At 35.2% G+C, this 72,089-nt stretch overlaps 3 protein-coding genes across 3 annotated transcripts; 2 read left to right on the top strand and 1 right to left on the bottom strand.

Annotated features, from left to right (window-relative positions):
* Positions 1-1,519: 1,519 nt before the first annotated feature.
* LOC110695758 (purple acid phosphatase 22-like) lies at positions 1,520-6,448 on the bottom strand. Its single transcript, XM_021872989.1, has 5 exons — positions 6,224-6,448; positions 3,497-3,788; positions 2,628-3,202; positions 2,403-2,485; positions 1,520-2,028 (listed from the first exon to the last, which is right to left on the bottom strand). The coding sequence occupies exons 1-5, from the start codon at positions 6,353-6,355 to the stop codon at positions 1,797-1,799; spliced, it is 1,314 nt and encodes a 437-aa protein (XP_021728681.1). The 5' UTR covers positions 6,356-6,448; the 3' UTR covers positions 1,520-1,796.
* A 32,129-nt stretch (positions 6,449-38,577) lies between these two features.
* LOC110695862 lies at positions 38,578-40,826 on the top strand. The gene is made up of 3 exons (XM_021873088.1): positions 38,578-39,597; positions 39,690-40,295; positions 40,395-40,826. The coding sequence occupies exons 1-3, from the start codon at positions 38,578-38,580 to the stop codon at positions 40,824-40,826; spliced, it is 2,058 nt and encodes a 685-aa protein (XP_021728780.1).
* A 19,359-nt stretch (positions 40,827-60,185) lies between these two features.
* Positions 60,186-63,156, top strand: LOC110695861 (protein FAR1-RELATED SEQUENCE 5-like). Its single transcript, XM_021873087.1, has 4 exons — positions 60,186-60,309; positions 61,043-62,090; positions 62,217-62,432; positions 62,526-63,156. Exons 1-4 carry the CDS (start codon positions 60,186-60,188, stop codon positions 63,154-63,156), a joined length of 2,019 nt encoding a protein of 672 aa, XP_021728779.1.
* Positions 63,157-72,089: the final 8,933 nt, after the last annotated feature.

The following is a 72,089-nucleotide window of genomic DNA, read 5'->3' as shown; positions in this document are numbered from 1 at the left end:
CACTCAATTTAATGACTTTAATTTTAAATTTTGAAAAATTGTACTCTGTATTATTTTGAAAAAGAAGAATTTTTATTAAATAGTTAACAGTTAAATATCTTTGATCATATGGAGTAATAACATACAAAATATTGTATATGGTTCCCCTTATACAAATTTCAAGATGATTCCATATACTAGTATTAAAAAAAAAAAAAAACAATCAAACATTATTATCAAATTAAACAAAAACAAACTAGGAAAGGGACATCACGCGAGCCACACTAATAAATAATAAAATATAATCAGAACTTATTTTTTTTCTTATATGATCTAGTGAACATTTTTTTTTTAATATAATTTAAAAAATAAATAAAGTGAATTCAACATAGCATTATTCCAACAAATACAACTATACAAGTATGGAGTAACACGAGAATATGAGGCAAGTTGAGACACTGTGGCCAAGTTGGGCGTGAAGAATAAATCTCCGCTGAAAATGAAAATGAGACCGTGTTAAAGCTAAATTATATTGATTCTTTATAGATTAATAAACAAACCTAGCTAATTGAATAACAAAAATAATATAGGGAAATTTTCAATGGTAGCCCTCTACTTTTGCTTTTTCCCAATGGTAGCCTTCAACTTTTTAAAAAGTTGCAACCGTAACCTTATTAAGTCTAAACCGTTAAATATCTGTTAACTTTAACTATTGTCAACCATTTTCTCTCTCCTTCCCTTCACTCATCTTCCTTGGCAGCACCTCCAACCCCAAAACCCTCCACCCGCAAACCACTACATCTCTGTCCCTCCTTTCCACCGCAACAACCACCCCCTCTCCATTCCTCCTCCACTCAACCGCAACAACCTCCCATAGTCCCACGAAATTGGCCACCAACAACCCCAAAACCCACCATGAAATTAGCCATCCACCCTACCCACGAAAACACTCCCATGGAACCGCCGCCCAACAAAACCCCACCCAAGAAACCCGCAACTCACAATATTACCACCCAACCCATGAAAATCACCACCCATGTATGCACGAAAACCCCTTCCACGAAAAATACTCCCACGAAAATGAAGAACCCTAGAATTTGATTGAAAATAAAAAGGGGGAGAATGGAGAAATGAAGAGCACTTCATATTTCAGAGAATTAAACAATTGAGAGTTTGGAGGTTGATGGACATTTACACATTTATCAAATAATAATGATGATGAAGGTGGAGAGATAAATCTATGGAGTTTGGAGGTTGAAGGAAGAGGAGAAATAAGGAGGATGGAGGTATTTGTGTGTGGGGGTATTTTTAGAATTTTGTTTTTTTTTTTTTTTTATTTTTTTTTAAATTATTGGAATAGTTAACTTGTTTAGTATTCCGTAGACCGTAGTTAGTTTTAACGGAAATTTAACAGAAAATCATTATTAAGGTTACAGTTGTAAAAATGTGAAAGTTTAGGGCTACTAAAGAGAATTGAAAAAAAAATTGGCTATCATTGAAAAAAAGCAAAAGTAGAAGACTACCATCGAGAATTTCCCAATAATATATAAGTAGTGTAAAAGATTATATTATTTTCGTGGAACACGATGAGCTCATTTATAAAACAAGCACAACCATATTTGTTAACAAAAACCCAATCTTATTACATTGCTTTCTTCATGTCTTTGTTAACAGATTGAGGGACACAAAGTCCAAAACTCTCCAAATCCATTACAAAAGATGCCATTGGCAAAGCTAAAACAAAAGGGTGATGAAATCAATCAAAAAACTATTACACAAAACATTCCAAAGACAACAATTTCATCTTCAAAACTCAATCAAAGTTCGGTTTTGACGCATGAGAACTTTTTGCATGCACAATTCTCCACGCAATTTTCTGAGGACATTAGGCTTTTAAGCCAAACTTCATCACTAGGGTTGCCATAATCAGAGTCATCTTCGGTTCGGTACCATGCGAAGTGAGCCTTCTTGCTGTCGTATATTCTCAATCGCCCGTGTCCGAATGTTAGCTCTCTATGCAATGAGGTTGATGGAGCGGATTGCTCAAACCTACAACAATGTGTGTAGTGTTGGATTTAGAAACTTAGCAATAAATTAAACATTTAAGGGTGTATTCTATTCACATGGTTATAACTTATCTGAATTTATATAATCTTATCTTATTTAAAGTTATCTTAACTTATTAGAACTTTTATTATCTGTAACTAGAATGATATATACATGTAATATGCCCCTAGATCATCATAATATATAAGTTAATACTAAATGAAGAATTACGAAAGTTGAGAAAGTGATTTTAGCACACTACTAATTGATTTTGACACACCCCTATGTGAGAAGAGCATAGATAATTGTGCTCTCATATAGAGGTGTGCCAAATTTAATTTTGATGTGCCAAAACCATTTCCCAAAGTTGTACATACTCGAAGTTTGGTTTGAAGCCAGCATCTCCAAGGGTGATGTAGACGGGCGCACAAGCATCGGGCTTGTTGTCATAAACTCTAGCCTGTTGTCCAAACATGCAACAATATTATTATCATAGCATATGCATATGATTAATTGAATATAAATGTTTAAGAAATTATTATAGTTAGTTTTTTTTTTTAAAAAAATGTAGATAAATAATAATGTAGATTAGGGTTACTTACAAATCGTTCATAAGCATTGACACGAGAGGCAAAAACCACATCAACCCTAAAAGTGTAGAGAAGACTTTCCATGGCTTTCCTCATGGACTCGCCTTCACCCTTGTAGGCGACGTTAGAAGTGTACCATGGTGTGTTAACCACGACGATGACCCAAGGAGTCTTAGCCCTATCTATGTTAATCAAGTCGGCCTTAAGCCACTCGTATTGAGCCGAGCTAGCATCAAAGTCAGCATACGAACCAAGCATGATGAAGTGAGCTCCGGCAACATCAAAGGAGTAGTAAAGGTTAGAGGATGAGCCACTCTCATGGTAAGGCATGAGCCACCTTGCATTAAAGGCCTTAAAGGGTTGAGGTCCTTTAGAGATTGTGCAAACACCCTCAATTTCGTATTTGCTAGATGCGACCATCCATGGCTTTTGGCTAGCGTATGGCTCGATTAAACGACCGAAGGAGTCCCAAAGTGATTGGTGACCATCGGCGTATGAGAGGCCTCCGGCTACAACCAATGCATCATAGCATCTTTGGCTAATGCGGTCTAGTGTGGCCTTGGTCCATTGTGTTTGTCCAACTCCACCTATTTCAAGAAAATAAAAGACGAGTACATAAGTTGTTTAGCTATGTTAGTTCTACTAAAATTTTATTTGTACTTGAACAATGTTTATTCATATAGTAGTAACATTGTTAACATCTTATTACTTGTAAATTATTTGTGCAGCGTTACTGTACGTACTTATAATAAAATAAGGAGTCACTCTTTATAACTAAAGTCATTTTGACCTTATAATTCAAAACGTTATTATAAATCCGCCTAATCTATGCTTGTGTCATTACTAAATAAGTAATCAATTAATTTATTATCGAAACATACCGACAAGGACAAATTCAGCGGGGAAGGCAGCGGGGGCAGTACGGAAGGAGTATTCGGGTCCGGTACCACCAACACGGTAGTAATAGGTGGTGCTAGGCGTCAAAGGTCCAATAGTAACGTAGTGAATTTTGCCGGAGACATAAGAATAATAATGGTAGCTAAAGTTGTCACCAAGTATATATTCATTGTAGCTTCCAGACTTGGTACCAAATTCCACAACAGATGTTGCCATTTTGTAAGTTGTAATCCATGATATTCTCATGTACCCATTTCCTGCCAATGAGATATGTACCTACATATTCATACATATGCACCAACTTTTAGTTAAAATTCATCATCAAAATTATTGCATTCTAGTGCTTTAATTATTTAATATTTTCTTGTACAAAAATAAATTATTTAATTTAATTATGTATGTGCTTCCTTATACACATCAATATTCAAGACTGTAAGGGTCTGTTTACCTCAACTTAATTTCACTTTAGTTCAATTCAGTTCAGCTCTTAATTTCCTTCTCTCATAAAATAGTCATTTCACCTCTATTCACTTCAGTTCAGTAAATGTAAATATGCCCTAAGACGATCATGTTTATAGGATGTGAATAAGACATAAGAGAATTACAAATAATAAAGAGGGGGAGATTCGAATCTGCAACCTAACGTACACATGCCCTTAGTTTTTGCAAATCAATCATGAAAACTAATAATCCAAAGTTTTCAAGACATTTAAACTTTTTTTTTTTATTCTAGATCTTAATTATTTAAAGTTTCAAACCATTTCAAGATGAATTTTTGAAAATTTCCAATTGAAATATATTAAAATAGATTTTTAACATAAAAAAAAATCAATTATTATTATTCAAATCAAAACCTAATTTATCCCAATTAAGTAGATTCAACCTATCAATTATTCATTAGGTGTATGTGCATGTGAAACCTATCTATACATGTAATAGGTTGTGACAATGAGATTGTGAGAGATTGAGACATTTATAGTTGGCTCTTCATACAGCAATGCATGACCAACTGGCAGTTCTATGACCTTTATTACGACAGATTCCTTTGGCTTATTAGTGTCATTCATAATGCTTCGTATATATTGCCCACTTTCATTTATTAAACAATTAGTTTTTGATGATATAATCTTTTTAATCTAACTCCACTAATTACGGTCAAATTGGCTTTTCAATTGCTCACAATTTGTCTATCATACTTGTAATTTGCTTTTTTCAATTTGTCCACTTTCAAGGTAAGGTAGGCAAAAAAATTCATCACTTCTTTGAGACTTTGACCTATTGTCATTGCTAGCTATAATTACTCTAATGAACAATAATCATTACATCAATTACATCGATAATGGCCTAGTGACTAAAAACTAAGGACATATGTGATAGGCCTTTTCAAAAAAAAAAAAAAAAAAAAAAAAAAAACATATGTGATACGTTACAGATTTAAATCTCTCTTTCTAATTTGTGATTTATAGTTTAATAAAAGAAAAGGATAATATTTTAAGCATTATTTATTATTGTTATAGTATGGGTAGGAAATAGGAATGTAAGATTGCTAACTTTTAGCTTAACATTTTTACTTTAATATATTGTGTAATAATATCTTAATTATTTTGATATATATATATATATATATATATATATATATATATATATATATATTGTTTATTTATTTATTTATTTTTTTTTATTTTTTTTTGACAAGGAGTATAATATTTAAATTTGAACATTATGCTACTTTGTTTCGAAATAAGATCTTATCACACAATATAATATGTCAATTTAAAAATGTTATGGTAAAAATTTGCAACCTTAGCAAAGTATGTTCTTACTTCCAACATTGATTAGACATTTTCTTAATCGCTTGTTCGATCAAATAGTACTAGAAGGTTTTTTATTTTTTTATTTTTATTTTATTTTTGTAAAAAATAATAAAGGTAAGTTGGCTAATTGCCATTCTATATTATTGTTGAACAAATCAAATTAACATGATTATTCAACAAACTTTTTAGCTTTTTATTATTAATTTGTTATTATAATGATATTACATGTGGTTGTTATCTTTGGATCAAGGATTCAAGAGTCAATCGAAAACAATCTTTCAATTATCATAGAGGCAGAACTCTATAAATAATTTTAACCATTTATTATACGAATTATAAACTAAAGAAAGCCCATCTATGACATTAGTATAGATAATAATGTTTATAAAATAGTTCCATATTAATAATAAAAAAGAAAGCCACTACTCATTCTACTAATCTTAGTGTGCAACCATCTTAATTAGTAAGCATGATCATGATTTACCCTAATAAACACATTACTAACGGTTCTCAGAATTGTAAGTAGTAACCAAACAAGTGAAGATCGTGATTAATTTATCTAACAGTGGTGAATATTAATCTATATATATATATATATATAAGAATAATAAGATCATAAAATAATAATACAAGCAATAGACATGTATATACTTCGTATTAATCTAGTGTGTAATTAAGTTCATTTAGAAAAATAAAGGCATATACATTAATCTAGTGTGTATTTCCGTAAGCTAGCTAGATAAATAAATGTATACATTACTGTCTCCGTTTCTGAAAGTTCAACTTAATTTGTTTTTTTTTTTTTTGGTAAGATAATATATCATGTCCAAACATGAAGAACCTTAAATTAGAGACAGAGGGAGTATGTAAAATCAGAAAGAGGAGAGAGAACGAAACCTGTTGAGGTTGAGAGTTGCAGGGGCTTGAAGTTGAGGTTGTTGCAACACATCCATTATCTGAGGCAAGAGCTTGCAGTTGGAATAGCAACTGAGGGAGGAAGATCATAAGAAGAAATGTAACTTTCCTCATTTTTATTTTCTTATTTTTGTTCGTGTTTTTCCTAAAATGGTTAGCTAAGTGTTGAAATTGATGTTTATATAGCTGAAAAATATAATGTCACTAGTACCAGGTCTTTCAGATGCATTATCAATTATTTTTATTATTTGAATAAAAAATGGATAATTATATCCACCGGCTATGCATCTCTAGGGGTTACATATGAGCATTTACAACACTTTTGTAATCAGTATAAACATTGTCATCAATGGTTAAATTAACTTAATAATCTACTTTAAAATCTTATGCAACATTTACAAAAAAAACTACATTTGTAACAATTGTTACAAAAATTAATTAATCAGTCTCTTTGATGGAATACAATACTTATTAAAGCTGTTCACATATTCTTACATCCTCCATCCCTGGTGTGTATAAAATATTTCACCCATCCATAATGTTCTTATTATATTTTCTTTTCATTGCTTGTCTCCATTGCATATTGATTATTAACTATGCTCGCTTCAATTTTAATTAGAGACATTACTTAAAATGAACATTTTTGTCAATGCCTCACTGTTTAATTAATAATTGAATATAAATTACCACAAAATAAATTATATTTTGAATTATTGTTATAAACTCAACAACACATTGAAACGATGAAATTTATTTTATATTTTATTGAATGACACGGTCAATGTTAATACCGAGTAAAATAAATATTTAAAACTTCAAAATAATACATTAAAATCTACCTAATATATACATATACAATAAGTGGTAAGTAGCTTGATGTTGATTAACGGAGGTTTCAAGTTCAAACCTCACCGAATCCAGATTACTCTTGTTGGAAGACTCACCTATCATAAGCCAGATGTGCAACCCGAGTCGGAACCGGATGTAGTCGGGGCTAAGCTTCGGTGTACCGAATGAGGCAAACTAATAATAATAAAAAAAAGATATATAACACCAATTTATATATGTGGCTTGCCACAAGGTGTGGCTAGCCATCATGAGGATTATTTTGTTTGTATCAGAGGTGTTACTAAGGGTCAGTTCTCATATGATTATTTTCAGTTCAGTTCAGCTCTAATAAGTTCAATTCAACGCTCGTAAGTTCAGTTCAGTTTAGTTCAGCTCCTAATTTTCTTCTATTATAAAATATTTAGTTCAGTTCAGAATTCAGTTCACTTCAGTTCACTTCAGCTCTAATAAGTTCCATTTCAGTTCATTTCAGTTCAACTCAGTTCAATCAATGAAAATATGCCCCTAAATCAGTGTTATAGTGTTATTTGATCAGTATTATAGGAACTACTTTATTTTTTTAGATATATATCCACATGGTGTGACAGTCGCACCCAAAACGAGATGGTTATACAATAAGTATGGTACATTATCACATAGATGCCTACCGTATAAAACTTGGACATCCTTAATGCTTACCAACTCCAAATTGTCATTTCCTGCTCATATTTATACGCTTTTATTTATATATTAATTAGTTTATTTATTAATTTAGACTGAGCACCTGTAATATAACTCTGATTTGCACGTTTCACCCACATTTTCCTTTGAAATATATTCTTGTCTCCCTCAATCATGGCTGTACTCCTAATATTCTAGGTACCATTTAATTAAAATCTATCCAAATTTGCTATTTTTTTAAAAGATAAAACTAAGCTGCTTAGTCGCTTAGAGAATTGGACAATTTGGCCGGTGTATTCAGGACAAGAGTTGTCTCTTGGCCAATATATATATGTCTCTATATGCTAGCTTATAAGGATAATGTAATTTCCAAATCAAATAAAATCAAAATTAAATGTCTCTTTGAAATTTCTCTCTGTAGAATGAAATGTATTTAAATCTTATTTATTCCGTTCTTTAATAATTGTAATGAAATAAAACATTACGTTATAGTGGTTGAAGTGCTTAATTACTTTAAATTAGATGCATGTTTGAGGGTCAAATCTTGACCCCTTCAATTCATTGTATTAGTCCAAGATCCACTACTGATGAGCGTGGTTAAAAGTTGTGTAAGATTAAGGATTTTTTGACAATTACCACCTACAATTGTTGCCATTTTAACAATTACTATCTACAATTTTTTTTTAAATTTTTTTTACCACCAATTACTTTTTAAAATATCAAAATTTCTCACCTACTTGGCTCTCAAGTCAAATGTGATGTTATGTGGGGCCTACTAACTACTTCCCACCCTTTTCCCTCACTTTCTTCATTTTCACCCGGTTTCTAATTCCCGCATATTATACTCCTCTCAAAATCGAGGAAAATCTTCAAATTAAATTATATATTCATGTTAATTATTTCACGAATTGAAGTGTTTCCTCAATATTGACAGGAATACAATACACGTGAATGGGAAATCGAGTGAGAAAGAAAGGAAGGGAGGAAGGAAAAAGGTAATTAGTGGGCCCCACATGACGTCACATTTGAGTTGAGAGCCAAGTTAGTGGGACGTTTTGATATTTTGAAAAAATATTTAGTAGTAAAATTCAAAGAAAAAAAACTTTAGGTGGTAATTGCTAAAACAACAACAATTGTAGATGGTAATTACCAAATTTTTCTAAGATTGATCTAATTTTACTCTAATTTTGTTAAACGAGGTAAGATATGAAAATCTATCTTCCTAATTATTACTCCCTCCATTTCGCATTAGTTGCAACAGTAGACATGGCTTATATAGGAGTTTATAGGTACTACGCAGCGGAAAAACATGAATCATATTCAATCAAGTACCAATCCCAAGATCACATGCATAACACACAATACACATAATCATACCTTTGACGTGTGAATTCCACAAAGCTATTCGACAGGAAAATCAGGGAGAGAATAGAGCCCCAAGCGTTTCTCCTCTACTTAGTCCACGAGATTCGAACGAGCCGTCCACCAATACTAGATTGGTCGAGTGACTGAGGAAAATCGCGATCACCACCTTTACAGATAACCGACCACCGCACGAATCACCACCACCACCACAAACCACCACCGGCGTGAGGAGGAGGAGAGAGCCGTGAGAGAGAGAGGAATATGAGAGGGGTTGAGTTTCCTGTTTGCTAATTAGGGTTTGATCACACTGATCAGTTAATTGCTTACTTCTACTTGCAAACCTAGACACCTAGTCTATTTATAATCCTATTATAATTAGACTAGGGCACGAAGCCCAAAACCACTTCTAATCCCTATATGGCCGGCCACCTAGAGTGATGAGGCCCATGATGGGCCTCGTCCTCTAATGCTCGATCTAGCCCCTTTGTGTGACCTTATAGGATCCGTCCAATTGGGCTTTAGGCTATTTTACTAGTCCAAATATCGTTAGTACCTCTAGCTATGGCAAAGCGATGACCCAAATGTACGAACTTAATTATCTCCATAATTTGATCTAATTATATATCTAGTAATTGCACACGACGAAGACATAACTCCTTCAATCTCCCACTTGTCTGAGACAAGGGTGCAATATTCAAATTCCTTAAGTCAATATATGTGTCGATTTGATAATATGATTGCATCACATGTCGAGATCATATTAATCTACAAATAGTTTCTTGAAATTTGAGTTAGAATTACAAAACCAAATGATTACTGTGTAATGCATTTGAACGCGGCCACGTATTTTTTGAATTCTCCCTCTTCAAGCGGCCATGACACATTTCCTAATTTAATAGGTAGACTCTATCCAATCTTGTGGTAACAAGACTACTCCCACTCAACTTCTGAAATATTTGGGAAACACCCTTTATAATCTCCAGTTACGGCTAGATGTTTGATTGTACCACAGTCACAACATCCATTGAATGAAATCAATGTTCCACTCATGTCAAAGGAATCCACTAATATATACGAAAGCTCTATACTTGAACTTCAAAGTAGGTCAATAGTTCGATCATGCATCATTCATGCATATCCAAGTGATTGACCGAGCATCACTATGCCCCTATAGCCCATGAAACTCTGCTATCCAATCAATCTTACATGCTAGTTCATTTTTTGAAATCATTTATATCCACTTTAATGATCTCGAACTAGGAACTTAAATAATTTATGAATTTTGTTCACCTGTGGGGTTTCAATTCACCAGGTCATTAACCTGATGAGCCCATCAATTCATAATTATTTTGGACATTTTATTTAATTTCCAAAACCATTATTAAATAAGAGAAATAATAATTTCTATTTTAAACATAATTCTGCAAATTGATGCATTTCTCATGTAATATGTTTTCTCAAAACATATACAACTTAAATTACATAACTTGCTTCAATCTTAAGACTTTAATATGACTCTCATACCTTAGTCCATGGAAGGGGTTTAGTGATTTCTCACTCATAATAAAACTTTGCAGAACTTGACCTTTCGCTGGTCAATGATCTCATAATTGAGGTGATATCTCATATCCTTAAGTTTGGATTTGTGATGTGACTCTGGCTCCTTTATTCTTGGGCAAAGGTGACCTGTTAGTCACATGACATTTTAATCCGAACTTCCTCTCTAACTATCTGACTATAGTTAAATACACATATTCTGACATTGAGTATGCAACAGTGCTCTGCTTTAAAATCTTCAAGCTCACTGTCCTTTTCCATCCAGACACAAATATGCATTTAGATCACCATCTAGAATCATCTTGCCTGTTTGGAAAACTTGCATTTGTGTAACCTTTTGACAACTTGCTTTTATTACCTATTAGAAGAATCCCTTTTAGTGCTTCTCAAGCACTCAAGGGTCTGTTCTTGGTAATTCTCCGTTTGCTTATTCTGAATTTGCTTGAAACATGTTGCACATGCATAAGTCATATGCAACATCTTGATTTGTACATTTCATGGCACAAGTAATGGACCCTTTTACAAAAGCATGAGGTACACTATCCATACAACTTAACTCTTTTTAGCTTTTGAAGGCACTAAGTTTTACTGAGTGTAATACCATGAAACATGGGAAGACATCCTCTCTTAGAGTCTTGCTTCATAAACTTGTAAAGATCCTTATCAACATAAGTCTCTCGATTCATTCCAATCATTCTTCAAGATTCACTTCATGGATCTTAATTCCCAATATGTACTCAACTTCTCCCAAGTCTATCATATTGAAACAATCTTTCTAACCATTGCTTGGCTTACTCAAGCATTGATATATCATTTCATATGAACTGTATGTCATCTACATACATGACCAAGAAGACCAATTGCTCCCACTAAACTTCTTGTCTCTATAAGATTCCCTTTTTGTTTTATTAAGGAAATCAAACCGTTTGATTGCCTAGTCAAAACGTATGTTCCAACTCCCTGATGCTTACTTCAATCCATAAATGAATTTCTGAAGTATGCAAAACTTTCTAGGATTTTTTTTTGGATGTCAAAACTCTTAGGTTGTATCATATACATGCTCACCGCCAAGAACGTTTCATGAAGGTGATTTTGATATCATAACTAGAATAATTCGAATAGGCTTACCCAACTAATAGGTTTGACCCTATTTGTAAGACTATTATGGACTAACTCATCTTTACAAACATGGAGTCCATACTTGATTTCATGTCTTTAAGCCATTTTTTGAGTTGACACTTATCCAAAGCTTGCTTGTAAGGCATGGATTCTAACCGTTCTAATAAGAAAATTTTAGAATCCACCTTTTTCTCAGAATTTCAACAAACTGTTTGTTTTGATCCCAAGTAACCTACGATAGGTATGAGCAACAATAGAATTATTTTCTTCAACTTTTTGAAGCCTTTCATTCAAGTAGGACGATAGAAGCCTCGCTAGTTGAATTAGCTTGCTTCGACACATGTTTTATCAAATTAGCTGATTTCATGCGCAATCGTCTCTGATGTAGTGTTATCTACATCCATTTGTTGCTCATCTCGAATCTCATTGAGATCTAACTTTACTCCCACTTGGCTTTGTAGGAAGACATTCTTTCTATAAAGGCACTATCGCGAGCAACAAACACTTTGTTTCTACGCGATTGTAGGAATAATACCTCTTAGTTTCCATGAGAAAACCTAGGCAAAACTATTTTTCTGATTTAGGGTGCATCTTTGTAAACATTTTACATTGATTTCATAACCCTTAATCCTTTTTAGAAAAGATAACTTTTGGAAAATTTTCAAATCATAACTCTTATGGCATCTTTTCTATTGCTTTGGTTAAGTTTTCTGTTTAGTGTATTCGCAATTGTTGTTGTAATGTATATCCTCAAAACGATATTTGTAAATCATTAAATCTTGGATCGAACAATGGCAAGCAAAGTTCGATTCCTTCTTCATAAACATACACTTTAATTGTAATGTTTCTGGATTGTGAATCAATTTAACAATTCCCTTTAGATGATCATTCCTTTTGAGTTAAATATTTATCACAACAATCATATTGTGGTGTTAAATTGTTTATCTCAAACTGATTTTACATTTCATTTTGGAATTTTGAACATTTCAATGTTTCCAAGCTTTACTTCATTAAATAATTATCGATATATTTACTTAAATCGTCAGTTAAAGCAATGAAATAGTTAAATCTCTTTGCTAAGTTTGAACTTTTTGGTTCACATACATCATATGTATGAGTTCCAAAAGGTCATTTTAGTTTCTTTTACCCTTTCTACTAAAAGGCAACTTGGTCATCCAAACTTATCAAGCATGACTTCTAATTCTCAAGTCATTCATAATCACATAAGAATAAGAGTCCATCCAAAACTTTGGATGTGCAAATGGTTAATGTGACCCAACCTTACTTGTTATAAGTAAGTGTACTTTGAATCATCTAATTTTACTTTTGTGATCTACTTATATCAATGTCATAAAACAAAATTAACTCATGTCTAGTAAAATGAAAAAAAAATTTATTACCTTGGTCAAGGATCAACACTTGTCCAAGCCAAGTAAATCAAATTCATTATTCAAAACAAGAAAACCGAAATATTGTCTCATCAAAATTGGAAATTGTTCTAAAATCATGATAAACTAATCAAAATTTAAAACTATGAAGCTATCTTTGGTCACTTAAACACTTCTAGTGCACCTTCAAGCTCCATTTCCTTGCTAGATTCACTTGTTTGCAGTTCCTGCACAACATCACTATGTTAAGCACTGCAACTTGGTATCATATACCTAAGTGAACTTTAAAATGTTTATAACAAGAGTGTTAGGTAACTCTTACCTGTCACTTCATCCTAGTGAGGACATCCTTGTTCAAGCACTGGCTTATTCATAGATAATTCTCTGCATGATTCTTGAGTAAATCAACTAGCTTGACTGCAGAATCTTCATCATCTTGACAAAGTTTCTCAAGGTCAAAACCATCATGTAGAAAATGCAGAATTATATCATGAACCTGATGATCTTCATATGGTCTCCCTAACATACTCATGCGGTCAAATAGTTCAACCATCGTATCCACATGAATCTGTACTGACTGGCCTGGCAAGAGTTTTCTCAAAATTATCTCTCCATTAATCTTGTAGGTTTCAAACCTAATACTGCCAGTCCAGGAGTCGTCATTCTTGGGAACCATATTAATGATTCCCCTGACATTTTCATCCATTTCTCCATCAACATGGGAATTCAAAATTCCATAGCAAACATCACGTAAGCACTTGAATAAGAGATAAGGTTCATAGTTCATGAATCATAAATATAGAAGACAACATCATATGCACAATTCTCTCACAATCTATAACATTTCTCAAATGCTTCTCCAGAGTCATGCCTGGACTAAATCAGCCCTCGATTGGTAAGTCTAAACAAAATTCAAGGTTTTCGTTCCTTAGAACTGATGTGTCTATTTTATATAGTATTTTACCCCCGTCCCTTGGTCATAATAAATAGTGTTTTTGGCTCTTTAGAGCCACTTTTATTACTAATTGGTGTTTCTAGTGATTTCGTAGTTTTGGTTGAGTTTTGTAGGAAATTGCACTTTTGGAGCATTTTTCCGGGTTTTCATGGATAAAATATGGAAATTGGAGGAGCACGACCATCTTCGAAGCCCAAGGATGGTTAGAGTCATCAAGCCGGTGATTAAGGGCTCGGTACATGTGATACCGGGGCATTTCGACCGAATGATCAAGATCCTAAGTGGATATCCGGGTTGGGCCGAAGAAATAAGCCCAATCAAAGTCCCAAGCCTCGAGGTGAAGCAAGGGACCGATCGGGTGAGCTGCTAGCTCGATTGGGCGCGGCTGTTTAGAAGAGTACGTGGAGAAAAAGGCGCGCCCGATCGGGCGGCCTTTAGCTCGATCGGGCGCGTGGTTTTTAGAGGAACTGATTAGTTTTCAATTAGGATTTGTTTTAGGGATGTTTAAGTACGATTTTTGTACGTAATTTTGAGGATCTTCTCTTTTATATTTTCTCTCTCTCTACTTAGCTTTTAGATTAGTTTCTCTCTCCTATACTTTTGTTCTTAACTTTATTCTTAATTCCAGATTTCTTTGGTAACAATTTCTCTTCTCTTAATCTTAGTTATTTATTTTATTCCTATGATCATGACTTGTTTTATTGCTTTGATTAGTTTAGTTTTTATTATGTGTGAGTAGTTTTATTTCTAGGGTTTATGGGGATCCATAAATAATATGAAGGGGTAATTTATTGTTGTTAATTGTCAATGCTAGATTAATTTCCTATTGATTGATTTAATGCTTTGTGACTAGATTTGCGCAGATCTTTTATGCATGAGTTTGACAATATTGATTCGAGATTCGACAGATGAGAATTAATGTTTAGTCTAGTTTCAATAGGCAGGTTAATTTATAAATGGTTAAGTCGAGATTCAAGAGATGAGATTTAATGCCGGTAGATTAACTGTGTGATTGTAATACGTAGCGAAAGACCTTTATGATCTTATTAATGTATGCATTGATGATTGATTATTATGTTTTACCCTGGAATATTATTTATTGGTGAACCTATGCCCTAGGCCTTTTATTCATTGTTTTCTCCTTATTCTTAATCTCCGTAGTTTAGTTTTATATCCAAATTTACATATTGGTTACTTGATAATTTAGATTACTTTAATTAATTAGAAATAGAAATACCAGTTTTCCTGTGGATTCGACCCTACTTCCCTATCTATTATTAGTTAGTGATTTTAGGAATTACTTTTGATTAGGGGATACGACTTTACACTGTGAAGAACACTTCTAAGTTCGGTTTCCCAATCGTTGAAGTTGAGAAAGTTAAGCCTTGTTTTCATTGTTGGAGGTAAAGAATTATTGTCATCATTGTTACGGCTACCCATCTATGTCAAAATAAGGCAAAGTTTAATAATTATGTTTAATTTAAAATTAAAGTACCATAAACGCATTCATTTGGTAACTTTAAAACACTTTGTTCAATATTTAGATGATCCCAATTGAATTTTAAGTGATTCCAAGATCCTTTATTCGTGCAATAATTGACCGAACTTTGGCCCTACCATCAACCATTACATTCTCAAGGTGAGTAAACTCTTTACTGATTACAACTCTTGTAATTATTGGTTGAATAATTAATCATCACATGTTTAATTATTTTCCTTTGCTTCAAGGTTCTAAACTCTTTAGGTAACCTTGTTGAGCATAACCAAGTAAATGTGTAAAATTTGTTTTACCCTCACTCCCCTAAGATATAATATGACACCCATCTTTGGCATGACCCATCATAAATATCGAAGGTTTCATCGGATTTTTAATTGGAAAAGCAATCTCAATATTACTGGGACCTAGATTCATTATGTTGTGATTATTTAGTGAACTCTAGCGCATCATAAATCAACATAAATAAAATCTAATATGCATAATCTACTAATGCAATAAAATAAATCATGACATAGTATGGCCCCTTAGTCCTAAGAAAACTAGAAATGAAAATGCTCCCATTCGAATCATCATAGATCTCCATCCACCTTGCTCCTTTGGGCCTTCACTTCATGGGCTTCTTTGAACTAACACTATTTGAATAACTATTCTATTTACTTGAAATAAAAGTTACAAAAATACTTAACGGTACGCAGACCGTATTTAGATTACAAAAATACTTTACAATGCGCATATCGTATTTAAGAATCTATGGTCCACACTAGTCTATATACAGCAACATAATATCATATATTATAAAAGTGTCATATAATAAATCACTCAACATGCTTGTCTAAACTACAACATCGAATGTTCATAATAAAGTCAACGCATTTCCTAAAATATCTCATATTTTAATCATAATTAGATAATATCATATATTATTCATGACCGTTTATAAAATATGAACATTCAATAAAATATAATTAGATAAAATATAATTAGATAATATCAACATGCTTGTCTAAATGGTTTTATTTTTATTTCTGATTACTTTTGTAGTCTAGGTTGTTTTTTTTTTTTTTTTTTTTTTTTTTTTTTTTTTTTTTGTCTTAGAGAATATTAGTTCTTTGAGGCAAGTCTCATATTTGCTTTTAGTTCTTTGTTTATGCCCAGGTGTTCTAGATTAGGTTACATCCCATTCAATCCTGAGATCGAACGATCCTTCCATAGACAGAAGAATCTTTACAAGCAAATTCTGGTGGATTCTGGTGATAATAATAATCACCGAGATCCTCCAACTGATTCTAGCGATTAAGAGGTATCATCAGATCCAGAATCAGAGATGACGGCTTCAAAGAAGCTTAGTGATTACTCACAACCAAAGCTTACATATTTTCCACATCTTACTCCCACTCCAGCTCTTGATGGGGTACAGTTTGAGATTAAACCCCAATTTATAACGATGATAGAAAGGAAGCAATTTAGTGGAACTAAGGGTGAAGACCCAAATCTTCATATTGTAGACTATTGTCAGTATTGTAATACCATAGGCAAGCTGGGGTCACTCAAGACAAAATCAGGGAGATTCTTTTTCCTTTCTCTTTGACTGGAAAAGCCAAATTATGGTTTAATGGATTAAATAGAACTGTACTTGGTATAACTGACTGGGAGACTATTGTTTTAAATTTTTATAACAAATATTATCCTGTAGAGAGAACAACTGTACTACGGAGTGCAATTCAGAACTTTGCCCATGAAGCCGATGAAACTTTATATGAGGCTTGGGAAAGGTTCAAAGACCTACAAAGAGAATGTCCCCACCATAATTTGGCACAATGGAAGTTAATCCAAGCCTTTTACAATGGCATTGGAAATTCATCTTGAGTAATCTTAGACTCTACAGCTAGTAGGAGGTTTATGAATCTTAATGTTGATGATGCAGGTCAAGTTATTGAAGATATGGCGATACATAATTCCCAATGTGGGAATCCTAGAGGCTTTGCTAACAAGGGGAAGCATAGTGTTGACTCTGTATCCTTCTTGCAAGCCCAATTAACCTCTATCTGCCAGAAATTAGATAATCTTAGCACTGCTAATGTAGCTTATGTTTCTGCAATTAATAATAATTCTAATGAGGCTTTTTGTGAAAATTGTGGAATTTTAGGTCATTGGGAACAAGATTGCAGGAGTTCCGTGGAGCAAGTTAATGCCTTTCAAGCTTATAGGCAGAATAACCCATACTCCAACACCTACAATCCTGGGTACCGGAATCATCCATACATTTCCTACCGGAGTACCAATGTTCAAAATCCACCACCACCACAAGAACCACAGGCGCCACAACAACAACAGCAATGTTGGCCAGAAGAACCAACCACAACCACCCCAATGTTGGCCAGAAGAACCAACCACAACAACCCTCCTCATCTTCCGACCCTGCTTTGGTAGAAATTAGAGCGATGCTGGTTAATATGCAGAAGCACATAAAGAGTAGGGATGCCCAAATTGATTCAATCTTAGCACACAATAAAATTGTAGATAATCAAATTGTGCAACCTTTCCGCTACTCTACAAGCCCATCAACAGGAAACTCTGCCAGCACAGCCGACCAGGCCTACGGATCAAGCCTATGCAATTAATCTAAGGAGTGGTTTAAACTATGAAGGGCCCCCTATGCCCAGAGATGATGTACCTGTTTTAATAAATAATGCTAATCTTGATTCCGTTAAACCTGACAATGTAGCTAATAGCCCTGCACGGCTAAAGCATAGTACTAATACATCTGATTTTACATTGCAGGGTACAACTCCAAGGAAGGTGGCCACTCCAGATAAGAGCAATAATGCTCCAAAGCCAGTTATCAAACTTCCATTCCCCAATCGTCACTTGAAAACAAATTTGGATAAGCAGTTTGGTAAGTTTCTAGAGATGGTAAAAGATTTGAAGGTAACAGTTCCCTTCACTGAATTAATCACACAAATTCCTGCATATGCAAAATTTATGAAGGAAATATTGACAAGAAAAAGGTCTATTAGTGAGGTAGAGACAGTAGCTTTCACTGCAGAGTGTATTGTCGTACTTCAAAATAAATCTCCACCTAAATTAAAAGATCCGGGTAGTTTTTCTATCCCTTGTCATATTGGCAATCAATTGATTCATTATGTGATTTGGGTGCTAGAGTTAGTGTTATGCCACTATCTGTGTGTTCCAAGTTAAATATGGGTAAATTAAAAGCTACTAATATTACTCTACAAATGGCCGACCGTTCTTTTAAATACCCCTAGGTGTTTTAGAGGACGTTCCTGTTAGAGTAGGTAAATTTTATATACCTGTTGATTTTGTTGTTCTTGATATGGCTGAGGATATGTAAACTCCAATTATTTTGGGTAGACCATTCCTTAACACTGCAGGAGCAATTATAGATGTGAGAAATGGCAAATTAACACTATCAGTAGGGGACTATAAAGTTATTTTTAATCTTAATAATACCCTTAAAAGCGCCATGATAGAGGAGAAGTGCTTTAGTGTTAATGTGGTTCAAACTTATTCTAACAAGCCCCAAGATCTTGTAAAAGATCTCTTGGAGGCAGTATCTTGTGTTGCATCCTTTTCAGATGAGATAGACAAATGGCAGAAGGAAGTTGATGCAATAGAAAGAGCCCTCTACACTGTCGGTCTTGGCTTTGAGGATGAAAAGGTGAAATCAATCAAGCATTTTGTGGTAATTGAGCCTACGGTGAGTGTTCCGCCAGATCGAGTTGCAAGTGCTAAATGCAGTGACAATTTGACGATCGAAGAGGGATCTTTAGTGCGTAGCATTGAAGAACCCCCAATCCAAGTCAAGGAGGATCCACCAGATAAGGTGAATTGGCGTCCCACAGGGTATGTTAGGAAGCCGCGTCGTAGCCTAAACATCGCTCGACCGGGTGAGAAACCACCCAACCAAGTGTTAGGTCAAGGGTCCTAGTTCTTGTACTTGGTAAGAAGGTCGTGCGGGACCTAGATAAACCAGCACTTTGCGGGAGGCAACCCGTATTTCTTGCTTTCTAGACTAGTCTTTCTTTTATTTTACTTTATTTTTATTTTATTTTTTTTAGAGAGGAGAGGAGAGTGCAATTTTACCTTTTACAAGTGTTTTTGTACAGGTATAGATTTGACAGGTACGGAGACTCAAGAAAAGAAGTTGAAAAAGAAGAGATCCGATTTGGGCACAGGCCCGATCGGGCGCGAAAGTAAGTAAAATTCCAGCTTTATCTTCGCCCGATCGAGCGCGCAAGTGAGGTTGGAAATCAAGCTATTTTCGCCCGATCGAGCGCAATTTTTGAGAAATCGAGTAAGGAGAAAAGATATGTCGGGCGAGCAAAGGGCGAAAATTCCCTTCGCATTCGCACCCAATCGGGCGGAGCTTGCCCGATCGGGCGCGCAATTAAGTTTCCAGAACAAACTATTTTCGCCCGATCGGGCGAAGCTTGCCCGATCGGGCGCGCCACTTTTTGGACGACCTATTACTTTCTTTCCTTCCTTTTCTTTTCTCACTTTCTCCTTATTTCATCTTCTTCTTCATCACTTTCTCTCTCTAAAACCCTCATTTTCATACCTTCAAACTCTACTTCTTTTCAAGATCTTCTCTAATTCTTCCATCCAAACTAAAAATTTTTAACTTATTATTAATCCTCTCATCTTTCCCTTTGATCTACACTATATTTCTACCACTTTCTCTCAAATTTTTTTCAAAACCCTAAGAGAGAGAAAGCTTCAAATTCCACCATTTCACAAAAATGGCCTCCAAAAGATCTAGGACCATAAGGGGTGAAAGCTCAAGGCAACAACAACCACCATTGGTTGACCCAGAGCTGCAAATTCCGGGATGGAGCGAGGTGGTGATAACCTCACAAGAACAACGACAAAGGATGCTCAACCTCATCTCAAGGCAGGTAATCCCTACACATTTTGTTCATCATTCTACGCTTTCTAGATTATGAATTGATAAACCGGTAAAAAATTGTTTAAGGGTATTGGAATGAGTGGTTTATTTCAATTGCATTATGATACATTGATACTTATGACTATTTAACTTTGGAATTTATTTGTAGTTTTAATGTGATAAAATATAATGCTTTGATTACTCATGTTCGATTCCGTTTGCTTAATAATGATGTGAGATTGACTTTGAAAGAATTTGGTAAATTATTTGAGTTGAAATCGGATAGACCTATTGAACCGCACCAAGACAACATTTCCGTTGTCTATATCAATCCCTCACGGGGGATGCTAATCTAAACCTCCAACATTCCAAGGGCACTTGGATACAACATCCCGTGCCAAAATTTTGGCAACGGTTTGTTGGCCTCACTATATTTGGGAGGCATGAACCCGCCAATGTAAGGAGGGATGAACTAGAGTTGTTAGGGTCTTACATGATCCCTAGGAGTGACAAACTAAACATACCTCATAGGATAGCCCAACACTTCCAACGGGCGGCCAACGCGGCCGTGAGTGGTAGGTTTAGGGCCCCTATTTATTTTGGCGGTTTAGTCACCCACATAGCGGTCAAGCACCTTAACTTTGTTCCTAACGACTTTAGGAAGGTATTAGGCCCAACTCTTATGGACTTACCCTACTTAGGTAGCCTCAACTAGATCAACGTCATAGGGGGTGAAACCTGGTGGGTAATCCAAAAGGAGTCGGGTAGAAGGGACAATGCCTTTACGTTGCCTGACCCCGTTTTGACTAAGTTTGAGAAGGGTCAACCTTCTTACACCTTTGATTTAGGTAACCAAGGTGAGGCTCAAGCGGCTCACCAAGCACCGCCTTCACCACAACCTCAATGTCACCCTCAACCACCACCCCATCCCTACACTTATGACATCCTCACTTCTTTCACGAACTATAACATCGAACCAAACGCCCCTTATGACTTCTCGGCTTTTAGGAGCCAACTAGATAGGATAGAGATGGGGCAAGGGAAAGTGGAGAGTATGGTGCGAAACCTAGATACTAGAGTAATGTCCCTAGATAGGAGGGTGGGGCATGTGGAGAGAAACGTTGGGAGGGGTTTATACCCCATGTATGATGACTATGCATGTCGGGGGGCTTTTCCCCCCGAGTCACTTGTTCCCAATTGGTTTCAATATCCTCAAGGAGGATATTCGGACCCGAGTGCCTTTGGTACCTATGTGGACTACTCTTTGGTCCACGGTTATGGGACCGATGCTCCTTTTGGTGGGCTTGGGGGGAATGTAGACCCTAACTATTTTGCAGGTAGTCCGGGTTACGGAGGTGGTGGTTCGAGCCATGGAGGAGCCGGTCCTAGCCATGGGGGAGGCTATTTGAGGATGGATGAAGATGAGGAGTAGTTACTCTAGCTACAATCCCAAGTCAATGAGGGCATTGCTTGATTTGGTTTGGGGGGATGATCTTGTTTTTGGTAACTCTCTTCCTTTTCTCTATTTATTTGCTTTCTAGTATAGTTCTATTGCTTTCCTATATTAAAAAATACAAAAAAATTGAAAAATAAAAAAAAATCCAAAAATACGTTCCAATGAATTGTAAATCATGCTTCCCTGTGCCCCTTACTTGAGAAAGTTTGTTTTGATTCTTGGTTATTGATGATAAATATTGTGGATTAGTTGATCATGATTTGATGTTTAATTGCCTTGGAACCCTAACATGAGTCAATTTTGCCCAATTGCTTGTGAATATAGTGCTTGACTAGTTGATTTGGTTAGGAATGTGTGATAGTTCCTGGTATTTCAAGGAATTTGAGTATTGGTTTGCAACTATAAGTATTATTTATATGACTCATTATTATGCACATTGAGGAGGACGAAGGCATTTGTTAATTTAGGTAGCCTTCAGATGATTGTAGATACGTTTGTTCCCTTCTTGCTACCCATGTTGTTGTCTTGACTTTTTTTTTATTGTTTATTAGCCACATTACAAGCCTATTTGGCCCCATTGGTTACTAGTCCCAAGCTTGGCTTGGGGGAGCTATTAGTGAGTGAGGTGAGGGAGTTTGTAGTGTGCTTATTATTTGCACAATTTTGGGTGGGTTTTGAGAAGTTATTTTGTTTTTGATCATGTTTATTTTTGATGAGTTTGAAATTTATATGTTCTTGAAAAAATAAAGCATGATGTTATGAAAAAAAAGAGAAGTTCAAGAAAAAAAAAATGAAAAAAATAAGTGAACTTCAATAGAAAAAAAAATCAAAAGAAAAAAATTGTTCAATGTTCAAATGTTCTAGTTGGAGGTCAATCAAAAATAAAAAAATTGAGCTTCAATGAAAAATTCAAGTTGGAAAGTAAAGTTTGTTTATTCACTCGAGTTCTTCATTATTATATCTTATGAGTGAAATTGTAAGAGTTGGGATTGTTTGTATTGTTTGGAGTTGTATTTGGTTGATTTTTGTTAGAGTTGGTTACATAGGAGATGTTGATCATTATTTATTTTGATCATGGGTTTTACTAGGATTTGCTCCCTTAAGCATAGATTTTCTCTCACTTGTTCCCAAATGATTCCTACCCTTTACCCTAGCCTTACATTACAATCTTTAAAGACCTTTCGACCTTTATGCATAGAGTTGTATGAATGTGAAAGTGTTGTTTATCAATACAAGTTATGATTTGACGTATTACGAGTCGACTAGTAGGTTGAGCATACATCTTTTTATACACACGAGAGTGTGAGTTGGGAGGGCATTGTTCACATTAAAGGGGTTGGTTGGAGAGCGATCGAGTACATCTTTTACTCACCACATAAATGAAAGTTGAGTGTGTGAGCACTAGTCTTGAATTCTATATGCTCTTGTGGTTTTCTCTTTTTGACAATTGTTAGGGAGGAAGGGAAATTGAATGGATTTGATTGGTTGACTTTGAAGCATGTTTATTGGATTTACCTTGAATTGTTTGTGCTTGATTTTTACTTTTTGGGGTGAAGCATATTTATTTATTCATTGATGAGATCTTTGCTTAGGGACAACAAAGGTTTGGCTTGGGGGAGTTTGATGTGTCTATTTTATATAGTATTTTACCCCCGTCCCTTGGTCATAATTAGTAGTGTTTTTGGCTCTTTAGAGCCACTTTTATTACTAATTGGTGTTTTATAGTGTTTTCGTAGTTTTTGTCAAGTTTTGTAGGAAATTGCACTTTTGGAGCATTTTCCCGGGTTTTTCATGGATTAACTACGGAAATTGGAGGAGCACGACCATCTTCGAAGCCTAAGGCTGGTTAGAGTCATCAAGGCGGTGATTAAGGGCTCGGTATATGTGATACCGGGGCATTTGGACCGAATGATCAAGACCCTAAGTGAATATCCGGGTTGGGCCGAAGAAATAAGCCCAATCGAAGTCCCAAGCCTTGAGGTGAAGCAAGGGCTCGATCGGGTGAGCTGCTAGCTCGATCGGGCGCGGCTGGTTTGAAGAGTACGCGGAGAAAAAGGCGCGCCCGATCGGGCGGCCTTTAGCCCGATCGGGCGCGTGTTTTTTAGAGGACCTGATTAGTTTTCAATTAGGATTTGTTTTTGGGATATTTAAGTACGATTTTTGTACGTAATTTTGAGGACCTTCTCTTTTATATTTTCTCTCTCTCTACTTAGCTTTTAGATTAGTTTCTCTCTCATATACTTTTGTTCTTAAATTTATTCTTAATTCCAGATTTCTTTGGTAACAATTTCTCTTCTCTTAATCTTAGTTATTTATTTTATTCCTATGATCATGACTTGTTTTATTGCTTTGATTAGTTTAGTTTTTATTATGTGTGAGTAGTTTTATTTCTAGGGTTTATGGGGATCCATAAATAATATGAAGGGGTAATTTATTGTTGTTAATTGTCAATGCTAGATTAATTTCCTATTGATTGATTTAATGCTCTGTGACTAGATTTGCGCAGATCTTTTATGCATGAGTTTGACAATATTGATTTGAGATTCGACAGATGAGAATTAATGTTTAGTCTAGTTTCAATAGGCAGGTTAATTTATAAATGGTTAAGTCGAGATTCAAGAGATGAGATTTAATGCCGGTAGATTAATTGTGTGATTGTAATACGTAGCGAAAGACCTTTATGATCTTATTAATGTATGCATTGATGATTGATTATTATGTTTTACCCTGGAATATTATTTATTGGTGAACCTATGCCCTAGGCCTTTTATTCATTGTTTTCTCCTTATTCTTAATCTCCGTAGTTTAGTTTTATATCCAAATTTACATATTGGTTACTTGATAATTTAGATTACTTTAATTAATTAGGAATAGAAAACCAGTTTTCATGTGGATTCGACCCTACTTCCCTATCTATTATTAGTTAGTGGTTTTAGGAATTACTTTTGATTAGGGGATACGACTTTACCCTGTCAAGAACACTTCTAAGTTCGGTTTCCCAATCGTTGAAGTTGAGAAAGTTAAGCCTTGTTTTCATTGTTAGAGGTAAAGAATTATTGTCATCATTGTTACGGCTACCCATCTATGTCAAAATAAGGAAAAGTTTAATAATTATGTTTAATTTAAAATTAAAGTACCATAAACGCATTCATTTGGTAACTTTAAAACACTTTATTCAATATTTAGATGATCTCAATTGAATTTTAAGTGATTCCAAGATCCTTTATTCGTGCAATAATTGACCGGACTTTGGCCCTACCATCAACCATTACATTCTCAAGGTGAGTAAACTCTTTACTGATTACAACTCTTGTAATTATTGGTTGAATAATTAATCATCACATGTTTAATTATTTCCCTTTGCTTCAAGGTTCTAAACTCTTTAGGTAACCTTGTTGAGCATAACCAAGTAAATTTGTAAAATTTGTTTTACCCTCACTCCCCTAAGATATAATATGACACCCAGCTTTGGCATGACCCATCATAAATATCGAAGGTTTCATCGGATTTTTAATTGGAAAAACAATCTCAATATTACTGGGACCTAGATTCATTATGTTGTGATTATTTAGTGAACTCTAGCGCATCATCAATCAACACAAATAAAATCTAATATGCATAATCTACTAATGCAATAAAATAAATCATGACATAGTATGACCCCTTAGTCCTAAGAAAACTAGAAATGAAAATGCTCCCATTCGAATCATCATGGATCTCCATCCACCTTGCTCCTTTGGGCCTTCACTTCATGAGCTTCTTTGAACTAACACTTTTTGAATAACTATTCTATTTACTTGAAATAAAAGTTACAAAAATACTTAACGGTACGCAGACCGTATTTAGATTACAAAAATACTTTACAATGCACATATCGTATTTAAGAATCTATGGTCCACACTAGTCTATATACAACAACATAATATCATATATTATAAAAGTGTCATATAATAAATCACTCAACATGCTTGTCTAAACTACAACATCGAATGTTCATAATAAAGTCAACGCATTTCCTAAAATATCTCATATTTTAATCATAATTAGATAATATCATATATTATTCATGACCGTTTATAAAATATCATATATTTAATTTAGTCATGAGATATAATTAAATCATATTTTAATCTAGAAAGATAAATCATATTTAATCTTCCATGATTATCCTAACAAATTTAGGAGATTCTATCCTAATTACTAGTCAATCAAATAATTTTAAAATCAATTATATCCTAATCTAATTATGGGATAATCACATTATTTAAATCAATTATTATCCTTTTGGAATATGCTTAGAATATCCTAATCAATCTTATCCAAAATTAACAACTTTAATTAGGATAATTACCAATTTAACAAATTTAAATATGGATAATATCAAATATAACAACTTTTGAATATTTGATTTTATCCGAAAATAAAAGATTTTATCCAAATAAAACCGATTTTTATCTTTTAAAATAAAAGATCATATTTTCAAAATATTTTATCTTATCCAAAGTAAATCTTATTTATCCCAAAATAATTCATAATTATCTTGAAATAATTTTTAAATAAGATAATTAAAATGTTTTTTTTTTTGAAAAAACCACAAGCAACCATCGCCGGCCACCGTGGTTGGCTAGCCGAAGCTATCCACGGTGGCTGGCTGCCTTGACGGCAGCCACTGCCGCAAGGGCAACAGCACAGCAGCAACGCCTGCAGCCGTGGTAGCAGTTGTGCAACGCTTGCACGCTGCTGCCCACAACCACCATCGACCGCCTGCCCTCTCTCCCTCCCTCCCTCTCGGACTGCCACCTAGTCGGCAACCGCCGTTGCTATGAATGAGTTATGCTTCGATAAGTGCAATTATTAGATATATCAAGGATCACTATTATGGAGATAATAAGTTCATTCTATTGGGTCGTCAATGTTTGGTGCTAGATATGACAATTGATCTTTGGGCTAGCTTTATGGCCCAAAGCCTTATATAATGGATCCTACGAGATCACACATAAGAGTACCGGGTTAAACAAGTTAGAGGCCCATTATTAGGCCTCATGAGTTCATGACTTACCACATTGATAATTGGGCTTGGATAGTTAGAAGAGTCTAATGGGTTTTGGACTTGACATGGTTTTATTTCTAGATATAATCTATAAATATAAACCATGCCTAGGGTTTCATGAGACAACAATTGAGATACAGTGAATTGTCACACAAGCAACCAGGTTTCTCAAAAACCCTAACTCTCTCTCTCTACTCGGCCCTCTCTCTCTCCTCCCTGTCCGTACGGTCCTCCTCCCCGGGTGGCGCGTGGGTGGTGTTGTGGTGTGTTCGTGGCTCAAATCTCCGTTGAAGGTTGATTGAAGTGTTCAGTCACAACTAACTAGCATTAGTGGAGGTTTGATCCATGCTCGTGGACTAAGTAGAGGAATCACGCTTGGGGTTCTTTATCTCCCATTGTTCTTGCTCGATCGCACGTGGAATCACGCTTCAAAGGTACGATTATATGTTCTTTATGTGTTATGCATTAGATCTTGGGATTAGGTACTGTATGAATATGATTCATGTTTTTCCGCTGCGTAGTACCTATAATTTCCTACAGTGGTATCAGTTAGCCTATTGCATTTACGCATATTGACTATAATTCTTTGATAGACCACAATTTTAATTCAATTAGGAGGGAGAATAATTAATTATGGTTCAATCTTTATATTAAATGGAGATTTAATTTTTGGGATATGATTAAATATGATTTAATTGCTCAATTGTTCTAGCAAAATCTGAATTTAGCCCTAGTTTTTTTGAAAATTTTTAATTGAAATAAAGCCCTAAATTTTGATTTTGTGCTTAATTTTGATGATTTTCGAATAATTTATGCTTCATAATTTTAATTAGATTGATTTGATACATAAAATATGATTTTTTGTATAATCAATATTTTAATTTAGTAAATTCATAACACCAAAAACCCAAAAAATACATGAATTTGTAGCTTTTTCTCTCTCTAAGTTGAGAGCTTCTCTCACTTCAATTGTGAGTCTTCTTGGTCATCGAGTTATTTGCATGCATGCAAGCGATCCTATTGGGCAATTCTTGTTCTTCCTATCTTAGTGGATTTCTTCTCTAGCTTGGAAAGGCTACTCCCTTTCTAGGATTATCCCCTGCAGCAAAATCTTTTCACCTTCCCTTCTTCAATCTAGGAGCTGCACCAATTAATTCTCCCCTTTGCTAATTATTTCCTCTGTCTTGAGCCCCGGACTGTTGCTTCTTGGGCTGAGTTTTTCTTCATTTATTACACCTGTCGGGCATGCATAAGAACTCCTAAGCTGTTTAACTTTTCATTTTTGCTATAAATGCCCGTGTTCAGGTAGCATCAAGCATATCCCCTTCTTTCTTCATTACTTCTCTGCTTATTCCTCTGTTTGAACTCTTTGCTTGGTGTTTTTCTTCTGCTTATTCTCTGCAATGGAGAATAACAACTCTGATTCAGTTTTTAGAATGGGAGACTTGGTCCCCACTCCACAAAATAACCAACCTCATGAGAGAATTAATTACTTTAGGTGTGTAATTGGTAGCTTCGTGGGTCATAATCCACCATCCGTGGAATATGTGCAACACGTGGTAAATTCAAGATGGATGTGTAGAGGACATATAACTGTGCACAAAATAGGAATTTACTTCCTATTCGAGTGTAGAGAGCGTCTGGATATTCAAGGCATTATCAGGGAGCACACCACTATTTTTTATGGTCGAATAATCGTCTTCAGACGCTATGAACCACTTGATGTTCCTCAACACATCGAGTTTGCCATGACACAAATGTGGGTAAGAGTTTATGGTTTACCTTTCCCTTTTTTGACTACTCACTGGGCCAGGCAGATTTTTGAGCGTATAGGATGCATTGAAACGCTCGATCAAGTCAGCGATCGAGCGCCGCGTTTTTCAGAGCTACGAGCAAGGATGATCATTGACTTGTCTTAACCACTGATTCCGGGCTGCTTTATTCCGGTAAGTGATGAGAAGGTCGTATGGGTGTATTTTCGATACGAAGGAGTGTTCAAATTCTGCAAGCAATGTGGCATGGTGGGTCACTCGACTAGGCGGTGTAATCTCACCTCACAGGTGGCGCGGCGTCGGCTGCGACAAAGGCTGGTTGCGCGTGAGCAAAATGGGTTGAGAGTGCTGTACGACCCAATGAACCAACCTTTTTATACTAATTTAATTCATGGGCTTCCAGATCGCTACATTTTCAGGAACACAACGGTGAACCTCCGGCGACTGGAAGAGCCGGAAGATCTGTATGCGGAGATGCGGTGGCAGCGGGACAACGACATAACAGGGTCTGAGTTTGACCAGTCCTCTCCGTCAAACGACAAGGAGGTGTTTTATTCTGGTGACGATGATATGGATGATGATTCCGACAACCACGGGGAGGTGGATTTCGCCCCGAATCTATCTCTTTCTCCAGGTAGAAGATACGGGCTAACGGAGGACCCGTATGCTCAATTCTTCCCTCGCCGCACTACTGTTGCTGCGACAGAGGAATAGGGGAGGGGTATTCCAACCATCTCTGAGGGCCAAATTCCAAGGTGGAGCCCGAACCAGACTTCTTCTAGAATCCACAGGGTCGGGTGTGACCCGAATTCTCCGCCAATTACACGGATCCGATTTGAAAATTCCCACTTTGAGGTGGGTGAATCTTCAAGGCAGCAGTTTGGCAACTCTAAGTTTGAAGTGGGGGAATCTTCGAATGCGGCGGGTCGTCAAGAGTCAACTGGGCCCACCTTGTTCCAAACGTTGGGTATTGATGAATGGTCCACCATCCCTTTTAATCAATTAAACAATTCAACTCAAACTGGTCTGCTTCAGGAAATTCCGAATGTGGGTCTCTCGACTTCAATGGTTGCGCATAGCACTATGCCATCTCAGTGGATGGCGATTTCGCCACCGTCGCCGAGGGTAACTCGAATTTCTCCCCCTTCTTTTTCTACTTTCCCTAATGCTCTTAATATAATTGAGGTAGGGAGGAGACTTGCTCATTCTCTCCATAATGGCCGTGCGGCTGTTTCTCGGGTTTTTTTGGAACTAATTCCGGACACTTCTGTAGACACCTAAAAATGTCTCCCCAAAACCAAACCCGATGATGAACAACCTTTCACCACCATTATTGGTCGGGTTGAGTATTTAATTTTTGGAGTGCTTAAATCCAGATTTCCATTTCATAAACCAACCCAATTCCTAGCCCATTTCCCCAAACCATAACTTATTTTCCTCTTTTCGTGCCTTTAAACCCAAAATAATTCATTTCGTGTCCTTTAAAATCAATCATTTCGTGTCCTTTTTATAAATACATTTATTTCAGTTTATTTTGGTCCATAATCTGGGTCTAATGATTGAATATTTGGATGGGTCTTTAAAATATCTTTTTAACGATATATTACAAGCCCAAATCCAAGTTATAACAAATAAGTTATGGCCAAAATATTAAACTGAGCCCAAACTGAACCTAAACCCACCTTACCTACGACCCAATGATCATGTAGAGGGTCCAAATTATTTAATCCAATTCCTAAAATAATTAGGATTAATTAGAAGCCTCTATAAGTTTCTAAAAGATCTTAATTATCCTTTTTGAAAAGATAAGATTAAAGAGTTTGAAATTGAATAAAACTTTTCTTTTTGAAAATCCTATTTATATCCGAATTGAAAGACGTTCAAAGATAGACAGATATTATTTTTGTACCTCATAGTTTTTATCCAAATTTTATATGGTTGGATAGCCCATGAAATTATCTTTCGAATGATATATTATAATATCAATTCCGAGCAATAACGGAAAAGATATGAATAAAATGTCAAACTCTATCCAAAACTGACACCGTCTCACTATTTCGGCTATATCTTTTGTTATACACAATATTTTAACCTGATTCTAATTGGGTTAAAAATTAAACTTCAAGAGCTTTCCAACCATATCTTATTCATCTTATTCCAATTTCTGGTTCAAAAGATATGATAAAAACAAAAACCACAAAAACTGCTGTCTATCGCAAGAGTTTTATCCGATTCGAATTCTTATCTTTTCTTGATTCGACCCCTCTTTTCCCCTTATAAATAGAGGTCATATCTCCCCTTTTTGATTCATCAACAAGCTTGATCATCAAATCCTTCTCTCTTTCTCTCTTTTACACCAAAAATCATTCTCTTCTCTCTCTCCCATATTCTAAGCCTTAAACCTATATTTCTAATTCTATCATTTCTTCCTTAAGCGCTACAAGGAGTTCATACAATACCCAAAGTTCTATACTGTAACCAAGGCGTGAAAGGTATAAATAGCTGAGGGTTTGAACCAAATCAACGCTACTTTTAATTTAATTTAATTTCTATTTGATTTATATTTTTATTAAAGTTACTAACAGTTTATTCATGATGTAGCAATTCAAGGAAACGCGGAATGTGAGTAATTAAATTAATCACTTAATTACTCTTATTTTTATTCTTATTGCTAGTATCATGATTAGGGTTATTATTATTATTTGATTTGACTAACAATTTATTGTTAAATTGCTTCCAATATTAATGTTTATTCTATTATATTTTTTATGATCACCATATTGCATGTTAAAGGGAATATGTAATTGAAAATCACGCCTAATAAGATAATTTGGACAACCGGCTTAGGTTCCTTTTTAATCTTGTTATTAAATCAAGTGATCACAATATTTTAGAATTATGTGTTGCATTAATATTCAACCAATTTAGCATAATAATAGTTTGGAGCAAATTGAATATTTTGTTTGTATGCCTTTGAGATCGCAGGAATGCTTTTCACAATAAGAATCGAGTAGAGGCCAATACGGGCGAATGTGACTCCATGACTCACTTCGTACCATCATCCCCGATCCTCCTTTCGTGGTTCCGAACCATATGGAGTTAGTAATCTCATGGATTATGAATGGGGTGTAACCTTCACGGGTCAATCGTTGTTGCCTTTCGTTGTCCCTTTTCGTGGTTGCCTTTAATGATCCGTGAACGGTTTGCAAGTTCCTTAAAAACTTGTTGGCGGCTCCCTACTTTCCTTGTCCCTAATAGTTGTCCCTTATCATATGTCAATTACTACTTCCTATAAGTTCCAAGCATATTCAAACATGCTTTTAACGTAGGCGCACTTCGAGTGACGCCTACAATTTGGCGACTCCACTGGGGAGGATTCTTGATTATTTATCGATTTGAGTGATCGGTATTTAATTAAGATGAGTGGATGAGACTTGAAAGATTCTTGAAAAATATTCCTGTGATTTAATTGGCATTGTCACATATGCTTATGCATTTTAACTTAACTATTTTGCCACAATAGTACGTGTTCTACGTATGTGGCTAGCCCGGGGGATTTATGCTCTATCAACCCGAAAACGCTCATGGCAATAATGGTTCATCCGAGTTTTTAAATCCACCCAAACCATGGAGTCGAGTTCGATTTCATCACGAACTCGCGGAGCCGCCCGTTGGCATACACCCTCAAGGGAGGCTGTCTTGCTAACGCGTCCAAACTCTTAACCATGGTACCCTTTGACACCCAAAAGCTTGACCATAGTCGAACATAGAACTTGACTTTAGGTTGCGAACTTCATTGCATCATGCGTGACGATATGCTTATATGTGCATTTTTTTATTGAATTTTTTTAATTATTTTTTTTCTCTTATCAAACCCTTTTTTTTATTATTATTATTAGATTCGAGCCATAGAATTCTTTTTTTTTTTAATTTTTGAGCCACCTGGATTTTTATTCTCGTATACTGCACAAGAGTCAACTTGTTTTGGTCATAGCCGGAGTTCTAGAAAGAGTTACATGTCGTACCACCTATGGATCTGTAGCCCCGAGTTTTATCTTTCATTTGGAATTGGTTTCATCCCATTCAAAATCACAGATAAAAAGGTATAACTGATTTACTATAACCTGTCCAGTTTAGGTTTTTTTTTAGCGTCAACCTTTTTTTTTTTATCGTGTCAAGCTAGTCTTAGCCAAGTCCTTTAATCCGTGTCAACTCGTATAACATAGGATTGTAGATTTTTTTTATTTTTTTTTTTACCCATGAGTCTTAACTTTTCTAGAATTCTAGTCCTCTTCCTAGTTTCTTGTGATCGATTTTTGTGTTAACCTTAACATGTGTTCTTTGTCTTTGATTGTGGTTGATCTTATTTATGAATAATGATTGTCAATGGACCGTTTTCACTTAGTAAATAGAATAAACATTAAAAAGGGACAAAATTAATCAAGTTAGTTTGTCTTTTAGTCTTCCGTGCTATTTGGTCATTAGGTCCTTTGTTTTTCGCAACGTCCTCATGTCTAGCCATGCGATCATACCACGAGTTTTAATAAACTCACCTAATCACACATGTTGAGTCGTTGCACACACTTTGTCTTCGAATAATGTACTTTATTGATTATGATCGTATACTAGGGCCATGCATGTATCGTTTTCCATCGTAATAGGAATGAGTGGAGTATTTCCCATCAGATTTCAAAATTGTTTCTTACGCTCTTCCTTTCCAATCCGAGTATTGAGTGAATGCATTAAGTGAGTTCATCCTTACAAAGTACTTGAGACTAAAATCACTAGGCAATAGTTGGAAGAATAAGGGGAACGTCACTCCTTCCTTCTCTCCTTCCAATCAAAGCATCAACAACAAGAAACTTTTTTTTTTTCACCAGGCGGCAAGAAGTTACTCATAAACAGCCATGAATACAATGCACGATGCATGCTTCTCACCAAGATTTCATGTTTTCTTCTTCTTTTGTTTCAAACCCTTCCCCCTAAAAAGTCTAGCATAGGTTCTCCTTACCCATGTGTCTATATGTCACATTTCTTACCTTCTTCATAAATGAGCATCTCTTTCTTACATTCGATCATGTGATAAAAATAAAAAAAATAAAAAAAATCATCAATTGGCGAACTAAACATAAGGTACACCAATGACTTGAGGCACCTTTGCAACCCTGTCATTCCCTATTAACCATTTAATCACATATCCATTTCTTCGTCAACCAATTTGAGCCTCGTCTAACGTTTGGCCTTCATTTTTTCAACCCACATTCACTCAACCCTGGAATTGGAAGATGTGCAATTTGTGTAACATTCAAAAAGCAAGTAAAAAAAAAAAGCAGCAAAATAACAATAAAACAATGTCTAAAGGCAAGTGTTCCAATGTCTTTGATATGAACATGTCTCAAATTGCGTCTCTCATCGAGTGCTTGGTACCGTGCCTGAGAAACATGAATGCTAAGTGAGTGATGGACCGCATGATCTGAGATTTCCTACATTGATTTAAAAGAATAAAAAAAAAGAAAGAAAAAAATTCAAAACAAAAAAATGTTGAAAATAAAACTTGCAAAGTCCAATTCACAATTGCATATCTTGGGGATTTTCTCGGGTATGGAGCCTTGTACCCTTTTCTTCTTTAAACCATCAACTTAACCATATTACAACCCTTGAAAGACCTCTTTGAGGTGTACATACACTTGTGCAAAGTTCGGTTAGAGCTACGTTGGCCTGATTCTTAACGGATACGTAGGCAACCTCACATTGAGGTGCGACCACATTCAATATTCATATCTATGCATGATCGAGTCAAAGAATATCAATGCTTACCCCTACCCATTTAGAGCTAGACTTGGGGGCTTAAACCCACATCATTTAGCCTACCCAGCCTAAAGAGTCACTATTTTGACTCTTCTCACATAAATTTCCATCACCATAGCCTTTGCAGCTAGCCTTAGTATCACATTCACACACTTCACTCACACATCCATATCCATATCAATCATCCTCCCCTTTAAGAACCCTTTTTCATGAAATCTTGTTTTAACACTGTGCATGCTTCATCATCTTTCAAGACAACATTCATTAGAAGAAACATTGTATACTTGCTTAGCTTCCTGACCTGAGCAAAATTCATTGTTTCATGCATCGCATATCGTGCTTAGATCCTTGACCTAAGAAACATTCATTATGCAATACTCATCAACCACTTCTTCTATATACGTGCTTAGCTTCCAGACCTAAGTGACGTTCAAGATCATTTCTTTACGCCATATATGATGCTTATCTCCATGACCTAGTTCATTCATCTATCGTGTCACATGATGTAATTGTCCTTAGCCTCCTGGCCTAAGAACATGCATCATGCATACATTATTTCCAAGACAATCAATTCAATCCATACGATTCATTTCGTCTTGCTCAAGGAGGAAGTTCAAAACTTCTTCCTTTTTTTTTTATTGTTTTCTTTTAGGGAAGTTTAAGAAAAATTTCAAAATTTTTATCGAGGGAAGTTTGAATATAAAATTTCATTTTTCACGTATTTCTTTTTCAGGAGAAAATCGGTACCCTCCACTCGTCTCATGACAAAAATTGACGGAAAATTTTTGCTTTTGCATCTTCGTTTAATTTGCTTGTGTCTGCACACACACATATACACACACACACACACACACACACACTCACAAGTCATACACATGTCATGTCACATCAAGTCAAACGTGGTCAAGTCAGTGGTCAAGTCAATCACAATATATACGAGTCCATTGGCAAATTTATTTTTGCAGGTCTCATCTACAGCCCACGTTCGGGGACAAGCGAACCAACTACAACCCACGTCCGGGGACAAGCGGACCATGTACAGCGCACGTCCGAGGATAAGCAGACCATCTACAGCCCACGTTCGGGGACAAGCGGACCATCTACAACCCACGTCCGGGGACAAGCGGACCATCTACAGCCCACGTCCAGGGACAAGCGGACCATCTATAGCCCACGTTCGGGGACAAGCAAACCATTTACAACCCACGTTCGGGGACAAGCGAACCAACTATAGCCTACGTCCGGGGACAAGCGGACCATCTACAGCCCACGTCCGGGGATAAGAGGACCATCTACAGCCCACATTCGGGGACAATCGAACCACCATCATTTCACGGCGCAAGGTTCTCGATACACAGAGACTTGCAATCTCATCATCTGTCGACTTTTTATAAAAACGTTTATTCCAGTTTATTTTGGGCCATAATTTGGGTCTAGTGATTGACTATTTGGATGGGGCTTTAAAAGATCTTTCCAAAGATATATTAAAAGCCCAAATCCGAGTTATAACGAATAAGTTATGGCCAAAATATTAAACTGAGCCCAAACCGAACCTAAACCCACTTTACCTACGACCCAATGATCATGTAGAGGGTCCAAATTATTTAATCCAATTCCTAAACTAATTAGGATTAATTAGAAGCCTCTATAAGTTTCTAAAAGATCTTAATTATCCTTTTTGAAAAGATAAGATTAAAGAGTTTGAAATTGAATAAAACTTTTCTTTTTGAAAATCCTATTTATATCCGAATTGAAAGACGTTCAAAGATAGACAGATATTATTTTTGTACCTCATAGTTTTTATCCAAATTTTATATGGTTGGATAGCCCATGAAATTATCTTTCGAATGATATATTATAATATCAATTCCGAGCAATAACGGAAAAGATATGAATAAAATGTCAAACTCTATCCAAAACTGACACCGTCTCACTATTTTGGCTATATCTTTTGTTATACACAATATTTTAACCTGATTCTAATTGGGTTAAAAATTAAACTTCAAGAGCTTTCCAACCATATCTTATTCATCTTATTCCAATTTCTGGTTCAAAAGATATGATAAAAACAAAAACCACAAAAACTGCTGTCTATCGCAAGAGTTTTATCCGATTCGAATTCTTATCTTTTCTTGATTCGACTCCTCTTTTCCCCTTATAAATAGAGGTCATATCTCCCCTTTTTGATTCATCAACAATCTTGATCATCAAATCCTTCTCTCTTTCTCTCTTTTACACCAAAAATCATTCTCTTCTCTCTCTCCCATATTCTAAGCCTTAAACCTATATTTCTAATTCTATCATTTCTTCCTTAAGCACTACAAGGAGTTCATACAATACCCAAAGTTCTATACTGTAACCAAGGCGTGAAAGGTATAAATAGCTGAGGGTTTGGACCAAATCAACGCTACTTTTAATTTAATTTAATTTCTATTTGATTTATATTTTTATTAAAGTTACTAACAGTTTATTCATGATGTAGCAATTCAAGGAAACGCGGAATGTGAGTAATTAAATTAATCACTTAATTACTCTTATTTTTATTCTTATTGCTAGTATCATGATTAGGGGTATTATTATTATTTGATTTGACTAACAATTTATTGTTAAATTGCTTCCAATATTAATGTTTATTCTATTATATTTTTTATGATCACCATATTGCATGTTAAAGGGAATATGTAATTGAAAATCACGCCTAATAAGATAATTTGGACAACCGGCTTAGGTTCCTTTTTAATCTTGTTATTAAATCAAGTGATCACAATATTTTAGAATTATGTGTTGCATTAATATTCAACCAATTTAGCATAATAATAGTTTGGAGCAAATTGAATATTTTGTTTGTATGCCTTTGAGATCGCAGGAATGCTTTTCACAATAAGAATCGAGTAGAGGCCAATACGGGCGAATGTGACTCCATGACTCACTTCGTACCATCATCCTCGATCCTCTTTTCGTGGTTCCGAACCATATGGAGTTAGTAATCTCATGGATTATGAATGGGTTGTAACCTTCACGGGTCAATTGTTGTTGCCTTTCGTTGTCCCTTTTCGTGGTTGCCTTTTATGATCCGTGAACGGTTTACAAGTTCCTTAAAAACTTGTTGGCGGCTCCCTACTTTCCTTGTCCCTAATCGTTGTCCCTTATCATATGTCAATTACCACTTCCTATGAGTGCCAAGCATATTCAAACATGCTTTTACGTGGGCGCACTTCAAACGACGCTTACAACTTCCCCTTTTTATGAGCCGTTTTCCCTATGATGCCAGTGACGGAGTTTGATCCTCCGAATTCCCCGGTCTCACACCCGAATTATAGGGGTGGTTATGGTGGTGCTAGTGGTCTTGATTATGTGCAATTGTGGCCGCGGAAAAGGGTCCGAGAAGAAATTCACTATGAAGCTCGGTCTTGTGAAGATGGCTCAGTCCGAGAGTGCTCTTTTACGCCGGATTGGATTACAAGGAAAAGGAGAAATACTCTTGATAGGTGGTCTGAGAAGGGTGGGTTCATCTTATGGAAAAGGAATAAAAATGAGGGCTTCGAATTCAAGTCAAAGGCAATTTCTGATGTTGATATGGCTAGACAATGGGGGGTGACGGTGCGTGAGTCACGGCTCTGCAAGGCAGAAAGAAGCAAAGGGAAAAAACGCATGCAATGTTATTCCTCCTCCTCTTTCTCAAGCCCTTCTAAAAAGAGGAAGGAAGAGGAAGTGTCCTCTAAGCAACAATGTGATGATGATGACATGGAAATCGAGGTTCAACAAGCTATTTGGAAATCCATGGATGAGTGTTTTGGTGAGGCGGCTTCACCGGATCAGCCCTCAATGGATATATGAAGATCATCTCTTGGAATTGTAGGGGTCTCAATGACACACTAGCCCCTACACATCCATATTTAGTGTGGCTTATCTCTACTAAATTTCCTATGTTCTTGTTTTTATCCGAAACTAAGATGCCTTTTGTTGATGTAAAACTTGTATTTAGTTTTTTCTCTCCAAATTTTTCTTATGGAGTGGATGCGGATGGTACTAAGGGGGGTCTAGCGGTTTTTAGTTGGTACCAAGGGGTTGTTACTTGTGTTTTGGCTACTCCGAACTACATTTTGTGTAACCTTGATGATGGTAATGGAAGTAATAGAAATGTGATGTTTGTTTATGGAGAGCCTAAGGTAGAAGATAGAACTAGAGTGTGGGATGAACTCACTACTCTCCTTTTGATAACTCCTAATTGTCTTTTGATTGGTGACTTTAACCAAGTTGAATGCTTACAAGACAAGCTAGGAGGCTCTTTAGTAATAAAGGGTTTGGATGCTTTCATTGATTGGCGGCTTGACAATGGGGTGATCGAAGTTCCTTTCTCGGGGCCTCGGTTTACTTGGACTAACAAGCGTTTGGATAATGGTCTCATTTTAGAACGGCTTGATAAAGCATTTTGTACGGATCAATGGTTTGCGGATTTTCCGGAAGGAAGAATTTTTCATGAGCCAATAGTAGTTTTGGATTATGCAGCCATTATTTATGATTCGAATCCTTCTATGCCTCGGTCCAACCGTCCTTATCAGATTGAAAGGTGGTGTCTACGCTATAATGCTATCAAAGGAATGACTAACGATATTTGGGATATCACCATGAATGGATCTAGCATGTTTGTTTTAGCTAAACATCTTAATTTATTCAGGAACCGTGCTAAAAAATGGTGCCTGGATAATCGGACTTTTTGGGGTGCCAACTGGCGGTCCATCACAAATAATTTAAGTAACCAAGGCGATGCAATTGTGACGATTGAGGAAGGTGAAGAGTATGTAAAAGGGGTAAATGACATTATCCCTAAGTGTAGGTTGGACTTTCATTACTGGCAGCAACGACTGAAAGATAAATGGGTTAGAGAGGGTGATTTGTCTTCTACAACCTTATTTAACAGGATTAAGCAACGAAAAAACGGAGGGAAATCCTTTCTCTCAAAAATGATGATGGTGAGTGGGTTAGTGGCCATGATGATATTGCCGATTTAATCCAAGGTTCGTTGAAAAAATTCTTTATTCCGAGCCTTTTGACTGGTATTCAGTTGGAGGATGATATTGACCTTTTATTCCGCGAAATGGTTTTCCTTCAATTGGAAGAATCAGAAGCTTTGGCGTTGGTTAGACCTTTTAGGGGCCAAGAGATTCGGAAGGCGATGTTCTCTATTCATCATCTCAAATCTCCAGGTCTGGATGGTATCATTGCTGAATTTTTTCATGTCCATTGGGACTCAGTTAGGAGTTCGGTTATAACAGTTGTTCAACATTTCTTTGACACTGGTTTTATGCTGAAGGAGTTTAATGCGTCTCTCCTTGTTATGCTTCCAAAAGTTGAGAGTCCGGAGGTAGCAGCACATTTTCATCCTATTAGTCTTTGCAACACCATTTATAAGTGCATCACGAAATGTATGGTGAATAGGATGAAAGGTTCTCTTCCGGCCTTGATTACGGAATTCCAACATGCTTTTGTGCCGGGTCGATCTATGGAAGACAATATTCTTCTAAGCCACGAGTTGACTCATGTTATTTCTAGCACGCGAATTAAGGCTCCTATGGTCGCCTTGAAGATTGATATGTCTAAGGCCTATGACCGAGTTAACTGGGCTTTTATCCTCAAAATTCTCAAGGCTTATGGTTTTCCTGAGAAGTGGGTTTGATGGGTTGAACAATGCATTACTACTGTCTCTTACAAGTCTCTAGTGAACGGGAGGGTCACAGAATCTTTTAAGCCCGAATGTGGTCTTCGTCAGGGGGATCCTCTTTCCCCGTATCTTTTTCTTTTCTGCATGGATATTCTGTCTAGGATGCTCCTCCTAGCGGAAGATATTGACCTGATTAAGGGGATAAAAGTTACGAGGCGTTCTCCTTCCATCTCTCATTTGTTCTTTGCAGATGATGCGATGATTTTCTTTAAAGCCACGTCCTCTTCGTGTGGGTATTTAGCTGATCTTCTAAGGAGGTTTGAAAAGGTCTCGGGCCAACAGCTTAATCTTCAGAAATCTTTCATTCGCTTTAGTCCTTCTACGTCAACTCAGGACAGGCAAATTTTCAAAGATATTCTGAAAATAGACCAGAAGGATAATTTGGGTACTCATTTGGGATCCCCTATTGATTTCACTAGTAGAAGGGCGGATAACTTTCGTTTCTTGGTGGATAAAGTGGCAAACAGAATTATACAGTAGAGTTCGCTTAGGCTTTCACAGTCGGCTAAGCTTGTCCTGATAAACTCCGTTCTCATAAGTATCTCCTCCCATGTGATGAAATGTTTCAAATTACCGGCCTCTACAGCAAATGCGATCGACTCCATCATTGCTAGATTCTTCTGGGCTTCGAACAAGGAGAAATGGATGCATTGGGTTAAGAAGGATATTCTGCATCTCCAAAAGGCATGGGGGGCCTGGGGATTAGAGCAATGGGCACGCTAAATGAGGCTATGCTTTTCAGACAAGTTCAGAGAATGCACTGCAATCCCCAACTTCTGGCCTCTAGGGTGCTATACCAAAGGGAGGAGAGTCCGCTTACTACTGGTCGTAAAGGATCAAAGTTAGGCCTCTCTCCATCGTGGGGAAGAAGGGGTATTTTCTCTGTTTCTAACACTCTAATTAAAGGTTTTGCATGGAAAGTGGGTTCGGATGATAGGATCAAGTTGGCGAATATGAAATGGGTAAATGGTAAGGTGCCCATTATGGCCTCCAGCCAACCATTAAGAGGGGTGGGGGCAAGAGTCGTCAGTGAGTTTTTGCTCAATGATCCCAGGAGGTGGAATATTCCCCTGATAAGGAAAAGGTTTGAATGGGAAAGTGCAAAGGAAATCTTGGGCATGGAAATGTCTAGTAACCAGGATGAAGATCTACTTTACTGGCCGCACCATAAATCAGGGAGATATACGACTAAGACAGGATATGCTTTCCTTCAGAGCTTAAGAGATGTGGAATCTTATCATAGCAGATATAAGGAGGTGTGGAGGATTCTGTGGCGTCTTAATATTCCCCTCAAGTGGGGCCTTTTTCTCTGGAAGTTATTTCTGAATGGTTTGGCAGTCAAGGCTAATCTCCATCATAGGGGTATTCCAGTGCAGTTAGGGTGTGACTTGTGCGGAGAGGTGGAAGAGGATTTCCAACATCTTTTTAGAGAGTGTACAGTGGCACGGTATGTGTGGGATAATTGTTCCATTATTTTCAACTTGAATCTTGCTTAATCTACTCCTATGCGACAATGGATTCAGACATATGTCCTGCTCTTCTATAGTGAGGATGACATTCATAGCGATAGGATCATTAAAATGATAGTGACTCTATGGAGCTTAAGGATAACTAGAAATGGTCGGGTCTTTAGAGGGGAAGATGGTGACGGGGAGGTGTGGCTCCATCATATGAACAGAGCAATGCAGGAGCTGGGGACATTCCGGGAGAAAAAGGGTAGGTGCCCTCAGAGAATAGATGATGTGATGACTCCTGTGGATACTCGTCTACCGGGGTTTCTTCATTCTTCTGTGGGTATAGAGGACTATATTATTCTCCATTCGCCAATTACAACGCAGGGGGTGACAGTTCTTGTTGATGGTTCATGGACGAAGAGCAATGGCAATGCAGGGTTAGGGTGGGCTTTTTCTTCAGATGGTAACATCTTCGAGGATAGTGGAGGGCACTTCTGCAAGGCAGTTTTGGCTCTGCATGCGGAGGCTCTTGCCTGCTTAATGGCCTTGCGATGGGTTGTTTCAAAGGGGTTCCCTAGGGTTTTCTTGTTCTCTGATTCCTATATCCTGGTTAAAACTCTAGGTAATCAGCTGGCAGCGGATATCAGTATTTTGTGGACTATCCGGGACATCCAGATGATGGCTGCGAATATTAGGACTTGTGTTATATGGAAGGTTAGTAGGGACCAAGTGGCTCAGGCCCACGTTATAGCTAATGACTGTAGAATTAATTTTTCTTCTTTTGTTTCTTAGTTTCTTGTGTTTTGCTGTTGAAAAAATAGAATATATTTTAATTTAAGAGTTAGATTAAAATTGAATTAATTTGTGAAGAACCCTAAATTTGAAATTGAATTGTGAATTTGATTTCAAAATTGAATTAGGCATAAATGTTATGTTTTAATTCAATAGACCTAATTTAATTTAATTTTGCAAAAGTTGTATAATTAAATTAAACTCTCAAAAACAAAAAAAAAAATCAATTTTGGGAAGGGGCAGCCGTGGCTGGGTGGATGAACCACCGTCAGGTGGCCGCGGCGGCTGCCCAGGTGGTCGAAAAGGGTGCAGCAAGGAAGGCGCAGGCGGCGAACTGGTTGCAGCAGCGTAGTGGAACTGTTCCACTGCCACCTGCTGCAGCCAACATACGCAAGTGGCTGGGCTTTTCTTCCTGGTTGCGCGCCTGGCTGCGGCTGCGGGTGGGCTTCGGCCTGGCTGTGGCAGGAGCAGCGGTGGTTGGGCACTACGCCTGGCTGCTGCGGTAGGGTACTGCGGTGGTCAGGCTCTGGTCTGGCCGCTGCGGTGGTTGGGACGTGACTGGCAGCAAGCCAAGTCACGGTGTTTCCCAATTTTTCAAAAAAAAAAATAAATTGTTTTTTATTAAATTATTTTGTTTTAAAAATTATTTTCAAGATAAAATCTGATTTTATTTTGGAGATAAAATCAAATTTCAAAAGTTGTTTTTGATAATTATCCTTAATTAAAATTGTTAATTTTGGATAGAGTTTGTTAGAATATTTTGAGCATATTCCAAAAAGATAAAGATTGATTTAAATAATGTGATTATCCCATAATTTTTTTTGGATAATAATTGATTTAAAATTTTGTGATTGGCTAGTAATTAGGATAGAATTTCCTAACTTTGTTAGGATAATCTTTGAGGATAAATATGATTTATCTTTTAAGATTAAAATAAGATTTGAATCTATCTCATGACTAATTTAGAATATATGATATTTTATTGATGGTCATGAATAATATATGATATTATCTAATTACATTAATTAAAATATGAGATATTTTGGTGCCATATTTCCTTAATTGTGAACATTCGATGTTGTAGTTTAGGAAAGCATGATGAGTGATTTATTATGTGGCAATTTTATAATATATGATGTTATTTATTGCTATATAATGACTAGTATGGCCCATTATATTAGATTACTAAATACGATCTGCGCATCGTGATGTATTTTTGTAATCTTAGTACGGTCTACGTACCGATAAAGTATTTTTGTAATTTTATTTCATTTTATTTAAGTAGTAGATAGAATAGAGTAAAATTACAAGTTGCAGTTAATCCAAGAAGCCCATGAAGTGAAGGCCCAAAGGAGCAAGGTGGATGAGATCCATGAAGGTTCAAGTGGGATTTTTTTACATTATTAGTTTCTTAGGATTAGGGGCCATGTTATGTCTTGTTTATGCATTCATTTTATTATGCATGTTAGATTTTATTGATGTTTTGTGATGATGCGCTAGAGTTCACTATTTAATCACAACATAATAAATCTAGGTCCCAGTAATATTGAGGTTGCTTTTCCAATTAAAAACCCGATGAAACCTTTGATATTTATGACAGGTCATGCCTCAGCTGGGTGTCATACTATATCTTAGGGGAGTGGGGGTAAATCACGTTTTACACTTTTAATTGGTTTTACTCAACAAGGTTACCTAAAGAATTTAGAACCTTGAAGCTAAGGGTAATAATTAAACATGTGATGGTTAATTATTCAACCAAGAATTACAAGAGTTGTAATTAGTAAAGAGTTTACTCACCTTGAAAATGCAATACTTGATGGTAGGGCCTCAGTCCGGTCAATTATTGCACAAATAAAGGATCTTGGAATCATATTATTCAATAGGGATCAATTAAAATTGAATAAATGCTTTAAAGTTGCCAATTTAATTCGCTTATGGCACTTTAAATTTTATTAAACATAATTGAATTTTGCGTTTACTTACAAGTAACACGTCGTTCTAATTTTATTATTATATATAATCTCCTCGATTGAAAATAAAATTGAGAAACGTTCTCAAAAGTTTAAAAGATTATTCATAAACCTATATTCCAATTTTGCTAAGATGGTTCTAAAAGGCAAGTTTTAGAAATCCATGTCACATGACTAAGGTTGGTTTTATTCAAAATGTTTGAGTAAAATGCCAACACATCTTCATTTTGAAAAGTGTTTCAAGGGATACAATGAGATGGGAGGTACAAACTCTCTAAAAGACAAGTATAAAAGTCCAATAAAATCTCTTATCTTCAATATCATTGAATATAAGAAAGTGATTGGAAATCTCTATGATCAAAAGTTGATCAAATGACGCTATTCTTCACCCACTTTATATAAGAGTTAAATTGTTGATTAAACTCTATTATAAATAATGATTGAATAGACTTAGCAAAATCATGAAAAGAGCTTAAAGTAGTTAAGCAAAGCATCATTTTGAACCTAAGAGAAGTGTTCTAAGTGGCTCAAGTGGGAAAGGTTTAGGAATATATGAGGATTGCATTAAGAAGTTATAGGCCAAGAAATGCAAACAAGTTGCTACTTCTCAAACCTAGAACTACTTACATGCTAAAAGTTGTTATGAACAACAAATGTTTCAAATTAAATGGACCAATTACAATTGATTAGAAACTACCTCATATAGTTGGAAGGTAAAAGAATGGAAATGTTCCAAATTTAAGAAGTGTATTATAGAAATTGATTTAGCATATTGCTACTTCTTGGACATATGATGTCTTGTTTAGATCACTCATTGCACAATGTGGTTGAACTAAAGGAAGAAGTTATGGCTAAAAGAGAAATAAATCTACAAGTTTAGAAGCAAATGTTGCTACTTCACAAGTAGAATCTACAAGTTTAGAAGCAAATGTTGCTACTTCACAAGTAGAATCTACAAGTCTGGAAGCAAAAGTTGCAACTTTACAAGTAGAACCTATATTTCACCTTACCTTGTTATTGGCTAGAATTAAATAAATGTTATTCATTCTTGCCATCATCAAAACACCATTCAATGTTAGTACTGACTAAGCATCGAAGATTCAAAAACGTGGAATAAATGTTATTCTATGCTTCATTGAGTCATAATGTGTTTTGAGTTGCTAAATAGGTTCAAAGTTCTATTTGATAGAAATAATTAAACCATTTCTATAAATGAATTGTCTCTAAAATGTCAAATAATTTGAACAAAAATGAACATTGCATGCAAAAGATCCAAAGGGATGGACTTTTAATATCATTAGATTATAAATCCATTGATATATGTAATTATCATTCTAATTTGATATTTTGACAAAATCACCATTTAGAGAAATGATGATGTGAACTCAAGGTCGAATACATATTGATGTAAGAAAACCAAAGGTTCAAAGACTAGAGACGCACAATAAAACTTCATTTGTGATATGATCACTACTTGTGCTTAGTTGAAGCATAAGAGTGAAAATTTTGAAAAGTTCAAAATGTTCAGTATGAAGTTCAGTATCAACTTAACAAGATAATAATTGCATTACAATATGATTGTAATTGTGAAAATTTGAGTCAAGACATTTACTTGGAAACACATTCAAAATATTGCGATATGATCGTAATAATGAAAATTTAAGCCAAGACCTTGATGAACATCCAAGAGTTGTGAAATCGTTTTACGAAAAACTTCGAAAGAAAACCTTGTGAAGTGTTTATGAAGGGAGCTATCAATCTATATGAGATATATTTTGATAATGTATGAAAATTACCTATCTTCCAACCATTATTCAGGGGATATACTTTTAAGATAAGCTACAAAACTAAACAAACTACATAGGACAAATCAAAATGTAGCAAAGGCTTCAAATGTGATATGGATAAGAAAAGTTCTTATTAAGTCTTTCTACAAAGCAAGGAATAAAAGTTGTATTAAATCGTTTAATGCACGATCAATTCCTATACATAGCACAGGGTACTACCACACAAATCATACTTAGCACAAAATGTTTGTTGCTCAAGTAGGTGCCCTTATGGAAATTGTTCCAAAAGGTCAAGTGGGAGTAGTATAAATCTCGAAAGAGTTCGAGAAAAGCAACAAACAAACATGGCTCAAACCATGGTTGGTTCACCCTATGCTAAATGTGCCTCCTCAAAAAGGCAAGTGGGAGTATAAGAATCTCGAAAAGTTCGAGAGCCTTGAAAGAGTTCAAGAAAAGTGATTTCGAAAATCTTGAAGAAATTTGAGAAGTAATCGAATCAAAGCAACAATATGAGCATGATTCACCTCATGTTACAAGTGACAACGCATGGTCTCATTAAGTGTAATGGGAATAATAACCATGTGTCGAAGGTTGTACATTCCAAGTGCACATCCTCAATTGTCGTTTCTCATTGAAACTAAACAAAGATGTTGTATAAGTTTCAATTGTTGCATCAAAACCCACAATGATGACTAGCATATGTAAAACTTAGCCAAAGAAATATGATTTCATATAGATTAAGAGTTCTAAAATATTCATTTTGGAACATGATGATTATGCAAGTAACAAAGATGATTTGACAAGTTATAACTCCAAGTGGTTTAAAAAACCAGGAAATCTGAAATAGATTCTAAGTCTGTAAGCAAGTGTATGACACTTGAATAATTTTCCTAATTGGGTGAGACCCATTATAAGCAAAACAAACAAGAAAGAAAAATGTTTTCTAAGTAAGCAAAGACTTGTTAAAGGATTCAACTAATTCATAGTATGACTATGACTACGACGAAAACTTTACATTAGTCATGTTGCAAAGATCTATTAAAGATATTTTAGTGATTACTACCTTATAAGATTTGGTAGATGGACTTCAAAACACTTTATTGAAATTGTTCATGAAAGAAGATTTGTATATGATACAATCAAAATTTTGAAATAGCATCATGGAGTTAGTGTTCTTAATTTTGTGAGTAAATCAAATCGTTAGATGTTCTCGTAAAATGAAGAAAATGTCTTGTGTGTACAAGATGTTTAGTGGGAGCTATGAAGTCTTCTTGGTCTAGTATAAAGAGAAATTATTCATTGCTTGAAGGGTCAAGTAATGGCTGATGCATTTTGTATGAAAAACCTTGAAGAGAATGATGAGTACATTTGGGATTCAAAATCTATAGAGATAGGTTTTGACGGATGTTTGAGCTTGGTTAAGAAACTTATATTGATAAGATTCTTATAAATTTCAACGTTATATTGAAAGGAGTTTCAATCCCATGTAACATGGCACATTGCTTATGATTCAATACTTTGAGAAAGGTTGATGAAATTAAGGTCTTAAGTGATGATCCTTATGCAGTTTGCAAAGGATGCATCATGCATGTCATGGACCATACTGGTCTATTTGATTCACATGTTTTTAAGAACAAGTGATGATAGAGTTCAATTGAAATCCAATGTTACGTTGGAATACAAATTAGAAATTTCTAAGTTCCTTGTGAAAGGACGAAGGAAAATTCTTAGTGTATGGAGATGAAAATGATTATAAAATTTAGAAATTGCAAAATTAATGTTTATGAGAATGTCTCATGAACTCTACTTACTAAACCCCTTCCATTTCCAAAGCATGAGAAACATGCTAATGAAATTGGATTGAGGCAAATGATGTAATTAGAAGCTGTATTTGTTTTTAGGGAAAAACAAGTTACATGTGTAATACATTCATTTGCAGAATTATGTTTATCAATTGAAACAAAGTTTCCATCTTATTTAATCGTGGTTTCAAGATTAAATAAAATGTCCAAACTAATTATGAGTTGATGGGCTCATCAGGTTGATGACCTGGTGAATGGAACCCCACAGGTGAACTAAATTCATATATTATTTAAGTTCCTAGTTCGAAATCATTAAAGTGGACATAAATGATTTCAATTAATGGACTAGCATGTAAGATTGATTGAATAGCGCAGTTTCATAGGCTATAGGAGCGTAGTGAAGCTCGGTCAGTCACATGGATATGCATGAATGATGCATGATCGAACTATAGATCTACTTTGAAGTTCAAGTATAGAAATTAAATTCTGGATATATTAGTAGCAACGCCTGCAGCCGTGGTAGCAGTTGTGCAACGCTTGCACGCTGCTGCCCACAGCCACCATCGACCGCCTGCCCTCCCTCCCTCCCTCTCGGACTGCCACCTAGTTGGTAGCCGCCGTGGCTGTGAAGGAGTTATGTCTTCGATAAGTGCAATTACTAGATATATCAAGGATCACTATTATGGAGATAATAAGTTCATTCTATAGGGTCGTCAATGTTTGGTGCTAGATATGACAATTGATCTTTGGGTTAGCTTAATGGCCCAAAGCCTTATAGAATGGATCCTACAAGGTCACACATAAGAGTATTGGGTTAAACAAGTTAGAGGCCCATTATTGGGCCTCATGAGTTCATGACATACCACATTGATAATTGGGCTTGGATATTTAGAAGAGTCTAATGGGTTTTGGACTTGACATGGTTTTATTTCTAGATATGATCTATAAATATAAACCATGCCTAGGGTTGCATGAGACAACAATTGACATACAGTGAATTGTCACACAAGCAACCAGGTTTCCCAAAAACCCTAACTCTCTCTCTCTCTCTCTACTCGACCCTCTCATTCTCCTCCCTGTCCGTACGACCCTCCTCCCCGGGTGGCGCATGTGGTGGCGCGTGGGTGGTGTTTTGGTGTGTTCGTGGCTCAAATCTCCGTTGAAGGTTGATTGAAGTGTTCAGTCATAACTAACTAGCATTAGTGGAGGTTTAATCCATGCTCGTGGACTAAGTAGAGGAATCACGCTTGGGGTTCTTTATCTCCCATTGTTCTTGCTCGATCGCACGTGGAATCACGCTTCAAAGGTACGATTATATGTTCTTTATGTGTTATGCATTAGATCTTGGGATTAGGTACTGTATGAATATGATTCATGTTTTTCCGCTGCGTAGTACCTATAATTCCCTACAGGCTGCGCCACCCAGCCGCGGTTGCCGATTAAAATAATTTTTTTTGTGTTTTTAATTTAATTAAAATAATAATTATTATAATTAAATTAAATCAATCTATAAGATTAAAATTACATCATATTCAACTTTAAAATTAGGGTTCTTCATAAATTAATCCCAATTTAATTCTAACTTTTAAAATTAAATTGATGATCATACACAAAACATTTTTATGCATAAATCAATCCGATTAAAATTATGAATCACAAAACAAATCGAATTAAATAAAAATCAAGCATAAAAATCATATTTTAGGACTAGGATTTTCGAAAAATTCGAAAAATAGGGTTAGGAAAATTCGAAAAATAGGGTTAGGGTGTTCGAAATTTTCGAACATATTAGGGCTAAAAACGGTCATCTTCATAGCTATTTTGAGCATAATTAAATCACATTTAATTGATTCCAAAAGTTTAATCACATTAAATATAATAATTGAACCATAATTAAATTAATTTCTCCCTCTTAATTGATTATAAAATTAACATGGACATCAAATAATCGTATTATTATGATCTAGCGCGTTCATGCAAGAGGCTAACTGATACCACTGTAGGAGTTTATAGGTACTACGCTACGGAAAAACATGAATCATATTCAATCAAGTATCAATCCCAAGATCACATGCATAACACACAAGACACATAATCATACCTTTGACGCGTGAATTCCACAAAGCTATTCGATAAGCAAATCAGGGAGTTAATAGAGCCCCAAGCGTTGCTCCTCTACTTAGTCCACGAGATCCGAACGAGCCGTCCACCAATACTAGATTGGTCGAGTGATTGAGCAAAACCGCGATCACCACCTTTATTGACAGCCGACCACCGCACGAATCACCACAACCATCACGAACCGCCACCGGCGTGAGGAGGAGGAGAGAGCCGTGGGAGAGAAAGGAATATGAGAGGGGTTGGGTTTCGTGTTTGCTAATTAGGGTTTGATCACACTGATCAGTTAATTGCTTACTTCTACTTGCAAACCTAGGCACCTAGTCTATTTATAATCCTATTATAATTAGAATAGGGCACGAAGCCCAAAACCACTTCTAATCCCCATATGGCCGGCCAGCCACCTAGAGTGACGAGGCCCATGATGGGCCTCGTTCTCTAATGCTCGATCTAGCCCCTTTGTGTGACCTTATAGGATCCGTCCAATTGGGCTTTGGGCTATTTTACTAGTCCAAAGATCGTTAGTACCTCTAGCTATGGCAAAACGACGACCCAAATATACGAACTTAATTATCTCCATAATTTGATCCAATTATATATCTAGTAGTTGCACACGACGATGACATAACTCCTTCAGCTCATAGTTTAAGATAATTATAGATTAAAATTATACGAGTAATATAAAGTAGTAATAATAATAATAATAATAATAATAATAATAATAATAATAATAATAATAATAATAATAATAATAATAATAATAATAATAATAATAATAATAATAATAATAAAGTTGTGTGTGTGGGGTTGGTAGGAAAGAGAAATAATAAAACATTTGTGAAGGTGGGGTTAGGCCCTGTTCTTTTGAACTTCTCGGCAGAGCAGAGCAAATTTCATCAGAGCAGAGCAGAGAATAGCAGATTTTAGCAGAGCAGAGCAGAGTAGATTACTATTACTATTACTATAACTATTATTATTATCGCATTTTTATTATAATCATTAAATATTATATTAAATATTAATTATTATTATAATTTTTATTATTATTATTATTTAATATTGTTTAATTATTTTTTATTAAAAATTAATAATTGTTATTATCTTTAAATATTAGTTATTATCTTTCAATATCAATTTTTATTATAAAAATTCAATTATTATTATTATTATTATTATTATTATTATTATTATTATTAATTATTATTACTAGCACTGTCAAAACGGTTTGACAGTTCGGTTTTGGTTCGGTTTGAAATCGGTTCGGTTTGAAATCGGGTCGGTTTGAAATCGGTTCAAATGTCTTACGGGTCGGTTTCGGTTCGGTTTAAATAATTATCGGTTCGGTTCGGTTTCGGTTTATTCTTGAACGGTTTAAATTCGGTTCGGGTTCTAAACGGTTCGGTTAGTAAACGGTTCGGTGCAAACGGGTTGCGGTTTGTTAACGGTTCGGTGTAAACGGTTTTTAACCCGGTTTAAATTCGGTTCGGGTTGTAAACGGTCCGGGTTGTAAACGGTCCGGGTAGTAAACGGTTCGGTGCAGACGGGTTGCGGTTTGATAACGGTTCGGTGTAAACGGTTTTTATCCCGGTTTAAATTCGGTTCGGGTTGTAAACGGTCCGGGTTGTAAACAGTCCGGGTAGTAAACGGTTCGGTGCAGACAGGTTGCGGTTTGTTAACGGTTCGGTGTAAACGGTTTTTATCCCGGTTCAAACAGTTTCGGTTTAGAAACGATTCGGTTCTTTTTTGGTTCAGTTTCATTTTAGTTCGGTTTATAACTGGTTCGGTTCGTTAACGGGTTCGGTTCTTCTACGATTTAACATTACTTGGATAGGTTTTATTTCAGCTTTACTAAATTACAGTTCGAGTCTGGTTTTGATTCAAAAAACCGGTTTTTTATCGAGTCGTTTGGATTTGGGCAATCAAACAGTTTTGGTTTGAAATTTTATACTACTTTCTAACTTTTTGCTAGTTAACAAGTTTTATATCAAGTCGAGACTTCATCACTTCATATTGAGGCATCATATTATATGCAAATTCTCATTAATTTTATAAATACATATCATGTTATGTATTTAGTTTAGCCATACTGATCTTACTAGTTTATTAGGAAGTAGATTATAAAAGTTTAGTGCATTGATGTATTATTGTTTTACTATCAGATTATTATCTGCTTCTTATTTGATCATTTAGTTAATTAATAATGTCATAATCATGATTTGATGAGTAATTGTGACATCGAAATTTTCAATTTGGTATTCGATACTTAATTAGTCAACAAGACTGATAGTTAAGACTTGTTTATCATTATATATTTGCATAAAGTTATATATTACAAAGTAGTTTGATTTGTATAATCAAAGAACACATTAATGAAGAAGAAGGTAATATTGACTCTTTCAACCGATTATACATATTAACATATAAATAACATATAACCATCTCATATTCTCATAGTTAAATATTATTAGTATAAAGGGATGAGAATCATAAGATTATTATATTTTTCTATATCCTTTATTGGTTTACCCCTAAGGCTTATGTCACTAATTACTAATTAGTAATTAGTAATTACTTAATTAGACTAACAAGTTAATAAGAAAGAGTAGCGTTTAACTTGAGTCTAATAGATCAAATACTGAAATGGTATTAGTATATTACCTAGTAGGATAGTCTAGTACACTGCTAATCTGTTATGCAACTATGCTAAATTGACAATTGCTGATATAGTCATATTAGTCAATCACTCATGTAGTCATAACTCATATCTAAATAAGTAATTTGTATTTATGTACTAATCTACTAGTCAATTATACAATTTATAAGTTTACACGATTACAAGTGTATTTGCTTATAGGTACAACTAAACTGATATAAAATAACCATATAACTAATCCGTAGTACTTCTTACTCTCTAAGATATATGACGTCATTATATTATTAAACAGTGTTCGATTTTTTATTAATCGCAACGCTAGACATTTACACGCTAACCGATTCACATTTTATAATTTAAAGAACTTAATATTTTAATGTGTGTGTTAAAAAAAATTATAAAAGCTGATATTATGAAGGCATATTTCGTTTTATCGGGATTCGAGAAATGTAATTAGTTTTTTTTTGAAGCCATGTAATTAATTAATTGTATAAAATTTCGTTTAATGTTATTAAAATAAAATTAAAAATTTTGATTTTTACAAAGTGGAAAATTGATTTCATTTTTTTGGTTGACAATTTCATCAAAATATGAAAGGTGGGAAATTTCCCTCCAAAACTAAAAGGAAAAACAAATTTTAAATTTAGAATTTAGATATTTTGGTTGTTAAATAATTAAATAATATATTGCAAAAGAGGAAAAAAAAAAAAAAAAAAAAACAGTGGTGAAACGTGAATTGAATTAGCCTGGTTAGGTCATCTCCTCTTCATTCATCATCTTCAATTCGCCGTTTTGCTCCACATCAAACACTGATTCTTCGGTTCTTCTTCTTCATCCTCAAGCGCTGAATCCTTACTCACTCTGAAGTTCTCCAGTTCTCCATCTTCAATTCTTCCTCTCCTTCAAGCCGTCACAGCTCAAGGTAATTTTCAGTTAATTTTTTTTTTTATTTCGGTTTTTTTTTCGATCTCGAGTTCTCCATTGTCGTTTTTTTTGTTCGATCTCCAGTTCTCCATCTTCAATTCTTCTTCTCCTTCAAGCCGTCACAGCTCCAGGTAATTTTCACTTAATTTTTTTTTGTTTTTATTTCGGTTTTTTGTTCGATCTCAATTTCTCCAAATGTAATTAGTTTTTTTTTCGATTTCCAGTTCTCCATCTTCAATTCTTCTTCTCCTTCAAGCCGTCACAGCTCAAGGTAATTTTTCAGTTAATTTTTTTTTTTTATTTCGGTTTATTTTCGATCTCGAGTTCTCTATTGTCGTTTTTTTTGTTCGATCTCCAGTTCTCCATCTTCAATTCTTCTTCTCCTTCAAGCCGTCACAGCTCCAGGTAATTTTCACTTAATTGTTTTGTTTTTGTTTTTTGTTGTTCATATAATTCCTGAACTATAGACCAGGATGGCATATACTAATCACCCTCTATTATGAATATCTAAGGGACAGTGGGAGACAAATCTTGTGGTTATAAAAGCATTAGAATTTTTGTATGGTAGGGAACCCAATAAATCATTACACTATTTCAGTTTAAAATATCATTCTAATGTTATGATCAGGTATAAACACTAAAGAATTTTTGTGTGCTAATTATAGTTTAATGCAAGTTGGTTTGTTTCCAATAGAAAGAGAATCTTGTCATTTTAATCCATTGTTTTGACTTATTGAAGTAAATTAGATAAAGCAACTACTACTAATTTTAGTAATTTATAAATCTGGTAGTGTATCACTACTAAATAGTATGATTGGTTATGGCTAGGGATGTTTTGGCCATTCCTATTACATCGGTAGCCTCTGAGTCTTCTTTTAGCATGGGTGGTCGTATTTTAAACAAGTATAGGAGTGCGCTTTTGCCTAAGAATGTTGAGGCGTTGGTTACAACACAAAATTGGTTACGTGGTTATGATTGTGATATTGAAGAAGACGTCCTTGACATTGGTAAAGAAGTGATAGATGAAAGTTTTGCATCTAGTTAAGATATGGAATTGTGGTTCAGGCTTTTGCTAAAATGTTTTAATCTCATAGAACAAATATTAATAGTTTTAATCACATTACATTATTGATATTTTGTTCCTTATTTGTCTTGAATTATTGGTTATTATTTTTGTTGTAGTTATATAATTCTACTGTAATGAGAGTCATCAAACTAAAAAAAAGTAGTAACGATTTGCTTGACAAATATTAAGAGCATTCTCACTGGCAACACAGGAACTGATAAAAGAAAGTAGAAGTTAATAGCCCGTTTCACTTTTATCTTGACCCTGACTTGACCTTTACCCGCAACGTACTCGCCCCGCTAATGACCCGCATTGACCCGCCCAATAACCACTCCTAGTAGTAAGTGGTTTGTAAATGGTTTGATTTATAAGCGATTCGGTTCATAAACATTTTGGTTTATAAGCGGTTCGGTTTATAAACGGTTCGGTTAATAATCAGTTCGGTTTATAAACGGTTCGGTTTATAAACAGTTCGGTTTATAATCAGTTCGGTTTATAAACGGTTCGGTTTATAAACGGTTCGGTTTATAACGGTTTTTATGGCAGTTCAAACGGTTTCGGGTTAGAAACGGTTCGGTTCATTTTCGGTTCGGTTTCCTTTCAGTTCGGTTTAGATTTTGGTTCGGTTCTTAAACGGTTTAACGTTACTCGAATCGGTTCGGTTTCGGGTTCACTAAAATGCGGTTCGGGTCGGTTTTCGGTTTAAAAAAAGCGGTTTCTAAACGGTTCGGTTCTCATTCGGATCGGTTTGAATCGGTTCGGTTTCCCCGGTTCGGTTCGGTTTTTGACAGTACTAATTATTACTATTATTATCATGATTACTATTATTATTAATAATTATTATTTTTAATATTATTATTATTAAATATTATATATTTATTATTATTATTATTCAATATTAATTATTTATTATTATTAAATATTAATTATTATTATAATTTAATAATTCAATATTTATTATTATTATTATTAAATATTATTTATTTATTATTATTATTATTAAAATTAATTATTTATTATAATAGTTCAATATTTTATATTATTTTCAAGCAGAGGTGAGATGAGCAGGGCAGAATAGAGCAGATTGAAGAAGAGCAGCTCTAAAGAAAGGGGCCTTAGTTGGAGAGAGATATTATAAAATATTGGTAGATTCTTTTCAAATATAGTAGTGTTGCAACTAATATGAAATGGCCGAAAATAGAAAAAATTGCAACTAATACGAAATGGAGGGAGTACTATGTAATTTTATTTTATTTTATTTTTTTTTGGAAAAATGTAATAAACTAGTTGATAAGGGTGATATATACCTTTATTAAAAAAAAAAAGGTGATATATACCTTATACTTCGTATATTACATTGGGTACTAATATGATGTTACTCCATATTAACAAAATAATTTAAATTTTACTTTGGGTACTAATATGATGTGCTATATTTCTGACCCTCAACAATTAGTCATTTTGGTGCAGTGCCTATAGCGAAATAAAAATAACCTGGACACATGTATACTACAATCTTGGCAGTATTGTTCTTAAAATATACACATTTTTAGATCAAATCTGATAATTTCATTTACGTATTCTTCTGTCCCCCTCAATTTCATATTCAATATTGGCAAATGGCAAAACTATGGATTACAATTTACAAGTTATGCAGAGCATGTACTAAAATTCATGTGCATTCCTGACAAGAAAAATAAGATATAATCAATTTGCTTATATTTTTAAGTAAATTATTAAGGTGCTTGATGTCCAAAAACAAACAAAAATTAAGCACATGGTGAAGAAAACAACAATATCACATGAGTATGTGATTGCCAACTACTTCAATTATTTATTGAAGTTTTAAGCTTTGACAAAGGAACATAAAATTGAATCTCGTATATATTAGTGGATAATTGCTTCTCCATCACTCGGGAAAGTCGTATATATTGAAATTATAAGCTTTATCATGTCTAATCTAATTATTATAAGAACACATTAGCTTAAATTTTCCAAGATTTATTAACCGTTTAGACCTTTTTTTTTTGAAGGGATATTAACCGTTTAGACCTTGTTCTCTTTATCTTAAATAAATTATTTTGACTTCAATTAAAATAATTTATGATAATTAAATATGTTTTTTTTTGAGGAATAAATAACAATAAGTTAAGTTTTGCTAAAGTAAATTTATTTTAGTACTCCGTAAAAATAAATTATGTTCAATAACATAAGTTGTACGAGTATAAATTAATAAATAAATTCAGATATAAGTTAAGCCGTAATCAATAAAAATCAGTAATACAAAAGAACGCACATAATAGTGCAAAATAAATTTTAATTAATAAAAATAATTTAATTTTAACAAATAATTATTATTTTTAAAAAAAAAAAAAACTTAATAACATTAAAAATTAATTATGTTTAGCAAATAAGCTTACTTCATAAAAAATGGATAAGACGGCCGTGCCTTAGACTTTGTCAAAAAAAAAAAAAAAAAAAAAAAAAAAAAAAAAAAGCTTATGTTTTTGGGTCCCCCGGCTCTTTGATTAATAACAAAATCAAACACTAATCTTACGGGCCCGAATAAGCGAATACTATAATATATTAATATCTCCATCATGTCATGAGAATGTGGGTCAATTCCAAGATTGCCAACTCTTAAATTAACAAATATGGAGTAACTTGTCTTAAAATGAATTTTACAATAATCATTTCAAATATGACTACCATAATATTTTCATGATCATATAGTTTATAATTCATAGGTTTTTTCTAGATAATTAATTATATTACTTTACTTTAGGTGTAAAATATTATTATTAACATTTTTTTGATTAATCAATTTTTTAGTTTCATTTATGTAATTTTTATTCTTATAATATAGTTTTTCAAAAAAAAAATTATTTTATGTTGGATTGAAAATTTCAAAAAATATATTTGTAATGTAGATATAATTGTGATCATTTTATAAGGTGAGAAAAACCAATCATATTATGTATCACTAAAATAATGTGATAGTCAATTTTCAAACGACTACTGTAAAGTGATCCGTTTTAAAAATGAGCAAGTTTTAACTTTTAAGACTCATTTGACATTACTGTAGTTTTCACTATTTTGGATTTATTATGTTTTTTTAAGTCCTATGGTATATGTCATGTTAAGAATAAAAAATTAGTCTAATTATTGAAATCATGATTATTAAGAAGGAAAAATTGAAAAGAATAATCCTACCTTTGCTCCATCTGCTCAAAACAGGCCAACCTTTGCATATTCTGGGAACAATCCCATCTTTCACCCGTATTTTCTCAAAACAAGCCTTTTTACCTATAACTTGCTTAACAGGTTGATTTTTTTTTTTATTATTTTTTAAACCTCTGTCTAAAAAATAAAATAAAATAAAAATAAATAAAGTTAAAAACAAAAACCCACCTTTTCTCTCCTCCCCCTTCCCTCCCTAGTTCCCCACCATGGCCACCAGCCATCACTCTCTCACCTTACCCAACCTCCGTATCCCCACCTCCCCGCTTTCCCTTCCCCCAAAAAACTGCAACTCACACCACTGACCCACCACCTACACTACATCCATCCATTTCACCACAAACCCACCACCAACGACACCTCTCATCACCCACGAAACCCCACCCCCTTAAACCCACAAGCACCACTGCATCACAACCACTACGTACACCACAATTGTCTTCCACCTCAAAACACCAACCACAACCCCCGAAACCCCACCCGATGCCTCACATTCGACATACCACCCTTCTTTGATGCGTTTTCCACCAACCCCACATTATCATTCATATTAATGGCAAGCAAGGCAGATTGTAGCTTTTATCCACAATTCTAACACACAATACCCAAAATATACAATTACAAACTTATATTAAACATTAAAGGAACAATAAAATCCTCAATTTTTTCAATTACCCACGAAAATTCACATCTACCATATTTCACAATCAACAAAAATAAATCAAATGTTGGGTAATAAATTAACCATGAACAACAATAATTACCAAGGGAAGGGGAAGATGAGGGTGGTCGTTCAGGTGGCGGGCTTGTTTTAGACCGGAAGGTGGGGCTGGGCCGTGGACTGTGGTAGTCATTCAGGCAAAGGCGGCTCAGTGGTTGGGGAATGGGTGTCGTTCAGGGGCTGGGCTGAAGTTGGGAAAATTTTATTTTTTAATTTTATTTTTTTTATTTTTAATTATTAAAAAATATTAGACCAATTAGTTAGTGACACGTGGCATGTCACTTGCTAAAACCGGTTAACAATATAAAAAACAGGTCAAGGACTTGTTTTGAGAAAATAGGGGTGAAAGGTGGGATTGTTCCCAGAATACGCAAAGGTTGGCCTATTTTGAGCAGATGGAGCAAAGATGAGATTAATCTTTTCAATTTTTCCTATTAAGAAAATTGACTATTGAAAATTGAAAACTACTCCCTCCGTTTTTAAATACTTGCTCCATTTCTCCATGCGCGGAGTTTTAGGAGAAATTAGAGAAAGTAATAAAATATGGAGGTAGTGGGTTGGTGGAAGAATAAAAAATTGTAAAAAGCAAAAGTAGTGGAGAAATTGGAAGTGAGAGAATATGAAATGAATAAAATATGATATTTGTTGGGTCCACTAGGTGGTATAAATAAATTAAATATTGTAAAAACTTTCCGAATAAGGAAAGAAAGCAAGTATTTAAAAACGACCGAAAAAGGAAAGTGGAGCAAGTATTTAAAAACGGAGGGAGTACTTTTTTTTCTTATTTTTTGAAATAATAAATACAATTTTTTTTTAAAAAAAAATTTATTTTTAATGTATTTCCTTTCTGTAAATGAATCAAGGAAAACAATGGTATAGATCTCGCTTAAATGTATCATTACTTTTTTTTTTTTTGAGGCAAAAATGTATCATTTCTTCATTGTTGTTTAATTGATTTCTCTTAATAAACTTAAGTGGGCTGAATAGAAGGTTGGATCAAGAGGACTGTGGAAGGATAATTATTCTGGACCAGATCCATCACGTAACATATACGTTGGATACAAATTTTTGCCTAGACTCTAGGGTAGCTAGCTTCTCCTACACCCCCATGCTACTACGTCGTTTTATATTGAACCATTCTCCCTTTTTTTTTCTTCATCTTTTTTCATTTTTGTTAACTTTCTATTCAAACAACTATATAATTATTTTCTTAACCTAATTTCCATTTTATTTCTCTCTTATTTTACTTATTTCATTTTCTCGATCTCTCCTGCATTTTTTATTTTTCCTCCAATTTTCTCTCTCTTCTTCCATGGAAATTTCTAGCTCAATTGTGTTTGATCGCGACTGTGATTCTAGCTTAATTGCTTTTGAACGTGATTGTGATTCTATTTTTCCTGTTGGAGTTGGTTTAGTCGACTCGTTTTTGAAACAATGTGAGTAATTTTTTCCTTAATCATTCGATTTTGATTATGCTCTGTTTTTCGCCTGTAATAGTTCGATTTTGATTTTTGATTTCATAGTTTTGCTAATTGTATGAATTATAGTTTATATAATGCTCAATTCTAATTTTTGATTTTATTGTTTAGCTAATTGTTATTGCTTATTGTATGAATTAAAACCAAAATTATGGTCGATTATAATTTTTTATTTCATTTTTATTTATGATATTTTTAATTTATAGTTTGTGATGTATTGTTGTTATTTTATTGTTTTTATTTGTAATGTTGTTATTTGATTGATGTTTTTTCCAGTTTTCTGCATTTTAATGATTAGCTATAATTTTATAAAATTTGACATTCAATTAATTTCTGTAGAGTTTTTCGTCGTATTAAACTAATGCTCATGTATGTTACATTATATGTACATTTACGTTTACATAGGTGTAGTTACTGTAATTTATATTTATCTATGTAATCACAAATGTTCATTTATATGTTTCATTATCATTTTGATATATGTTCATTTATGTAATGATAAATAATCATTAACAGTTTACATGTGGTTATTGTATTGTAATTTATTAAAATCATTATTGTAATTGTACATTATTGCTATTGTTTGTGTTCATTTGTTACATTTTAATATTGCAATGGAAAAAAAAGAATGTTATTGTATTTGAGGAAGCAGCTAATTCTGAATTTTATGGGAAACAATTTCCTTCTGAAGATGTGGCTTATGAAATGTTTAATGAATATGCATTTAGAAAGGGCTTTGGAATTAGAATTGGAAAAAGTAAGAGGCGAAGAGATGATTCATTCTCTATGAAAAGATTTGTTTGTACAAATGAGGGTTTTAAAGATAATAAGTGCAGGAATAATAGGCTTTATGAGAGACTTAACATAAGGACTGGTTGCTTAGCTTTTGTGCAGTTTAGTATTGACCGTTCAGGTGTATATACATGTACAAGACATGAGATGGTCCATAATTATGAAATGATTCCTGTTGACAAGAGGCATTTAATAAGGTCTCAAAGGGATATTTCTAAGGAACATATTAATTTCATTTCTACACTTAGATTGAGTGGAGTTAAAGTTTCTGATTCTTTGAGAGCTTTGAAGAAGGAGGTTGGAGGGTCTCCTAACCTTTGTTTTACAGCTCCTAATGCTTATAATGCTATATCTGCTGAAAAGAGAGCTAAACTTGAGGGAGGTGACAACAATCAACTAATCAAATTTATTGCTAAGAGACAAATTGATGAAGCAGATTTCTATTATGATTTTGAACAAGATGAAAATGGTGCATTGGTTAATTTCTTTTGGAGAGAGGGAAGGATGATGAGAGATTATCATTACTTTGGTGATTTGTTAGTTTTTGGTACTACTTATAGGACTAACAAATATGGTATGATTTGTGCTCCATTTGTGGGTATGAATCATCATGCAAATAATGTGATGCAAATAATATGCTCCATTTGTGCTCCATTTGATCTTAATGAAAGAACAGAATCATTTGAGTGGTTATTTGATACTTTTCTAACTTCTATGGGAAGGAGAAGTCCTATTACTATAATGACTGATCAAGCTCAAGCAATTGCAGCTGAGATAAGAAATATTTTCCCCAAAGGTGTTCATCATAGATTATGTGTGTGGCATATTGAACAAAATTCTAAGAAACACGTTGGGGCGTTGAGAGCTTTGGATGGTTTCACTGATTTATTTGGTTATTTGCTGAAGTATTGTGAAACTCCACCAGAATTTGAGCATTATTGGAAAAGGTACTTCTTGTATATACTTGTTTAGCTTCTTAAATAATTTTTACAGAAATGAACATTTAGTTTTTTATAAATGTTTATTTCTAATGATCATAACTGTTATGCTTAATGATCATGTTTTATTTACAGAATGTTGCTGAAATATGACTGTGCAAATGTTGATTGGTTGAATGATTTGTATAAAATCAAAGAGATGTGGTGTCCAGCTTTTTCAAAGAAACATTGGTCAGGAGGTGTGCTTTCATCTCAACGTAGTGAGACAACTAACAAATCAGTTTCTCAAAGGCTTAACAAGACACAAGGTCTATGTGATTTCTATCAAGTGTTTCTCGATGTGGTTCAAGAGTGGAGAAGCTAAGAAAAAGGGAGAGATTATAATACAATCAGAGGTAATCGTCATTTGGCCTTTGCATACATTGGGATTCTTGTTCATGCTAGATCATTGTATACTATTCAAGCTTATGTGATTTTTGAGGAAGAGTTCATTAAGGGTACTGCTTGTGATCATAAGGATGCTGGTGTGAATTTTCCTGAATATTATTATCATTTGTGGAGACCTAGGAAAGATATGATCAAGCATGAGGTTGTTTTTAATAAAGAAACACATGCAATATGTTGTACATGCATGTTGTTTAGTGAAATGGGTTTGCTTTGTTCTCATGCTCTTCGAATTTATCATATGAATTATGTTCATAAGATTCCAGATGACTATATATGTAAGAGGTGGACTAAGGCTGCTATGTGTAGTTATGGCCTTGATGAACCTACAATGAAAACCAATGTAGTATCTACAAGTGTTTGGAGGACACAAACACTAAGGAAATTTGTTAAGTTGGTAACAAGTTGTCAACACTCTTTGAATGCTAGAGCAGAGGTTGAATATTATTTCAATCTTTTAAAAGAAAATATTGAGAGTGTTACTGGTACTATTGATTTTAATGAACTGGTTAAAGGTATTGAAATTGTTGATCATGAAATTAAGAATCCGGCAAAATCAAGACCTATTGGAGAGAGGAATTATAGGCCTAAGAGTAATTTAGAGAAGGCTTATAACAAAGCCATGGGTTAGTGGATGAAGAAAAAGTCAGAATACACTCCTTATAGAAGATCTAAAGGTCAAGCAGTAGTTCAGGTAATAATGAACATTTATGTTTTTGTTATTGATTATTTATGTTCAAGAATTGAACATTTTTGTTTTGCCTTAGGAATTGGACGAGAATGGGTGTCTTATATCTTATACTAATTCTTTGGCTGATCCTAATGAGTTAATTGTGATTGAAGATCCAAGTGGTCAGGTAAATATAAAACTTATTATTATTATTTTTTTAATCTATTTTTATCAAATTCTTTAGAATATAAAACATTTTTACTTTTAATTTTTTTTTCAAGGTTGGTAATAAAAAGACTGCCATTGTAGAAGATATCCCTTCAGATGATAGTGTTTCAAATGACTTTGAACCGGAATTATGTAAATGATTATGTATGTAATTGTAGTTGTTCATTTCAGTAATTTAAGTTGTGATTATAATGTTTTTATAATTTTCATTTTATTATAGGAATATGGAGATAGCTCTGTGCAATCAAACGTTACTGTTGATCTAGACATATCTTCTATTGTGAAGGTGAAATATTAATCATTTACCTTTTAATTTTGTATAAGGTCATTATGAATTTTGAATTTGATCATTAATTATTTTAATTTTGATCATCAGGGTAAAACAACTGCAATTGCTCATGATGTTGATAATGTTCCAACAAGTTCTCAATTGCCACCAAAGAAACCAAGAAATGCACAATTTCCCACAGTTGTGCATGCTCAAATCAATGCTCAAGCTCCTTCTAAAGTTTCTAGCATTGTTCAAAATCCTCCAAAAGCTCCAAGAAATGTTCAAGTTTGTTCTAGTGTTTCGAAGAAAGTTCAAGCTCCTTCTAATGTTCCAAGAAGTACTCAAGGCTGTTCTCGGAATGTTCAAGTTGATCCTAGTATTTCAAGAAATGTGCATGATGCTCTTAATGTTCCAAGAAGTACTCAAGGAAATTCAAGGAATGTACAAGTTTCTCCTAGTGTTTCAAGGAATGTTCTAGTTTCTCCTAGTGTTTCAAGGAATGTTCAAGGATCTCCTACTGTTTCAAGAAGTACTCAAGGCGGTTCTCCACAGATTTCAACCAAATATGATAGGTTATTAGCGTTTTTTGATACTAGTGTGGCTAAGAGATTGGCTACAAATGGTAAATAAGAGAGTAAATCAATATGCAATTATGTTTTGGTGTTTAACTATCAACATTTTTAGTTGTCTCAACTTTATAGAGATTCAAGTGCTCTAAGTTTTTTTATATTTTGATTTATTATGTAATTTGAACCATGTTTTTTTCAAACTATTCTTAAATTTTCTATAAATGATTATTATCGCTTTTGGAAGTGATCATTTACTATTTTAAATAGTAAGAACCATTATTAAATTGGAATAATTATATTAGATGATTTAAAACTGGCAATTATAATGTAACACTTTACTATTTGTAAATATTAAAAAGATAAAAAATTTTGTCTTTACTTGAACAATAACAAAAACTTATGTCCATACAAATACTGAAAGCAAGTATGATCATATATATGTCTATATAATCCCCGGCAACGGCGCCATTTTGACGAGGGGAAAAACTAGGTCGTTATCTAATCTTCCCTCGGTCAAACTAAATTTATAAACACTTAACAAACCTAAAAACGAGTATAGAGGCAAGTCAAAGGTCGAACCCAAAGGAACGGTAATGCTCAAGCACTTTCAATTATGCGCCTAAGCTAGGTCGAAGACGAAGGTAAGAGAGAATACTAACAACTAACAAAACAAGTAACTAAGGAAATAAAACACTAGGAATGGGGATCAACAAGTAATCATGTCAATTACAACAACTTGGGAAGAGCATGCCAATCAAAGGTTGTGAGGACTAAATGATAAGAGCAATCAATAGGAATCAAAGAGCTATCTCCTAATTGTTAAGTTAGGGTTCACTATGAATAATCCTCCTCTCCCCCGTCTCAAATTTTGGAACCGGTCTAAACAAACCCCCATCTATAACAAAATGAAAGACCGGAAGTTTAGACCCTCCCGCCATTACTTTCGTGAGGATATGGCCAAGCTAGGAATTGAAAATGACCTTGACATCCTTCTAGATAACCTAAGCATGGGTGAGTTTCTAAAGTCGGCCCTAGAACCTATTTGGAGCCTTCCATTGAGTTTTTCTCCACATTTGAGTTCAATAAGGTGGGGGAAACCGATTTTATTATTTCCTTCCAACTCTTCAATGTCAAACACACCATGAACCTAGCCGAGTTCAATGTAGCCCTTGGTTTCAACCCTAATGGTGATATCTTCAAGCCCCTTATCTCCCTAGTCCAAACTGAGTATAATGAGGTTTCTTGGTGGAAAACCATAGCTAACAGGAGGGAGTTTGATTCGAAGAAGTCCCTTGCTAGTGAGATTATCCATCCGGCCCTTAGGATCCTTCATAGAATTCTTGGGTATTCGGTCTTTAATAACCAAGATTTGGGGAAGTTATCTCGGGAGGAGATTATGGTGTTATGGATGGCTACCAAGCCGGAGCTAGGGTCAAGGATTAATTTTGGCTATATCTTCATGAATTGTTGTAAGGAGATAATGCATGGGATCAAAACGGGGGAAATTCATTGTGGGGGCATGGTGACACGTCTTGTGTCGTATTTCAAGCAAGAGGGGTTCTTGAAGACTTGCACTCCGGTTGGAGGAGTGAAGACGTGTGGATTAGTTTGAAGCAAGTTAACACTTTGCGTTTCATAACTAGCACTAGGAGACCCGGCACTTACTCTTGGCTAGTGAGAAATACCCACCATTGCCTACTCCCTAACCCGGCCGCCACCTCCATCCTTCGTGAGGCTAGAAACATTTGGATGGTCCCTAGGGACAATGGGAGGATTGATGATGAGATGGAGGAGGATGATGAGATTGATGGGGGTGCTGGGAATGATGAGGAAGAGGAGGAAGGAGGAGGAGAAGGATATGATGAAGAGCAACAACAACCGCCACTACAACAACAACATGAGCATTTTCATGATGACGCTCAAAGAAGAAGAAGAGAAAGGAGACATCAAAGACAACAACAACAACAAGATTTCCAAGGAGATGCTTATCTCCGAGAGATGGAGGCCATGAGTTCCAACATGGAGCGCATGCAATTGAGCATGCAAGGTATGTACTCGGACCACCAAACTTTGTCTTATCAAACTAGCGCCTTGTATGACGTTAGTGTGCGTAGGGGGGAGGTCACACCTCCGGTCAACTACCCTTATGTGCCGCCCCAACAAGGGTCGGTACCTTCATGGGGTGGTGATAACCTCCCTACGTACCCATATTGGCCCGGGGTTGAGGACCCCGATGTGTCAAGGCGCGACTTCCCACCTTATGATTATAGGGTCTCGGGGGGGGGGGGGGAGTGATTATCGGGGTGATCCCGCATACTACTATGTTCACCCCCATCACCCCGAGCCCCTTGTTCAGCGTGAGCCCTATGACCAATTAACCCGATCCCAACTTGACCTATTCAAGGGTCACTATGGTTTTCCTCCCGGTTACACCGGAGGTTGGGATACGGGTGATGATGGTGCCGGCCCTAGTGGCCAATAGTCCCCTTATGCATCTTTGTTTCCCTTTTTGTTCTCCCCTTTCCCTATTTTGCATGTTTATAGGCATCGCGGTCGATGCCTTCATTTTGTGAGGGGGGAGGGTCAAAAAGGATGTTTTATGTTGGTTTGGGGAGGCACATGGGGCTCGGTGGGAAGTCTTTGATAAGGCTTTTGGTGGATTTTTGCTAATGGTCTCGTTGGTTTGTTGCTTGTTGTTGTTTTGTTTCACTTCATGATGTTTTTGGAAATTTCTTGATGATGATGATGATGATGATGGGTTTCTCTAGGTTTTTGTATATAGCTTGTGTCTAAGTGTTTTATTGTTTGCTTTTGTTTGGAAGTTACTAACAATTTCATTTTGTATATATTGCATTTTTCTATAACTCACCTTGCTCGTAGCCTATGCTTTGGATTGTGGAACCTTTTGGAGAAGCACGTTCCTACTCCTTGGGTACTTTAATTAAGCACAGATGCTTGGTGAGGCCTTTCTTATTTTACTCTTTATTTTCACTTCTTCATTTTCTTGGTTGCTTAGATTAGGATTAGATTTAGGAGAAGTTGAACGGTTCGAGGATGTATGAATTTAACACCTAGTGTGTTTGGGGTCTTTGGCGATGTGGCCATTAGACCGCTTGTATGTCGATTGGGATAAACGTGTTATGATTGCATCTTTGCCCTTTTCCTCTTTCCCTTTCTTGTCCTTGTCTAAGTTTTACATCTTCTTCTTTTCTTTTCTTTCCTTTTCTTTTAATCTTGTTTGTGTGCATAACTTTTTGAGGCTTTATTTTCACTCTTTCTCTTTTTAAAAATTGGACTTGTATGCAATGGACTTTTGCTTTTGAATAATAGTCTTCTTAGGTAATAATGGTATGCACGGTTTGAGATTACGTTTGGTTGATTCTAGGATAAAGCATGTTAAGATAGTTGTCTAGAACTAGGGGGATCATGAAACCGGATTCTACTCGTTTGTGGCATGTTGGTAGTTGCTCTCTATCTTTGATTTGACAACCTTAGTGAGTTTTTTCTACAACCATGTGAGATTTATATTTGTTCAAGCTTTCATCATACTCTTGCATGAGCGGCATGGATCCTTGATTTTCGCAAACCTAATCTAGAATCTTAGCGTATGATTCCTAAGACCGTGACCGAACTACCTAGGGAGGACAAAGGCAACTTTTCGGGGAGGTATTTTTCTTTTTCTAGGATAGTCCCTTTTTGTTTACGTTTTTTTTTGGGTTTGGGATACATTTGCCTACTTGTTACCCCTTTGAACCTTTTTCCCTCTTTTCAAGCCGCATAATTAGTTATCTTGAGCCTTTTGTTTCGTTCTCCTTCTTTTTGTTTTTTGTGAAGAAAGGGTCAATGTTTGGTGATTGTGTCTATGAAGTTGGCGTTTGGTTCGAATTGGTACGCATAATTGAGTTGTTTATATTTGGTAAATAATGGCAAATGCTTATGTAAAAGTCGTCCTTAGTAAAAGAGGCAAGGATGTTAATAAATGCATATTTGAAAAAGCTGTCCGAATTGAAAAAGGCATGGACTAATGCTTTTAAGGAGTTCAAGAAAATACAAACAAATTTATAAATGAGAAAATGCAAAAAAAAAAAAAAAAAAAAGAAAAGAAAAAAACCATAAAAATTCAAGTGTCTTTCTCCTCTCTATGCATTGAGGACAATGTGTCTTTTAGTTTGGGGGGAAAGCGCTTGCGCTTTTTGTTCTAATGATGGTAGATTGTTGCTTTGAATAAGGTTAGGGGTGTTAATACGTTTTTGTTTGGTGATTACTTAAGTTTGGTGTTGAGATTTGGCCAGTCTTTGCTTCACAATTTAGGATAACCACCAAATTTTAAATTTTAGCCTACCTTAACCCTTCTTGCCTTGCGTTACAACCTTGGGAAAGACCTTTTGACCTAGGAGTTGAGTCTTTCATTGGTGGAGGGAATCATAGGTTGTAGACTAAGGAAAGGGGATGCGAAATCAAGATGTCGAGTAGCCCAAAATGTTGATCTTTTTCCGGTTCCTTCGCGGAATCTATGAGATGCTCACTAAGGGGAGACATGAGATTAGTAGGGGGAACACGGTAAGACCGTTTGGGATGAAAGTGGAACGTGATAACTAGTTCCTATGCTTAGCATATTTATGTTTCAATCAACCTTAGGTATCTTATAACGTGCATACCATAATTCACTTTAGAAAGGTTGTTATTCATTTGAATAATAGTCTCTTTGTAAAGCCCATTTCGTAAAGATTTTGTTTCCTTTTTCCTCTTTCTTTTCCTTTTCTGGTTTGCCTCTTGGGGGTTTGGTGGAGAGTTATGGGTAAACTCTTAGGATACCCTTACGAGAGCATCACTCGTCCTCTAGAGCGATCTAGAGGTTTAAATGGCTTGTTGTAGCTAAAAACAACCGTAATTCCTATGACAGTGAGTCTTAGTGTAAATTCTCGCCCCTCTTTTTCTTTTTGCTTCGAATAAGCCCTTCTTACTCCTTTTTAGCCTTTTTTTTGCTCGGGACGAGCAAAAGTCTAGCTTGGTGGAATTTGATGAGTGTCATTTATGGCACTCATAGGGTAGTCTTTTAGGGTTATTTCTTTCCCTTTTTCATGCTTTCTTCTCTTATTTTTGGTCCTTTTCCTTAGGTTTCTCTTTCTCCTCTTTTCTTTATGGTTCTCGTGTTTTCCTCGTGTTTTCCCTTTTATTTGGCTCTTTTTCCTTTTATTTCCTTTCTTTGTTTGCTAGTGTAGGTATTTGGAGAATCACCTTTGCAAAGGAAACGAGTTGGGGCCTTAATGATCAAGTAAGGAAGAAGCATTTGGCTAGAGAGGGCTTAGAGAGGCCTTGGAGAGGCCTCGGAGAGGTCTCCAAGGTATTTCCAGCAGGCCGCGGGCGCGGGTAAGTGGAGCCGCGGGTGCGGGCTTAAGAAGAGCAAATTGCAAGATTTTGGCAGGAGCTTTCCGCAGTTGCCCCGCGAGCTCTCCGCGGGCGCGGGAAATCTAGAGAGGGCGCTCCATCTCAGAGAGACCGCGGCCCCCTGATTGAGTTTTAGGAGCAGGGGATTAGTCGTGGGCGAGGCATCTTTGGCCGCGGGCGCGGGTGCTGCCCAGAAAGCGCGCGGAGGGTTCCGTACCCATTTCTCCGCGGCCACGGATTCATCGAGAGAGACCGCGGGATTTGCCGGTTTCTCTTTACCTATAAATAGAATTTTAATTCCTTTTTGAAACCAAATTTTTGATAATATTTCATTAACTTAGTTTTAGAGAGAGAAGTTAGAGAGAAGTTCTTGGTTTTAGATTTGTAACTCAACATTTGATCAATCAAGTTTGGATTTCTTCATTTTCAATCATGAATATTAGTGAGAATCTCTTCCTTCTTTCATTTCTTACTTACTTGCTATTTGATTTATGCTTGTTGCTTGTTTTTCTTTGGATTTGAATTTGATATAGTTGAATATTTTGATTTCTCTTAGATTTTGATATACAATGAAGATTAATGCAATTTCTAGTTATTTGTTCTTGAATTTCACCATGATTAGTGAGTAGATTAGTTGCTAGGGAAAGGGGGAAGCATGTTTGATTAATGAAATTGCTAGTTGATGCTCTTTGATTGATTGATTTGTTACAATTAAATTGGTTGACATAGTTTTGCATGTGATTGATTAGACTAGGAGTGATAAACCTATAAGATTAATCTAGATTGCATTGCAACTCTTAATGACATGAACAATTGAATTGAAAGTTGCTCTAATTGATTGGGTTTGTTGTGATTCTTCTTGATTTACCTTTCATAGTGACACCTAGATTGGCCTATAGGAGATAGCATTTGAAGTCACTTGGTTGCTACTATTGTTTGTCCATTGCAATACTTGAATTAATTGATTGCGCTCTAAACTAGCATTATCATTGAACTTGCATGTGGAACCCATATCCCTAGTGTTTAAACCTTTGATTTACTTGATTAGACTTGTTTTAGTTTACCATAGTGCCAACCATAATCTAAACTCCATCTTCGAGGTAGCTTGACTTAGACTCTAGTTTTCATCATTGCATTCCCTAGGGATCGACTCTTAACTTACCCTATATTCATATAAGGTTGGTTAGGTGTTTACAAATTTAGTTTGACTTGGGGGAAGGGTAGATAACGACATACATTTTCCTCTCGTCAAAATGGCGCCGTTGCCGGGGAGTGCTATTGGTGCTTAGCTTTTGTTGTTGATTCTACTTCATTTTAATTGAAAAAAAAATATAAAAAAATATTTGGTTTCTTTAGGCTACACTTGTAGCCGTGCTACTAATATTTTCTTTGAAGTTTTGCATGCATAGAGCTCGTGATCGATCCATTGTGCCTTTTGACCCGGAAATCGAAAGGACTCTCTCAAGGAGAAGAGTAGCTAATCGATCCTTGGGGTATAGTTCTTCAAGTGAAGAAGAGATTGAAGAAGAGCAAGGCATGGGAGAAAATCCGAGAGTGGCCTTGATCAAACTAAATACTGAGAGCAAGTATGATCATATATAATCCCCGGCAACGGCGCCATTTTGACGAGAGGAAAATGTATGTCGTTATCTACCCTTCCCCCAAGTCAAACTAAATTTGTAAACACCTAACCAACCTTATATGAATATAGGGTAAGTTAAGGGTCGATCCCTAGGGAATGCAATGATGAAAACTAGAGTCTAAGTCAAGCTACCTCGAAGATGGATTTTAGATTATGGTTGGCACTATGGTAAACTAAAACAAGTCTAATCAAGTAAATCAAAGGTCTAAACACTAGGGATATGGGTTCCACATGCAAGTTCAATGATAATGCTAGTTTAGAGCTCAATTAATTAATTCAAGTATTGCAACGGACAAACCATAGTAGCAATCAAGTGAGTTCAAATGCTATCTCCTATAGGCCAATCTAGGTGTCACTATGAAAGGCAAATCAAGAAGAATCACAAGCAAACCCAATCAGTTAGAGCAACCTTCAATTCAATTGTTCATGTCATTAAGAGTTGCAATGCAATCTAGATTAATCTTATAGGTTGATCACTCCTAGTCTAATCAATCACATGCAAAACTATGTCAACCAATTTAATTGTAACAAATCAATCAATCAAAGAGCATCAACTAGCAATTTCATTAATCAAACATGCTTCCCCCTTTCCCTAGCAACTAATCTACTCACTAATCATGGTGAAATTCAAGAACAAATAACTAGAAATTGCATTAATCTTCATTGTATATCAAAATCTATGAGAAATCAAAATATTCAACTATATCAAATTCAAATCCACAGAAAAACAAGCAACAAGCATAAATCAAATAGCAAGTAAGTAAGAAATGAAAGAAGGAAGAGATTCTCACTAATA

The sequence above is a fragment of the Chenopodium quinoa genome, unplaced genomic scaffold, assembly GCF_001683475.1.
Source record: "Chenopodium quinoa cultivar QQ74 unplaced genomic scaffold, ASM168347v1, whole genome shotgun sequence".
In the NCBI taxonomy this organism is placed as follows: domain Eukaryota; kingdom Viridiplantae; phylum Streptophyta; class Magnoliopsida; order Caryophyllales; family Amaranthaceae; genus Chenopodium; species Chenopodium quinoa.
This window is presented reverse-complemented; position numbering and strand designations above follow the sequence as displayed.

What these genes read in the sequence shown, in the direction of transcription:
- LOC110695862 (XM_021873088.1), top strand. Translation starts at nt 38,578, where the DNA reads ATGCCTTTTGTTGATGTAAAACTTGTATTTAGTTTTTTCTCTCCAAAT. An exon ending in TTCTCTCAAAAATGATGATG is followed by an intron (nt 39,598 to 39,689) that starts GTGAGTGGGTTA and finishes ACTGGTATTCAG; the next exon opens with TTGGAGGATGATATTGACCT. An exon ending in ATGGTTTTCCTGAGAAGTGG is followed by an intron (nt 40,296 to 40,394) that starts GTTTGATGGGTT and finishes GGTCTTCGTCAG; the next exon opens with GGGGATCCTCTTTCCCCGTA.
- LOC110695861 (XM_021873087.1), top strand. Translation starts at nt 60,186, where the DNA reads ATGGAAATTTCTAGCTCAATTGTGTTTGATCGCGACTGTGATTCTAGC. An exon ending in CGACTCGTTTTTGAAACAAT is followed by an intron (nt 60,310 to 61,042) that starts GTGAGTAATTTT and finishes TTCCTTCTGAAG; the next exon opens with ATGTGGCTTATGAAATGTTT. An exon ending in TTTCTCGATGTGGTTCAAGA is followed by an intron (nt 62,433 to 62,525) that starts GTGGAGAAGCTA and finishes TGTTCATGCTAG; the next exon opens with ATCATTGTATACTATTCAAG.
- LOC110695758 (XM_021872989.1), bottom strand. Translation starts at nt 6,355, where the DNA reads ATGAGGAAAGTTACATTTCTTCTTATGATCTTCCTCCCTCAGTTGCTA. An exon ending in CGCTGAATTTGTCCTTGTCG is followed by an intron (nt 3,203 to 3,496) that starts GTATGTTTCGAT and finishes TTCTTGAAATAG; the next exon opens with GTGGAGTTGGACAAACACAA. An exon ending in GGCTTCAAACCAAACTTCGA is followed by an intron (nt 2,029 to 2,402) that starts GTATGTACAACT and finishes ACATTGTTGTAG; the next exon opens with GTTTGAGCAATCCGCTCCAT.